Below are 59,935 nucleotides of genomic sequence, written 5' to 3' on the forward strand. Positions count from 1 at the left end.
TAGTTTTTATTTTTTGCCCCTAATCCATTTGGTGTGATAAATAAGGATACATACCAGTAGAAGAAAGAAACATTTCACCAGGTCTAATCCTTGCATACCTCATACTGAGGCCAACGGCAGCATTTTGAACTGTTAAGACCACTAAACTGACATACTTATAAAACTCTGAAAACAAGAAGAAATGATTCAAAATTGTATATATTCACAGCAAAATGTTGTAATTACGTTTTAATAAAGTTTTGACAGCTTTACACCATGAACCAAAAGCTTTACACTATGAAGCCAATTTCATTGTTATAGCCTAGTAGGACTTCATAGCACTAAATCAAGAGCTTACCTTTAAGAGGAAAAATGTTTAGCATACTTTAATTGAAAAATTAACTGTCTTTTTTTAGAACCTGGCATAACTCACATTATGATGCAGTTCAACCAAAAAATAATTCAGATCATACTTGAATACTGACTTTAAAAGTAAGCATATCCTCATATAAGAGGTGGATAGAAGGACAGGGATGCTCTTAAAGGATCAGTTGAAACGTATGTCCCTTGAAGGGGAATCTAAACCTGAAAACATGTTTTTTTGTTTTGTTTTTTAACACCTTACTAAGAAACATTCACAAATACACCACTTACTTGGGTACTTATGCAAGCAGACTTTTGTCATAAACTAATAATTGTTTCTTCTTTCAATCAATTTAGATTAATCTTAGACAGAAAAGAAATTATCTGTCAGGCATCCAATGTTCACAATAAAACACATCAGGATTGTGAGATGTCAAAACTAGATTGCAAATCACATGGAAAATACACTTTAAGAGTACGTTCCCTGCAACATTTTGTTCTAGATAGGTATGTCCTCTAGACCATACACCTTCTTTGTGGGTGCAGGGTACATGTGATATGGTTTAACTCACAAGCACTTAAAGTCAAATATTACACCATCCATATTTGATATCAAGAACGCCTGTAGAAATTTTCCAGGGCTGGGGGGGGGGGGTGAGGCAAGGGTTGAAAAAATTGTTTCTGCCAGTAAATCATCATATTTCTACACATGTTAAAAACTATTCACTTTTTATAATTATTTAGTCTTTGATGACAGCATATACCCCCATACCCTCTTGTTGGGCACCCTCGTCTGTTGCTAGTGTGTCTAAGAGGTTATAAAAAAATGAGTTGCTCAAATTACTCACAATTCAGCAAGCAAGAAACAATTCTACAGCATATTTGCATGGAAACCTTTCACAGGGGAAGGGTATGGGAAGTATTCTGGGAAAATCCTTTTTCTCATGCTTGAAAATTATGTTCCCAGGTAGGATGGATGGTTGACAGCCCTAATGCCTATTGAGTGACTAGACAGGAGACAACATAGCAACCTTAGACAGCAAAGCATTATTAAAAACAAACATATTTTTTCCAAAAGTACATAACTATAAAAAAAAATAAATATAAGCATGGTGACCATATAGAAATTTCATTTAGCAAATAATTCAAGTTTCTTGTGCAAGCAGTTCAAATTACTTTAAAAAATGTGTTGAATCCTTCATTCAGATGACTTATTAATTTACATAGGCTGAGTATTTATGACAATTGAAAGTCTTTAGTGATTTAATTGTACCAGAAATAAGCTGGAGTGGGTATCAAGAAGGTAACATTTTGATATAGTATTGAATAGACTCTGTTGCAGCTTGAAACCATCTTCCTGGAGCTAGTTTCTTGGATACAGCAGATTTTTTTTTTTTTTTTTTTTTTTTTTAGCCTTATCTATAACTATTCAAATTTTATTCCTCTTAGACAGCACTGTTCTGGACAAGCACTAACATGACTGATCACAAAAGGAGGAACAATCCAAAGCTCCCTAATCATCACTCATCAGCTCAGTTCTGATAACCCACTCCAGTTTTCTGGAACTGAATCCACAACAGAGTAGATTTTGATACTTACAAACCACATTAACACAATGGAAAACAAAATAGAATCTTGTCTGTGAATAGCAATGTCCAGGGTCTCATATTATGTTGATAAAGCATTCAAGCTAATCAGAGAAGAATAGATCCTTCAGCCATAAATAGACTCTATTCAACTTGATCCTACCAAGCACAATATAGGTTGTAGATGTAGGCCTTAGAATTGAACTTTATAGTCTTGTCAACAAATCTGAAACTTTTTAATAGTTGCATCTCTGCCTTAGAGTCAGCTATGTTGGGTCTGGTTAGTACTATTGAAAATTTACAATCTACTCTAAAACCTATTAGCTTGACCTCTCTTGGTTGAATGATCAGCTTGAAAGAAAAGCATTAGTAACCAGCCTGCATCTCCAATAAAACATATCCAGAGTCTCTGGAATCAAATGAACTTCTAGGTGATCACCAATATGGATTCTGGAGGAAACACTCAGCATTAAGACTGCCAAGCATCAGGAGTGGATCAAACTTCTGGCAAGGGGATATGACATTAGGCTATTGTCATTGAACATTGCCAAAGCTTTTGACAGAGTATGGCACCATGGCCTGCTAAAGAAACTCCATACATGTGTTGTTTGTGGATGTTTTTTAAGAGTAATTGAGAGCTTTCTTTCAGATTTTTCACTGTGGGTTGTCCTTAATGGGTTTATTTACTGCAAATGTTCAGTGAAAGCAAGGGTGCCCAAGGGACGTGTCTTGGGACCTACACTCTTCCTTATCTACAGAAATTACATGGGAGAAAAACCTTGGAAGCCCTCTGCATCGCTTTGCAGACAATACCACAGCACACTCAGCTATCCCAAAACAAGCCTCCCTTTCCCAACAGATGTTCTTTATAAAAACAAAAATGGTCTGATGCATAGATGATCAACTTTAATGCATTGAAAATAAAGGAGCTTCTTATTACCCAATCAAAGGTGCAACATGAAGACCTCAGTTTCGTTTTCAACAATGAAACTGTAAAGAGTGTCAGAGAGCTTTGTCTACTGGGGATTCATTTCTCTGCTGATCTCTCTTTGAATAACCACCTTGATTGGGTGAGAACCTTCTTCACAAGAAAGCTTGGAGTTACTCTTTACTGCAAAAACCTTTCATCAAGCTCAATTATCCAACTTTCCAAGCCCTGTATCAGACCCATAGCTAAATATGGATGCCTGCTATATGCTGGTGCCCTGAAAATGCTGTAAACACCACTCCAGAAGATCCAGAATAGGGTAAACAGGGCAGACTGCACCTCTACACATGATTCACTCCAGCCTATAAATGAGAGGTTTGGTGTGGAATTGATGACTGTCTGTTTTCTACAAGTAGGAAAGAAAGGGGCAAAACCACATTGGGGGCAACTCTATGCATTCAACTTCTTGTCTAAAGTTTTTGAGCTAACTCATTCAAAAAATTATTGCTAGATGCCCTTCCCATAACAAACATTTGGCGCAAGTTTAAAATTTTGGAAAAAAGAGACAACCGTGAAAAGAGGCATAGAAGTTTTTATATGTTTGCTCAAAATCCTGACACATGTAGTCTTTGTCAAATATTTTCTAAGTTAATGTAGTTTTAGGGACATAAGCTAGCAGGATCAGACAAGATATTCCCCTGCTATTTTCAAGGCATTTTTTGTCAGTAAATATCAGGTCATTATATACAAAAAAAAAAAAAAATTCAAAATGGCATCAGAGGACAACTCTTGACACTTTTTAGGAGGCAATTTTGTGGCATTCAATTTTGCCCTGTGCTGACAAAAGTTTTTTATAATTTAGAAAATGGAACTATATGTAGCAAGAGGCAGAACATTGGTAAAATTGATAGTATTCCTGTTGTTATAGAGGACCTGAAGTAATTTATTTTGGCTATCAAACTTTGTTTTCAACATTTACAATTAGACAAAGGTTACCCCTTGCCTTACAGCCTAGCCTATTTAAACACAATTACTCAGTGTAACAATCTTTGTCTTGGATGAAATTTGTCCCAGATTAAGTCTGCCTATTATTTAGATACTTTGTTCTGACTTTAAGAACCTGTGTTCAAGATTGTACTACCTTTTCTATAATTTGGCTAAGCTTAAACTTTAATGTATGTCATTCTGAGCAGCCACAGAAGAGTTTTCCCTGAAGAAGAGTACCCTTGTGCATGCTTTGAAACAATAAAAGGCAAAAATGCAGGATCTTGAGTAGAATAGTGGTAGTCATAGCAATAATGATGATGACAGATTTTAGGAGAGCATTAAGTATGTTTTTACTTCCAAACAAGAGAAAGAGCTTGTTGCATACCTCCAAACTTACTCACTACTTAACTGTGGGCTGACTCCCTATGCAACAAGAAAGTTAGCCTACCAATGGCAATAACATTGAAGATCAAATTCACATCAAGCTTGGAGCTGAACGAGAAAGGAGGAGTGGATTGGTGAAGAGAGTTTATCAAGCAGAATGCCAGTTTTTCCATCTGAAACCAAAAAATATAAGTCAGGCTTGTGCTGCTGACTTCAACACTGTTGTAATTGGCGCCTTCTTTAGAAATCTTTAGTACTCACAGTTGTGCAGGCTCCAAAGGTGATTGCTAAAAGGGGAGGCAAAACAGGTGGCATGGAGCATGTCAGCAGAAATAGAGGAAAACATCACAATGCTATGTTTTGTATCTGCAACTGGTCAGACAATTCCACCAGTGTTTGTTTTTCCAAGAGTCAAAGCTCCAGAGCTGGTATCAAGATGGACCGCCAGGATGCACTGGCTTAGCCCATTGCAGTGGATGGATTACAACAGACGATATCCTTTGTTCCATGGAACACTTTCTAAACGAGCATGTTCTTCTTCCATCCCTGTCTATTCAAAGCCTCCCTGTCAAACTCAGCAAAAAAGACCATGTTTTACTCTTGTTTGATAATCAAGAAGCCCATATTTCAGTAGAAGTACTTTCCTTGGGCAAAGATAACAGCATCCACCTCCTAACCTTTCCTCCCATTTTCTCCCACTGCTTGATGTTTCAGTGTATGCACCATTGATGCATGCAATCAGGAAGTTGATTGACAATTAGATGCAGTTAAACCCTGGTCAGAGAACTTCAATACACAAAATAGCAAAGCTGTGCAAATATCCTTTTCTAGAAAAGCTGAATCCTCAAAACATCACAGCTGGTTTTGAGAAGGCAGGAATTTGACCTTTAAATCCAAATGTGTTCATAGAAGTTGATTTTCTGCCAGCTGAGTTGACAAACTGCCCAGATCCAGCTGAACAGAATACCCCAGAACCGTCTAATACACATGATCTTCACCCTGGTTTATTTTGTGATTCATCTCCTGTCATGATGGGTCAACAGCAGTCAACATCAAACTTGCCCATGGCCCCAACTCCTGAAAGCATCAGACCATACCCACAGGCAAAAAATGCAAGTGGGTCTGTGCAAAAACAATAGAAAAGGCACAAGTATAATTCTGACAGACATGCCAGAAAAAAAAGCACTAGAAGCAGAGAGTGAGCTAAGACTTGCCAAGAAAAAGGAAAGATTGCTAAAAAAAAAGAAAAGAAAAAAGGCACAGTTTGTTACTAAAGAAACTAGAGACAGTATTTTAGACATAGATATGCAGATCAACAATAAGTCAGATGATAAGTCTTTACATTGGGGAAGTATCAGTATGTTTGAGACTGATGAAGAATTATCTAGTGGAAATTTTGTGCTTGCATAATTTATGGTGGGGAAGAAGCAAACCTCTGCTGTTTACTACGTTGGTGAAATAGAAGAAATAACTGACAGAGTAGCAAAAATAAACTACCTGTGCAAGTCTGGCAGGAAGTTCCCTGAAAGTCAAGATTGTGCAGAAACTGACTTTCAAGACATTATCATGAAGCTTCCTGAACTGGTTTCAGTAGGAGAAACTGGATGAACAGCCAAAGCTGAGTATTTGGCCCAGTTTTTCATAAAATAAATTTAATGTAACATATAACATGTATATTATCTGAATTAAATGTTAATACTATCTGAATCAATTATTATAAGCATTAATTAAAGAAGGTCCAGAAATGCCCAATGTGCATCCAAAGTCATCCCCTGGTTTTGGCAACTTGGGACACTTGAAGAGGTTACACATTTTTGGTCTCACCAAGAAGCAACTTGATGCCATTGAAAAAATCCCCAAGAAAAATGAGTAATTGAGTTATCTATTCATGTAAAAAAGAAGTTTATATCTTTAAAAATATCCCTTGTATGGGTCAAAATCCTTAAAATGTATGGTGTTGCCCCTCTCTCCCCAACATGAATTTGCCTCCCTCAAACAAGCTCTCTTGCATTGTTGCCCCCTTTGCCCAACTGACAATGCAGATGCAAACATACACGGCTTGGTCCAATTATCTAAAGGACATGCCAAGGACTGAGTACTTAAGGAAGAGCTTTATCCAGTGTTGGACTTCAATCTCAAACAATCTTCCTGGTGATGTTATTCCTGTAAATCTCTCTGTTGACTCCTTCTAAAAAAGCTTCAACAGACATTTAAAACCCTGAGGTTTCAAATGAGGTAAGGAATAGCAGCATATCAGATACCTTTAAGTACCTGGCACCATGAACATATGAACAAAAAAAGTTACCAGCTGGCAATATAACAAGACTTTAGAACACCAGTAATGTTAACACCCTATTTTCCTCTGCCTAGCCATGAATATACAGGTAGAGTTATTAAATCTGCCAATTTTCCTATTACCAGTGTTGTTTAGTGATGGATGGTCTGTTTTTTTTTCTTTTTTCTAAGTTTTCTCTTACTAATTCTGTTTTCAGTCATGGTGGTATTTATACTTTATAGAAAATATAAAAAGAGGGTCATGACTATGTTTACAGCCTAGTGATTTAGAAATTTGAGTGAATAAAGCAATTGAAGAAATTATTATTTGTATTATTTTGTATGGCACTACTGTTTTTTATTATAGTGCTTCATTTGATACTATACACATGTTTCTTATAGGCCTACACTATTCCCTTACTAATATAGAGAAAATGTGAACACACAAGTTGTTGGTTTTTTTAATTTTTTTGGAATATAATTTTTTTTTCATTTAAAATGCAGCCCCCTCTCCTCTCTGATGGTTCTGTTTATTGTTATGGGCTAGTTTAATTAATGTATTTCTCTGTTGTTTTGCAGCTGTTGATGCTTTTCTTTGTGAATAGGTTCCTTGATCTATCAAAACCCTTAGATATATGTCTGATTATAAAAGAATTTCAGATGTTAGATACCAAATACTCTTGAAAAAATGATTTAAGACAGTGAATAACAATGGAAGTAAGCATGATAATGTGATTTAAAGATATATGCTGTAGATTACAAAACAATAATTTTATCATTTAAGGGTCCTAATTTTAGTTTTGTACAAACCTATGTCCTAAGGCTATATATAGGCCTAGGACCACAATAGGACATGATTCATTTGAGAGTGAAGTGATTTAGCCTAGGCTATATATAATAGAATGAGTATGAAAAAAAGAGCATAAAGAAGTGTGTTCACCTTGTCTTTACCTTAGTAATGGAATTATGGGGTAAATTCTAGTTGAGTGACTTCTTGCTATCTCAGAAAAAGGTTAGGCTAGGAAAATGAAACATTCAAAGATGGGTCTACAGGCTAAAGTATATCCCAGCAAGGTATTTTAAAGTACCCACCTCTACTCCTTCTCCCTCTTTTTCCAGTTTCCTACCCTAACCCATTTCTGAGACAGCAAGAAGGCAATCAACTAGAATTTTACCACATTATGGAAATATTTACCCATATTTCAGAAGAGCTGACCTCTAGGCCAGGACATAGGGTCAATTAGGAGCTGGTCAACCAGTTCTTTAGCTAAACTTATAAACTAGGGCTATCTTTAGTCAAATTAGTGAGTGAGGAGAGACCAAGAAATAATTACAACTATAGTGGCAATTATACTTGACAAAAATCAGTGATTTTGGGATTTAGTAGGCCTAGGCCCTATAAGCTATTTGCCTAAACTATGTCAAGGAGTGGAAGCCTATTGCCCAGAATTTAGGCTAGCCTACGAAACAAATTATAAATTGTCATCAATTTTCACTGGAACAGAGACAATTCTTTCACGTAGGCCTAGTCCAGAATTACTTACCTGGACTATTTTCCATCTTCCCAAACAGAATTGTAGGCTAAATCTTCAGCAGATAGCCTAAATTTCTGTTCATGAACAATTCCTAAGTATTTATGGAATACTCAGTTAATAATGTGTTTCTTTTTTAAACAAAACAAATATAATTGGCATAGTTGCCACTAAATCAAGGAAAAAATCCATGGAAAGGGTATTTATACAATTAAAGGGCATTTTATATAATTCTCAAAAGGCGTATGCCAGTTTTACCCCTCACTTAGACTGTCTGTTCTGTTTTTTTTCTAATTAGCTATGAATCTTAGCTTTTTCATCACAGTCCACCCACTTGATTTTCATTCAAATCTATATCAAGTCAGTGGAATGTAATGAAAACGCCAAGGGCCATAGCTAATTTGAGAAGAAGCAAAGATAGATAGTGTGAGTGAAACACAAAGATGACATAAGCCTTTTTCAGAATAAGAAGCAACGTTATAGTGTTGCCTGTAGTAAAGGCCAAGCGGCTCTAGTGTTTTTTTTTCCAGAGTCACTTTATGTGGAAGAATTGGTCGTATAAACTTCGGAGGGAGCTCATTCGATTGGAAATCGGAAGTTCTAGTGAATTATAGAAGGGTATCTAACCCCCCCCCCACGCCCTTTTCCTCCAAATGTATCCGATAAAAGTTTTGAGATAGCCATTTTGCAAAAAATAGTTGATCAAATAACAACAAATTTAGAGGTGACACAGCCCCCCTGGCCCTGATTCAGAATTGTATGTTATGCACAGGGGGAATATATAATCCTTATGGAAGGGATGCTAAAAGAAACTTCAAAGAAAACTCATTCTATTGGAAATTGAAGATCTAGTTAACTTTTAAAGAGTAAAAAGAAATTGGAGGGCAACTAGTTCGCCCCCACTCATTTTCCCTTATCCCATCTGATAAAAATGTTTGGATGTTTATATTGTTAAAAATAGTTGAAATATCAAATAACGAAAACTCCAAGAATGGCGCATACCCCCAGAACCAGAGGGCAAGTGTTTTACCTTATGCCCCAGGGGCATATAAAGTTTTATGTAATCGGTGGTTGTATAAGCTTCAGAGATGGCTCATTTGATTGTAAACTAAACCTTCTTGTTACCTCTTTATGATTCAAAAGGGATAGGAGGGCATCTACCCCCGTTCTCGCTCACTTACACACCCTTTTTCTCAAAATACATCTAATAAAAAAAAATTACTGCTAGTTTGTTTGAAATAGTGCAATGATCAGATAACAGAAATTTCAGGGTCAACGTAGCCCTCATCCCCCCCCAAAGCCCGGGGGAAGGGTTGTAACTTATGTCCTAGGGGAATTTGAGGTTTTAATGAAAGAAGTGATCACATTTCCCTCAGAGGGCACTCAAATTACTAAAGACTGAAAGTTTCAATCCCTTTCTAAGAGTCAAAAGTATTCTGATGGCAACTAGCCATCCCAACCTATTTTCTCCAAATACTTCCGATCGAATTTTTTATATAACCATTTATTCAAAACAGACTAAAGAACATACAACAAAAACTCCAGGGATAGCACAGCCCCTAGAACCCGGGGACAAGTTTTATAAATCATGTCCCGGGGGTATGTAAGGTTCTTGTGGAATGTATGGTGCTAAAAACTTCACAGGGGAATGTAAATCGTAATTTCTTTTAAATCGTTATTCAAAAGTGATCGGAGGACAACTAGTCCCCCCTCCCTCCTAAAGGCATTTTTACCCAAATGTATCCGATCAAAATTTTGAGATAGCCGTTTCGTTCAAACTTGTTAAAAATCAAGTAACGAAACTTGCGGGTCGGCTCAACCCTCAAAAGTCCATGGCTAAGTTATGCTCCAGGGCAGATAAGGTGTAATGTAAGGAGTGGTCCTATAAACATTTGATTGGAAATTAAAATTTCTAGCCTGCTGTTCGAGATTCACCAAAAGTGATCGGCCGGCATATGCCCCCCTCCCACAGTCTCTTTCCCCCAAATTTATCCTATCAAAAATTTGATATTTTGTTTGAATTAGTCTAACGACCAGATTACAAAAACTTTGGGGTCAACATAACCCCGAAATCTGGGGAAAGAGATGTAACTTAGGCCCCGGGGCATATAAGGTTTTGAAGGAAAAGATGGTGTATAAACTTTTGACGGGACTCATTCGACAGCAAATCGTAATTTCTAGTGCCCCTTTTAAGTCAAAAGGGATTAGAGGACAACTAGCCTCCCCCTCCCGTCTAATGCCAATTTTATCCAAATGCATCCGATCAAAATTTTGATAGACATTTTGTTCAAAATAGTTTAAAAATCAAATAACGAAACTCAGGGATCGACTCAACTTGCCCCCCAGGGCCCGGGGATAAGTTATGTCCCAGGAGCAGATAGGGTTTTATATAAGTGATGGTAGTATAAACATCAGAGGTGGCTCATTTGATTGGGAATTGAAAGTCCTAGTTACCTTTTCAAGATTCACCAAAAGTGATCGACGGGCATATGCTCCCCCCACCGTCTCTTTTCCCCAAATGCATCTGATACAAATTTTAAATAGCCATTTGTTTGAAACAGTCCAATAATTAGATTAAAAAAAGTTTTGCAAAATTAGGGAGAAAGGTTGCAACTTAGGCCCTGTGAATATAAGTTTTAATGGAAGATATGGTTGCATAAACTTCAGACGTGGCTCATTTGATTGGAAATAGAAAGTTCCGTCTACCTTTTAAAAGTCAAAAGTGAACGGAGGGCACTGACCCCCCCCCTAAACACCCTCTTTTCCATAAATGCATTCAATCAAAATTTTGTGATAGCCATTTTGTTTGAAATAGTCCAACGGTCAGATAAAAAACTTTGGGATCAACGTACCCCCCCAAGCCCTGAGAAATGCTAGTAACTTACGCCCGGGGCATATAAGGTTTGCTTACCCCGAAAAAAACCAAAGAGGTGCTTGACCCCCCCCCCCAAAAAAAAAAACACCAAAAAACTTATAAACAACATTTTATTCCAAAAATCACGGAAACCAGTTCAATTTTATTAGCTCTTTCCTAAACTGTCCAAGACACCTATGTTCTTCACTACAAACAAGAGCTTGGCTAGTGCCTGTTTCCCTATAGGTAAAAGCATGTGTCGTTGGCGCTTTATAAAAAAAAATCATATTACAAATGTTTTCTTCTGTACTTATTACAACATTGAAAAAAATGTAGTAAAACCAGACCAAGATTTACAGATAGGCCCACTAGTCCCTGCGGCTTTCACTATTCCTGAAGTTTAGGGATTTCCCCGAAAATCTTTCAAGAACGCTTGGGCCTCGAAGTATCAAAGCTTTAAATCCGTCCCTGAGTGGAACAAAATCTTGAGCTGGTTAACTTTTAGCAATTAATATCATTATATGTAAAATATTCAGGTTAATTTTATTTTTTCTCGCCAGGATTTTTAATTTATTTCGGAACAAAAGATTATTTAGAAATTGGGAATTTCGAAAAACTCGAAACTTTGGGAATCAAAAGTGAACAGAAATAAATTAAAAAAAAAACTTTCCAAAACTTCATTTTTCGGAGTTTTTTAAACTAATTGCTTAAATTTGATTTCATTTCACTTGTGGACAGATAATCTATTATCCGTCCAGCTATTCTAGAGGCAGAATTAAGGTCATACAATAAGGGTATTTCAAGTGGTCCATGAATTTCTATGAGTCATTTGAAGGTAACTGAAGACCCCAAATAAAAGGTTTTCAAAGATTTATGATTGAACATGCCCACAGAAGTTAAAAGGCAATTAGGACTATCAAGGGGATCCAAAATGTGCTGCTTGCAACCCTTCGTGTCACAACCTTTCAGTAAATAGATCTTTGCGACGTTTAAACACTCGTATTACCAGAACGATCAATTTTTCCCTCATAACTGATACAAGATTCTGTGTCCTGTTAGATGCTAGGAACATAGAATTTCTTATTGCAACTGGTGTCGTTGTCTTTGTGAGCTCATATTCAACCAGGAAACATGACTTTTGAAATGCAAAACCAATATATTATTTTGGCATCATATTTGTGTGAATCAAGAATAGCCACTTGACCATTAAAACGGTTTGACTCTATCTTCTTGCTACTGGCTGACTAAGGCGCTTCTCACTGCCAAAGGTATTTTTCACTTTTGGCAGCTAAACAAAGTTTATCTTTTTGTTTCTCTTGTAAGACACTTTTTTCTTTTTTGTTAATTTTTCGATTCCGCTAAACAACCAACTGAGTTTTGGAGCTCAGTTTAATTTCGCCCTTTGCTGTTTAGCTCTTTTCCCTAGATCAAAACAGGAAATCCACTTGGTATTTCTCGAAGAACAATAAGCTATTTTATGTATAGTTGTTAAACTATAAACGACAGAAAAATCTAAATGATGAAAACAACCCTAGCTAGTATTTCAATTCTAAGCTACATCAGGACACATTGATTTATGAGCTTCAAATAACAATAAAAAACATTAGTTAGTACAGGTTAGTCAAAATACGGAAAGACTTAAGACTCAAAATAAAAAAAAGTTCTAGAATTTGCCACAACGAGATTTTTATGATAGTAAGCATGAATTTGATATTACTAGACAAAACTTTAATTTCCTATACAGGAAGTTTTCAATTTACTTTAGTGGGTGTAATAGCAGGAAAAATTCTCTTGTCATTGTTTTTAGGCATAGTAGAAAGAAATCACATGATAAAGTAAAATTTTTAAGTTTTGAATTACCTGCTTCTAGTCAGTGCGCTGACAGAGTCATCTGTGATTCTATTAGAACCCATTTGAGCCTGCTTAAGAATAGTTTTTGCTGTTTCAGAGTGACGGTAATTTTATCGGCTATAAGAAAACAAACCTCGTTATTTCTTGACAAAATCCATGATTTCACAATTTTTCACAATTCATGATTTTTAAAAGTAAAACCATGGTATTTCAAATATCCATGGCAGGGGTGAAAATTTTATGTAAACATGGATAAATCCATGGTACTGGCAATCCAGATATAGTGACACCAAAATTCTGCCAGGTCACGTTTTTATACCTTTCCACAAATTTTCGATTTGTCCATCATTAAAAAAAAAAAAAAAAAAATGAAATATTCAGTAATAAAGCTAGGAAACTCTTGCTAATGTGTAAAAGGCACTGAATTTAAATTCAATTTAATGCTCAGAGAGAAAATCTAGTTGTTTTAGAAGAATAGCTGTCATATTACTGAATTGTGATGGAGGAGGAGCATGCGTAGCTAAGTTGACCTCAGACGACTTGGCACTGTAGAGTTGTTAGTAGTAGTAATAGCATTATTGAATTGCATCATATTGGGTTAACGTCACTTCTTGACTACTAAGGTTGTTGTATCGGCCACTCAGTGTATTGCTGCCACTATGTTTAAACTTCGGCATCCGCATTACCAGGCTTAGATCAAACCCACTGCGCTACCACAAGACCATTTTTGAATTACAAGTAGCCTAAGATTCTTTTCAAATTTTCTAACATAAAAAATTATGCTTTTTCTTAAAGGTTATTGTAAAGGTCAAGGTAGAACGCGTGGAGAGGTCTATAGGATGCACTGACGTTGCTGACCTCCAAAGAGATAAAGCAATGAAATGAGGGCAGATGCCCACTTTTTATTCTAGAAGCCAAATTTCAAAATATAAGGATATATTATGTATATATGTATTTTTGCAATCCTGGAACGATTTATTATTTATTGCTCCGTTGTTTTTCTTGCCTAAGAGGATTGCAAAGTTAGCACTTAAAACGATCGTTAGCCGTATCCATGAAAATGTAATAGGAATTTAATTTTCGACTGTCCCAGCTATTAATTGACTCTCACTTGGAAAAAAATATTTGATTTTTAGTAAATACTGTTAACTTCAAAAATTTTGAAATATAAGGATAGCCATATATATTTGGAAAAGGAGAACTTGAAATTCTACTGATGGAATTTGTCTACCCAACTGTACATGATTTGAAAGTTCAAAGACTTCCTTTTAAGTTATAGGTTAATTATGTCGCACAAAAGTCATATGGATTGAAACTACTTCAATTATATTTGAAAATTTGTTTGAAAATACTGCATGATTTAGGTTATCTGACTACAAAATTTTAAAGAATCTAGCCTCTATTTTCTTTTTTCCCTCCCTATTGTGACTCCAATCAATTTAACAACTGTACTCTCAGTGGATTTAAATTCGATTCATTTCACACCAATCTTGTGTTTCATTGAAAGACAAGTTGATGGTGCAACACCAAGGAAGAAGTTCAAAATGAACACTACTAATTTGATGGTTCACCCCCGGGAATAAATTCAACACGAAACAATCCAAACAATTCAACAACGGGACTCTCATTTTTTAAATTCCATAATTTAAAAAATGTTAAATGAAAATTTCAATTGAAACTTTAGTGTTTGAACATTTGACTCGAATTGTTCCGGTTTGAGAGGCCTGCAGTCCCACTGTAATCTGATGTAATTTCTGTTCATTTTAAGTTTGAATTGATTATTTGTTCATTTTGCAGTTGAAAAAAACTGCAAAAAAATTATAATGAACACTGAACTAAAAGTCAAAAGAAACTAATATTATGCTTAAAGAAAAAATGAAACCAATAATAAACTCATGGTATACCCAAAATATAAGTGGTGTTCAACTCAAAACGAACAGAAATTGTTAGATATATGAACTGATAGGTCGTCCCTCTTGCACCCCAATTATAGCACGAGTATCATATATCTAGTAATTTCTTTTTGTTTTCAGTTGGATATAAAGTATAATCTTTGGTACAAAATAAGTTCATAATTGGTTTCGTTTTTATTTAAGTCCAATATCTGTTAATTTCTAATGCATCTGACTTCTAATATCTGTTTTTAAAAACTATAATTTTTTTTTTATTCTATATAAATTATATTATGCTAAATATTACGCTAATATATTATACTATATATTATTTTTTTTTCTTTAATTCTAATATCGGTTTCTTTTAACTTTCAGTTCAGTGTTCATTATAGTTTTTTGCGTATTTTTTGGCTCTGCTCAAGACAGGTTCACTCTTTACTTCTGTTAAAAAAAAAACTTGTTTTTTTTCTTGAATCTCTGCGTTTTTAATTCATTTCTGCAAAAGTGGAAAAAGAAAGATAGAAGAAGAACTACAAAAATATCTTGAAGATAATGATTGAGAAATTTATGGTTTTATTAAAAAGCCCTAATTAAATGACTAGCCTTCATACCACAAAGACTAAAATAATAGCCTATCAATAGTTTTCCAGCGACCGTAATGTCGATAGCTATTGGCATATAATTAAAATGCTCTAAAAATGTGAAGGAAACTCAGTTGTCAAGAAAGCACTACTTTTACGGTTTCTACAGTTATTTAAAAGTTTCCAAAGTCAGTTTATTCCAGCTAGTTTTGTAGATATATCTTGAGTAATCGGTGAAACAATAATATATTGTTTGTTTTAGGTTTCAAGTTGCTCTTTACTTTCGCAAGAGAGAAGTTATATCTTAATTAACTGTTGTAAAGGTTGAATTAGAAAAGCACAAAAGCGAATCAACCCATATAAATTTACTGGATCCCCCGATATTAATCCTTACATTCTCAAGGGAACTTTTTTTTCATTTATCACGTTGACTTTCCCAGAAACCGATCACCGCAAGACAAATTCAATCTCCATACAAGATAACTTAAATTTCTCCAGTTTACATAAGTGGTAGCAGAGAGGTTCAGCAGGTATAAGAAATTAAGAATCTCCTAAGAAGTTGCTAAGCTTCTTAAGAGTATTGTTAAATACAGCTATTTTAAATCCACTTTACACTGGGGCAATTTTCTGACGCCAATACCGTTAAATTATTTATTCTTTTCAAACCGTATAATCATTCACTGGTGTAAACTAAGTGAAGCTACAGCCTTCATATCAAGTTTTGACACCTTCGCGGTAGCTATTTATAGAGGAGATCAACAAGCCGTTGAGATTAATGCGGCAGGCACATGAAAATAGCTGATTTTTGAATTATACCACTTTCTAAAGGATTCATCCTCATTGCTGGGTAGCTTCGTCTAAGGCATTCTAAGATAATAGATAGATCCCAGTAGTGTAAACAATGTAAATATCTATCTAAGTAAGATCGGATATGGTGTCTTATGACACCAATTAAAACTTGTTTACGGAATTAATTTTCTTAGACTAAAATATATTTTTCAAATTATAAAATAAAATATATTTAAATTAATTTTCCAAAAAAAATTCCAAAAATTAGTTTTTCAACAAAAAGTAAAGAGCCATACTAAAACCCGAGACAAGCAGAAAAAATCATATGTTAATTAAAATTTAGAATGAACAGAAATTACTATCAATGAATAGAAGAAACCAAAATGAACAGATTTTCAATGAATAATTACAAAAGGAAAGATGACAGATAAAGATAACAACGCAACACATACTTCTATAGATGGATGCCAATTTTTTTTTTTGGACGGCCCCATTCCCCCCCCCCCTTCTACACACACACACACACACACACACACACACACACACACACACACACACACACACACACACACACACACACACACACACACACACACACACACACACACACACACACACACACACACACACACACACACACACACACACACACACACACACACACACACACACACACACACACACACACACACACACACACACACACACACACACACACACACACACACACACACACACACACACACACACACACACACACACACACACACACACACACACACACACACACACACACACACACACACACACACACACACACACACACACACACACACACACACACACACACACACACACACACACACACACACACACACACACACACACACACACACACACACACACACACACACACACACACACACACACACACACACACACACACACACACACACACACACACACACACACACACACACACACACACACACACACACACACACACACACACACACACACACACACACACACACACACACACACACACACACACACACACACACACACACACACACACACACACACACACACACACACACACACACACACACACACACACACACACACACACACACACACACACACACACACACACACACACACACACACACACACACACACACACACACACACACACACACACACACACACACACACACACACACACACACACACACACACACACACACACACACACACACACACACACACACACACACACACACACACACACACACACACACACACACACACACACACACACACACACACACACACACACACACACACACACACACACACACACACACACACACACACACACACACACACACACACACACACACACACACACACACACACACACACACACACACACACACACACACACACACACACACACACACACACACACACACACACACACACACACACACACACACACACACACACACACACACACACACACACACACACACACACACACACACACACACACACACACACACACACACACACACACACACACACACACACACACACACACACACACACACACACACACACACACACACACACACACACACACACACACACACACACACACACACACACACACACACACACACACACACACACACACACACACACACACACACACACACACACACACACACACACACACACACACACACACACACACACACACACACACACACACACACACACACACACACACACACACACACACACACACACACACACACACACACACACACACACACACACACACACACACACACACACACACACACACACACACACACACACACACACACACACACACACACACACACACACACACACACACACACACACACACACACACACACACACACACACACACACACACACACACACACACACACACACACACACACACACACACACACACACACACACACACACACACACACACACACACACACACACACACACACACACACACACACACACACACACACACACACACACACACACACACACACACACACACACACACACACACACACACACACACACACACACACACACACACACACACACACACACACACACACACACACACACACACACACACACACACACACACACACACACACACACACACACACACACACACACACACACACACACACACACACACACACACACACACACACACACACACACACACACACACACACACACACACACACACACACACACACACACACACACACACACACACACACACACACACACACACACACACACACACACACACACACACACACACACACACACACACACACACACACACACACACACACACACACACACACACACACACACACACACACACACACACACACACACACACACACACACACACACACACACACACACACACACACACACACACACACACACACACACACACACACACACACACACACACACACACACACACACACACACACACACACACACACACACACACACACACACACACACACACACACACACACACACACACACACACACACACACACACACACACACACACACACACACACACACACACACACACACACACACACACACACACACACACACACACACACACACACACACACACACACACACACACACACACACACACACACACACACACACACACACACACACACACACACACACACACACACACACACACACACACACACACACACACACACACACACACACACACACACACACACACACACACACACACACACACACACACACACACACACACACACACACACACACACACACACACACACACACACACACACACACACACACACACACACACACACACACACACACACACACACACACACACACACACACACACACACACACACACACACACACACACACACACACACACACACACACACACACACACACACACACACACACACACACACACACACACACACACACACACACACACACACACACACACACACACACACACACACACACACACACACACACACACACACACACACACACACACACACACACACACACACACACACACACACACACACACACACACACACACACACACACACACACACACACACACACACACACACACACACACACACACACACACACACACACACACACACACACACACACACACACACACACACACACACACACACACACACACACACACACACACACACACACACACACACACACACACACACACACACACACACACACACACACACACACACACACACACACACACACACACACACACACACACACACACACACACACACACACACACACACACACACACACACACACACACACACACACACACACACACACACACACACACACACACACACACACACACACACACACACACACACACACACACACACACACACACACACACACACACACACACACACACACACACACACACACACACACACACACACACACACACACACACACACACACACACACACACACACACACACACACACACACACACACACACACACACACACACACACACACACACACACACACACACACACACACACACACACACACACACACACACACACACACACACACACACACACACACACACACACACACACACACACACACACACACACACACACACACACACACACACACACACACACACACACACACACACACACACACACACACACACACACACACACACACACACACACACACACACACACACACACACACACACACACACACACACACACACACACACACACACACACACACACACACACACACACACACACACACACACACACACACACACACACACACACACACACACACACACACACACACACACACACACACACACACACACACACACACACACACACACACACACACACACACACACACACACACACACACACACACACACACACACACACACACACACACACACACACACACACACACACACACACACACACACACACACACACACACACACACACACACACACACACACACACACACACACACACACACACACACACACACACACACACACACACACACACACACACACACACACACACACACACACACACACACACACACACACACACACACACACACACACACACACACACACACACACACACACACACACACACACACACACACACACACACACACACACACACACACACACACACACACACACACACACACACACACACACACACACACACACACACACACACACACACACACACACACACACACACACACACACACACACACACACACACACACACACACACACACACACACACACACACACACACACACACACACACACACACACACACACACACACACACACACACACACACACACACACACACACACACACACACACACACACACACACACACACACACACACACACACACACACACACACACACACACACACACACACACACACACACACACACACACACACACACACACACACACACACACACACACACACACACACACACACACACACACACACACACACACACTCACACACACACACACACACTAATACTGATACTACTGTTCCTACTACTACCACTACTACAATGATACTAGTACAATTAAGTCTGTACGTATGAAGGTGAAAATTTATAACAAATAAATGAACAAGGATCAAATAATCATTTGAATGGGATAGATCCATTTATTTAGACAGCGAAAACAGGTACAAATCTAAATATTTCGCTCATATATACAGCGATCGTCATTAGTAGAGTATTTCTACTAATGACGGTCGCTGACGATTGGTGTATATGTGATTGAAATATTTAGACTATTGCACCTGTTTTCGCAATCTAAATAAATAGATTTATCCCCATTTGAACTTTTATTTGCTTGAATGTATATTATTTTCGAAGAATGGGAAATTAATTACTTCAAAATCAAAATCATGAGTTTTATTATATGTTTTAAAAACTAATTTATTATTATCTGAAATATTAATATTTAACTCTAAAAGATGGTCAGAGTGTCCTGTCTCATAGCTAGGCTCCAGAATTCACTCTAGTGGATAAATAATTTTCGAAATCTCCATAAATTCCGCGCAATTTATTACTAAGAAATCATCCAGATATCTTTTATTATTTGAAAGGTAATGTTTTAGATTACTTGGGCTGTTTTATTTATCATATATTCATATTCTAGGTATATTCTGATTTAATTCAACTTTCCTCTCAACGTTTCCTCAGATATTTTTTTCAATATCACCAGCCTTAGTAGTACTCCCTACAGAAGCAATAGTTTTAGCGATAGTATTGGTCGCATTAATAGCATGCAAATAGTGCCTTTTTGTTGAATTGATCATCTCCTGAAAAATCCAAATTGATATACTCAGTCATTCCTGAGCTGCACTGTTTTGACAACCCAAATACACACAATATGTTATGATTTAATTCAAAACTCCCATCAACACTCCCTGATTTTGGGAAGGTAGAAGTCAAACACACATACTTTTTCTCAATAGTATATACTATATGTAAACCATGAACAAATACCTATCAGTCCTGGACCTGAGGCCTGAGGGGAGGGGGTTACATCCCCGAATGCATAATTACTGAGCCTTTCAACAATGCTGAAAAAATTGATGTCTCAAAACTTCCATCGGGATGTTTGTTATGGGAAATGATGGGCGTTGGGAGAGGGGTCTCAAATCCCTTTAACTCTTAAAAAGGGCATTATAACTTCCAATTTAAAATCAAATGAGACCCATCTGAATTTAATAAGACCACCAATTCAATAAAACCTTATATGCCTCTAGGGCATAACTTTAAGCTCTTGCCCCAAGGCTCTGGAGGAGTGTGCCAACCCTAAAGGCATTGTTGTTGTTGTTGTTGTTGATTATTAACGTCTCCTCTAGAATCCAGCTTCTGTTTAGACGATCTTCCTTGTAGAAGGCATTGTTATATGTTCTTTGGACTCTTTTGAAAAATATTGCCATCGCACAGTCTCAATCAAATATATTTGGTGAAAAGAGGGGTTGCTGTGTGGGGGAGGTGGGCTACTTGACTTCCGTCATCATCGACTCTTTACAGAGAACTAGAACTTCCAATTCCAACCAAATAAGCTATATCCAAATTTTATACAACCATCCCTTCTATACGAGCCTTAAATGCCTCAGGGGCAACTTACAACTCGGTGGATTGTATCAACCTCAAAAGCCTTGTTATATGATCTTTGGACTATTTTGAATAAAAGGACTGTCTAAAATTATCTATTGGATGTATCCCGGGAAAACACGACGTATTTGTGCGTTAGGGGGGAGATAGCTACACTCTGATCACCTTGAATCTTAATAAGGACACTAGAACTTGTGATTACCAATCCAATGAGTCCCCTCCAAAGCATATACAACCACCTTTTTCATAAGAACCATAATACCCTTACATAAATAGCAACCCTTGTCCTTGGAGCTTTAAGGGGGGGGGGGGAAGAGGGGGTGTCTTTCTCACAAACATAATTTCCAAAACCATCAATTATGATGAAGAAAATTGTCATCTCCGAATTTCGATTGGAGGTCTTAAAGAAAATGGTGAACGTCGAGGGGGAGGGGTTCAGTCTCGAATCACTTTATCTCTTAAGTAGGGCATTATAACTTCCAATTTCAAATCAAATAAGCACCATCTGAAGTTTATACGACCGCCCAATCCATAAAAACTTTATATGCCCCAATGGCATAACTTACAACCCTATTCCTAGGGCGCTGTAGCGTTGAGCAAACCCTAAATGTATTGTTATATGTTATTTGGGCTATTTTGAACAAAATCGCCATCTCATAATTTCAATCAGATGCGTTTGATGAAAAGAGGGGTTGTCGGGAAAGGAGAAGGCTAAATGCCCTCAATCACTTTTGAAGCTTAAAAAGGAACTAGAACTTCTAATTCTCAACCAAATGAGCCTTTTCTAAAGTTAAACAACCATCCCTTCCATAAAAACCTTAAATGCCCCGCAGCCTATCTTACAACTCTCTCCCCTAGCTGGTGGTTTGCATCAACCCCAAAAGTCTTGTTATATGATTTTTGGACTATTTTGAAAACAATTATTATCTCAAAATTTTTTATTCGATGTATTTCGGGAAAACACGACGAGTTGGGGGGGGGGGGTAGCTGCCTTCTGATCACTTTGACTCTTTAGGGCACTAGAAATTCAATTACCAATCCAATGAGTCCCCTCCGAAGTATATACAACCACTCTTTCTACAAAAGCCTTTTATGTCACCGGGGCATAACTTACAACCCTTGGCCTAAGAACTGTGGGGGCGGGGGGTGTCATCCTGAAAGCCATAATCTCTCGACCCTTTGACTACAATGAAAAAATTGCTACCTCCGAATTTTGATTGTATGTCTCTGAAGAAATGATGAGTGTAGGGAGGAGGCTGGCTGCTCTCAAATCATTTTTGACTCTTAAAAAGGGCACTATAACTTCCAATTTCAAATCAAATGAGCCCATCCGAAGTTTATGCGACCACTCATTTCATAAAAACCTTAAATATCCCCTGGACATAATTTACAACCCTTGCCCCACGCTCTGGGATTTGTTTCAACCCCAACAGCCTTGTTATATGATATTTAGACTATTTTGAATTAAATGGCTATCTCAAAATTTCTCTTAGATACATTTAGGGACAATAAGACAAATGTGTGTGTGTATTTGGGGGGGAGGGCGGGGTTTAGCAGCCCTCCGATCACTTTGACTCTTAAAAAGAGCATTAGAGCTTCTGATTACCAATACAATGAGCCCCCTCCAAAGTTTATAAGATCACACTTTCTATAAAATCTTATATGCCACCAGAGCATAGCTTGCAACCCTTGCCCTGAGGACTAGGGGGATTTGTTATCCCAAAAACATAATTTCCAGACCTCTTATATACGTTGAACAAAATGGCTAGCTCAAAATTTTGATTGGAAGTGTTTGGGGAAATGATGGGCGTGGGGGGTTATTTGCCGTCCGATCACTTTCGACTAATAAAATTGGCACTAGTCCTCTCAGTTTTTAATCTAATGAGCCTTTTTTGAAGTTTATATGACAATACTTTCTATAAAAACCTTATATACCCCAAGAACATAACTTACAACATTTGTCCCGAGGCTGTGGGTGGGTGGGAAGGGGTGGTCATCCTCAAAGACATAGTTACACAGAAAACTGCCATAGTTACACAGTGTACAAGGATCGCTATCCCTTCAATCGCTATCAACTATTAAAAAGGACACTGGTGCCCTTTTAATTTCCAATTGAATAAGCCATTTTAGAACTTTCTACGACAACTCCTTCTATAAGAAGTGCCCTGGTCTTAAAAAACAAACTTGCGCTGGCTATGGTCAATGAATATTTTTGAAAGAATGGAATAAGCTATTGTGTGGGTGTGTGTTTAGACGGTAAAAAATCGATGACAGTTCAGGCTTTGTGGTACGGGTGAAGAAGATGAACGAAAAAATTGGATGACAGGCTTTAGTCGATGTAAGCGTATTCCTGCAGAGTTATTGACTACTTTAAATGATGTTGTGAAAATTATGAACTTTACAAAATCACGTGCTACTAATTTCCGTCCATTCCGTATGCTTTGTGAGGATCTTGGAAGTATCCCCGTTTCTTTACTGCTCCACACAGAAGTTAGATGGCTTTCCCGTGGTAAAGTTTTGTCGCGTTTGTTTGAATTGAAGTCTGAACTTCAAGCATTTTTTATTGATCCTCCGTTTCATTTGTCTTCTTCTATATCCGATGTTCTTTGGTTAAAAAAGGTTACATATTTAGCTGACATGTTTTGTAAACTGAATGAATTAAATATGTCTTTACAAGGTGAGAGTGTCGCCATTTTCAGTGTACACGATAGGATTGAGGCTATGTTGAAACAGATCAATTTTTGGATTTAATGCCTACATTAAATCTAATTAAATGAGTAAAATTCATTGAATAAGTAATGCAAGTAAGAGAGAGAGAGAGAGAGGGGCAAGCAAAGAGCTGCTCAGAAACACAGTCACAGGGAGAGAAAAAGAAAAAAACCACCTACAAATACACAGACAGACCTACAAACACAAAAAGACAGAAACAGGGACAAGCAAACATCCATTCAAACACATAGGCACAATGAGAGAAAACAAGCAAACAGAACCACTGGCGTAGAGAGAGAGAGAGAGAGAGAGAGAGAGAGAGAGAGAGAGAGAGGGAGAGAGACAAAACACCTACAAAAACGCACAGAGTCAGACACACAAACATACAAAGACAGACACAAAAACAAGCAAACACTCGCCCTGACACACAGGCACAGAGAGAGATATACAAAACACATACAAACACACAGATTCAGACACACACAAAGAAAAGGGGACAAGCAAATATCAACTCACACAACATAGAAACAGTTAGCGAGAGATAGGCAAATAGCCACTCAGACACACAGGCACAGAGAGAGAGAGGAGCAAGAAAGAGAGAGAGAGAGAAAGAGAGGGAGAGAGAGAGAGAGAGAGAGAGAGAGAGAGCAAACAGCTGATTTTTGAGCAAAAAGCTCGAAAAAGAGAGATTAGACAAGTGGCAAAGCAAATATCACGCTCAGACACATAGTTACAAAGAGATATTGACAAGCAAATAGTGACTCATACATGCAGTTAAAGAGAGAGATAGAGAGAGACAAAATATCTACAAACACGCCAGGACAGACACGGGGATAAACTAACGTCTGTTCAGATACACAGGCACAGATAGAGAGACAAAAAACATACAAACACACAGATTCAGACACACAAACACATAAAACGGGACAAGCAAACATCCCCACAAATACGTAGGTACAAACAGAAAGACAAGCAAACAGTCACTCGGACACACAGGCACAGAGAGAAAGAGACAAAAACAGAGACAAACAAATAGATTTTAACACACAAACATACAAACACAGACACAGAAACAAGCAAATACTTGCTCAGACACACAGGCACAGAGAGAGAAAGACAAAACACGCACAAACACGTAGATTCAGATGCACAAAGACAGACATGGGGATAAGCAAACGTCCACTCAGATGCATAGGCACAGTGATAGAGAGATAAGCAAACAGTCGCTCAGACACACAGGGACAGAGAGAGAGAAAGAGACAAAACTTACAAACAGACATAGATTCAGACACACAAAGATACAAAGACATACAAAGAAACAAGCAAGCATTCGCTCAGACACACAGGCACAGAGGGAGAGAGAAACAAAATTCATTCGAACACACACAGAGTCAGTGAGTCAGAGAGAAACACCTACAACCCCACATAATCAGACCCAAAGGGAGAAATAAGCGAACCTCCGCTCAGCAAACACACACAAACACACAGATTCATGCTTACAAACAGACAAAGACAGAAACGGAGACAGGCAAACGCCCACCTAGACACAGAGGCACAGAGATAGACAAACAAAGTGCAACTCGTAAGCACAGACACAAAGAGCGGCCATGGAGACAAAACACACACAAACACACAGAGTCAGACATGCAAACACAAAATGCTAGACGCGGAGACAAGCAAACATCACACTTAGACACAGGGAGTGACAGAGATACAAACACATACAAACAAACAGAGTCAGACTCACAAAAATACAAAGACAGCCATGGGGATAAGCAAACATAATGCTCACACACATTGGTACAGAGAGAGGGAGAGACAAGCAAACAGCCGCTCAGACATACAGGTACAGAGAGAGAGAGAGGGAGAGGGAGAGAGAGAGAGAGAGAGAGAGAGAGAGAGAGAAGCAAACAGCCGATTTTTTAGCAAACAGCTCGAAAAGAAAGATTATACAAGTGGCAGAGCAAATATCATGCTCAGACACATAGTTACAGAGAGATATTGACAAACAAACAGTGACTCATACATACAGTTACAGAGAGAGATAGAGAGACAAAACATCTACAAACACGCCAGGACAGACACGGGGATAAACTAACGTCTGTTCAGATACACAGGCACAGATAGAGAGACAACAAAACATACAAACACACAGATTCAGACACACAAACACAGAGAAGGGGACAAGCAAACACCCCCACAAACACAGAGGCACAAACAGAGAGACAAGCAAACATTCACTCGGACACACAGGCACAGATAGAAAGAGACAAAAACAGAGACAAACAAATAGATTTTAGCACACAAACATACAAAGACAGACACAGAAACAAGCAAATACTTGCTCAGACACACAGGCACAGAGAGAGAAAGACAAAACACGCACAAAAACGTAGATTCAGACGCACAAAGACAGACATGAGGATAAGCAAAAGTCCACTCAGACGCATAGACACAGTGATAGAGAGATAAGCAAACAGCCACTCCGACATACAGGGACAGAGAGAGAGAAAGAGACAAAACTTACAAACAGACATAGATTCAGACACACAAAGATACAAAGACATACAAAGAAACAAGCAAGCATTCGCTCAGACACACAGGCACAGAGGGAGAGAGAAACAAAATTCATTCGAACACACACAGAGTCAGACACACAAACATAAGAAGACAGACAAGGGGACAAGCAAACGGCCTCCCAGACATACAGGTACATAGAGAGAGAGAGAGAGAGAGAGAGAGAGAGAGAGAGAAAGTGAGAGAGAAAGAGAAAGAGAGAGACAAAACACCTACAAACAAACAGATTCAGACACACAAGGACAGACATGTAGACAACCAAAGATCCACTCAGAGACGTAGGCACAGATTCACAGATTCAGATACACAAAGACCGACATGAAGAAAAGCGAACAGCCGCTCAGACACACAGGCACAGGGAGAGAAACAAAAACACATACAAACACACAGATTTATACACACGAATACACAAGTACAGACACTGGAACAAGCAAACACCCGCTCAAACATATCGGCACAGAGAGAGGGAAACAAGCAAACAGTCACTTTTATACACAGGCACAGAGAATGAGACAAAACACATAAAAACACAATGGTTCAGACACACAAACACACAGAGACCGACACGGGGACAAGCAAACACCCTGCTCAAACACATAGGCAGTGAGAGAAAGGTAAGCAAACAGTCACACAGGCACAGAAAGAGAGATAAAAAACTACAAACACAAACAGCGTCAGACACACAAACACACAAATACAGACACAGGAACAAGCAATCACCAGCTCAAACACACAGGCACAGAGAGACAAAAACACCTACAAATACGCACAGAGTTAGACAAACAAACATACAAAGACAGAATGTGAAATATGCAAACACCCACACGAAGGCACAGAGAGATAGAAAACCTTCAAACAAACAGAGTCAGACACACAAATACCGACACAGGAACAAGCAATCACTAGCTCAAACACACAGGCACAGAGAGACAAAAACACCTACAAATACGCACAGAGTTAGACAAACAAACGTACAAAGACAGAATGTGAAATATGCAAACACCCACACGAAGGCACAGAGAGACAGAAAACCTTCAAACAAACAGAGTCAGACACACAAACACACAAATACAGACACAGGAACAAGCAATCACTAGCTCAAACACAAAGGCACAGAGAGACAAAAACACCTACAAATATGCACAGAGTTAGACAAACAAAAGTACAAAGACAGAATGTGAAATATGTAAACACCCACACGAAGGCACAGAGAGACAGAAAACCTTCAAACAAACAGAGTCAGACACACAAACACACAAATACATACACTGAAAAATCAGACACACAGGCCTTGAGAGAGATAGAGAAAGGAGGAGAGACAAAACTTATACAAACACACAGATTCAAACACTCAAAGACAGACTTTGAGGCAACCAAATATTCGCTCAGACACATAAGCACAGAGACAGAGAGAGGGAGATGAAAACCCCTACAAACACACACAGAATCAGAATGACAAACATACAAAGACAGACTCAGAAGCAAGCAATCAATCAATTAGACACACAGGCACAGAGAGACAGAGAGACAAAAACACCTACAAGCACACACAGAGTCAGACACATAAATACATACACAGAAACATGATTACACCAGCTCAGACACAAAGATACAGAAAGAAGGAGATAGATAGATAGAGAGAGAGAGAGAGATAGAGAGAGAGAGGGGGGGATAGAGAAAGAAAGAGAGGGACAGGCGTGATTTGCTAAATGATAACAAACAAGTATTGGCCCAATAAGAGGGGCACACTTACATCCTCCGTTTTCCCGTACCATTTAACCAAACACTTGGAAAAATATAGGCTATATGACTGTCTTAGCTCTATGACTATTTGCCTTAGTTCTACTGTCCTAGGAGTGCCGGATGGACAAATAATAGATAGACATACCTTTTAACAAATGTACTAACATTATTTTTATACAATCCTAATAAGGGCGGGTAATGCCAGGAGTGCCTCTCACTCAATTGGACTATCCATCTTGGGTTTTTTCTACAATTAGCCATGACTTGATGCTCACAACTATTCAATTTTAATTCAAAAATTCGATCTGCATTCAACCTAACGATAACTTTATCATGTGCACATACTTTCTTGGAATATTTTATCTACACTTTTTCAGAATATCACGCAAGTGTTTATCATTCCAATGCACTAAAAATACTAGTTAAAAAATTACAAAAAACTAGGTAGTGTCAATGAAAAAAACTATGTTCATCACTCCAAAAATTCTAAGTCTAAGAAATTCTGAGTCCAGACAACTTTGAGTCCAAATTTCATAGTCCCCAAATTTGTGAAATCCATTTTTTTGGGGCAGGAGCAAAAAGTTGGAGAAGGCGGGGTATTGGGGTCCTAAGAGGTGGGGCATGAATGACCATAAGTTCCCTTTAAAGGAAGCGTTGATATAAGCACTCACTCCCATTAATATGATGATACAAGAGGTTACACTATGCATATGTTATAGATGCTCTCATATAGAGTTCCATAATATATCAAATTCTAGTAGTTTAATTTGAAGTCAAATAAAGCAGTTTATTTTCTTTTGTTAATTAAATAAAAAAACAAGTTTTTTGAAATGAAAGTAAGGAGTGACATTAAAACTTAAAACGAACAGAAATTACTCCGTATATGAAAGGGGCTTTTCCTCCTCGACACCCCGCTCCTTGCGCTAAAGTTTGATTCTTTCTCACAACTCTACTTTTTAAAACAATAAAAACCTAAGAGCGTAAGACAATAACAATATTCTTAAAACAATAAAAACCTAAGGCGTAAAGAGCGGGGTATTTAGGAGGAAAAGCCCCTTTCATATACGGAGTAATTTCTGTTCGTTTCAAGTTTTAATGTCGCTCCTTACTTTCATTTCAAAAAACTTGTTTTTTTTATTTAATTTCTGAAAGTTTTTGAATTAATGCATATCTGATTTTGGCTCTCCGTACTTAAATTATTAAAATGAAATTTGCATATTATTTCGATTTTGGCTAAATGGCTTTCTCTTAGTTTTGATCAGGCGATTTTGAGAAATAAGGGGTGGGGAAGGAGGCCTAGTTGTCCTCCAATTTTTCGGTCACTTAAAAAGGCAACTAGATCTTTTAATTTTTAACGAACGTTTTTATTAGTAAAAAATATACGTATCTTAACTTACGTAACCAACTTTTATATTCTTATTTTTTTGATTATATATATATGAGGGGGTTGGTCCCCTCGTTAATACCTCGCTCTTCATACTAAATCTTGTTTTGTCCCAATTCTTTAAGAATGGCCCCTGGATCAGAAAGGCCGTAGAATAAATAATTGAAATTACTTAAAAAAATTTTAGCATAAAGAGCGAAGTATTTATCTCCTCCTAAATACCTCGCTCTTTATGTTAAAGTATTTTTAGAACCCCTCATATGCGTAAAAATCTCTGTTCGTTTTAAGTTTTAATGCCTCTCCATACTTTCAATTGAAAAAACTTTTTCATGTTTATATTTTCATTGTTTTGTTTTTTTAATAGTAATAGTAGAAAATCCTGCGCCCTTTTTATTGAATTTCTCTTCCCCCTTGAAATATTCCTCCGAGGAAAGATCCTCCCATATAGCCCCCTCCCCTGAACCCCACACCCAAACCAAAAAATCCCCCTGAAAACGTCGGTACACTTCCCAGTAACCATTACTGTATGTAAACATTGGTCAAAGTTTGTAACTTGCAGCCCCTCCTCCAGAGACTGTGGGGGGTAAGTCATCCCCAAAGACATAGTTATTGTGGTTTTCGACTATGCGGAACAAAATGGCTATCTAAAAATTTTGATCCGTTGACTTTGGGAAAAAATGAGCCTGGGAGGGGGCCTAGGTGCCCTCCAATTTTTTGGTCACTCAAAAAGAGCACTAGAACTTTTCATTTCAGTTAGAATGAGCTCTCTTGCAACACTCTAGGATCACTTGGTCGATACGATGACCCCTGGAAAAAAAAACCAAAAAAAAAAACAAACAAACAGACAAACAAATAAACAGGCACCCGTGATTTGTTTTCTGGCAAAAAATACGAAATTCCAAATTTTTGTAGATTGGACCTTGAAATTTTTTCTAAGGGTTCTCTGATACACTGAATGCAATGGTGTGATTTTCGTTAAGATCCTATGACTTTTAGGGGGTTTTACCCCCTATTTTGAAAAAAAAGGCAAATTTTCTTAGGCTCGTAACTTTTGATGATAAAGACTAAATATGATGAAACTTATATATTTAAAATCAGCATAAAAATCCCATTCTTTTGATATATCTCTTAGCATCGAAATTCCGTTTTTAGAGTTTCGTTTACTATTGAGCCGGGTCGCTCCTTACTACAGTTCGTTACCACGAACTGTTTGATCAGGTTTTACAGGTACTTGAAAATAAAAAAAAATAAAAAAAATTATTTGAAAAGATGCCGGCTGGATTACGCCAATGATGTATCTCTATTGTAGTCATCTAAGCAGGTCAATGACCCAAATAATGTGTGCAAACTGTAGCATATGTAACCTTTAGTGCCCAAATAACGTGTGCTGACCTGACCCATCTTTAGTATACTACTCACCTCTAGTGATTTATCAATATTTGAATGGCTGCATAAGCTTTGAAGGCTCATTTAATTATAAATTGAAAGTTCTATTTCCTCTTTTAGGAGTCGAAAGTGATCAGAGGGCAATTAGCTCTCCCCCACCCTCTTTTCCCAAATGCGTTCGATCGAAATTTCAATTTCTCTATCCATTTTGTTTGGATAACCATCAGCCAGGCTCTGGCTGGGGTAACCCTTCCCCTCAGTCAGAGGCTGGGGGAAAGGGTTGTAAGTCATGCCCTCGGGGTATTAAAGTTTTTTTATAGAATGTGTAGTCGTATAAACTTTAAATGAGACTCATTAGATTTCCCTTGTTAGAGTCAGAAGTGATCAGAGGGCCCCTCTCACTCCCTTTATTCCTCAAATGCATTTGGTCGAAATTTAAGATATCCATTTTGCTCAATACAGTTCAAAAATCATAAGTAATTAAGCAAATTTGTACCCTATTGTAGCTTCTTTTAATCATGCTACTGCTGGTACTGCAACTATTATTTCTACTTCTTCTACTACTACTGCCACTAAAGCCAAGTGGCAGATTAGCACTGCTTCTACTACTACTACTGCTGCTAAAACTAAGAGTACTCAAGGGAAAAATATGGGGAATATTAAAACGGTATTAAACAAAATATGCATACAATACGCATACACTATGTCCATACATGTTGTCTAGAGGACGTGTCAGCAATGCCTCAGGTATGGCTTATAGTGTTAAATTGAAACTGTGAGCGTGTGTTGACAGATATGTTGAAGAAAACAAAAGGGGCTGTGTACACGCTGCTGCTAATGCTACTACTCCTACTACGACTATTACTACTATGCATGCTAAGAGTTTTAAGGGTAAGGTTTCAAAGAATATTTAGGCGGATATTGCACTAAATCAAAACGAACTATGAGCATGTGGACTGTCTACAGGGTGACACAGCAATATCTCAGAAATGACTTCTAAAATGGACCTTTCAGTGTCAGCTGTGGCGGATTTTGAACTAGTCAGAAAACACTATGTGTATACAATATATACTACTACTACGATTGCTGTAACTAATAACACCAAGGGTAATAGGTGAGGATGTTAGGAAATTTTAGAGGGAGTTCCAAGTAAACAAAAAAATTATATATATGCAGGTTTTTAAAAGGTCGTATAAGCGATATGAAAGGCAGCACTATCATAGATAGCAATATCAGAGACACTTTTAAAGGAGCTAGTCCAATTAGAAATTAGACCAACGTTGCCTGATCAACGTGAAGTGTTGCGGCAACCTTTCTCCGGCTTCGCCGAAAAAAACATTTGCGAGAGCAACACTTTGGTTTTGTTTCTTTGCTATCGGTTAAACGCTGAAGTTGCCAGCCTATCGAAGCTTTTAAAACGTCATGTTCAAAGAAGAACGCCATCAGTAATCACATGATAAAAGACTATTCCTCAGCGTTGAAAAAAAGAACAATAACAAAAGAATATCGAAAGAAGAGACTAAATTGACTTGGCAGCCAGTTAAACTTTATCCTTTTCAATCTTAGGCTTCGTGACAGATGAAAACTTGAAACAGTATCTTATATGATCTAGATGGTATTATAAAGCTGTCCGTAACTTTTCAGGATCAAAATACCATAGATCACACTCTATTAATTATTACGAAACTGCCTCGTTGTTTTATGTTATCGTTTGTACCCGTTCCGTAAACACTTAATTCTAGGTGACAGTGAGTATGGGTAGGCTAAACCAACTAGCAGAAGTTACAAACCCCTCTTCACTGAAGATGATTGTAGCCTAACAGACGATTATTACGTACAAGTCCCCTACATGTCTTACCACTGGAACCAACTCGGTCTTACCCTCAAATACACTGGAAACAAATAATAGGTACACCAAATAGCAAAATTTGCAAACCCCTCATTGCCGAAGATGATTATGAGCTAACAGCCGACCTTTCCTTATAAGTTCCCTACATGTCTCACAATTGGTATCGGCCTATTTTTGGTTTCAGTGTGTACCTTACTACTGAAGTTGTCAACCCCTTGAGATTCTCAGACTGGTATATCTCATGAAGGAATTTTTGTACCAAAAAATGGATGACACATACTTTGGTCAGGTCATCAAAAGCTATAATACCAAAAGAAGGGACTAAATTGACTTTGAAGCCAGTTAAACTTTATCTTTTTCAATCGGAGACATCGTGACGGATCAAGACTTGGAACAATATCTTATATAATCTAGTTGGTATTGTAAAGCTATCCGTAACTTTTCAGGATCAAAATACCATAGATGACACTCTATTAATTATTACGAAACTCCCTAATTGTTTCACGTTATCGTTTGTACCCGTTGTGTAAACACTTAATTCTATTTTACAGTGAGTTTGGGTACACCAACTGGCAAAAGTTACAAACCCCTCAGTGCTTTCATTGTTTTACGTTATCGTTTGTACCCGTTAAGTAAACACTTAATTCTAGGTTACAGTGAGTATGGGTAGGCTACACCAACTAGCAATAGTTACAAACCCCTCTTCACTGAAGATGACTGTAGCCTAACAGACGATTATTACTTACAAGTCCCCTGCATGTCTTACCACTGGAACCAAATTTGTCTTATCATCAAATACACCGAAAGCAAATAATAGGTACTCCAACTAGCCAAAGTTGCAAACCCCTTATTGCCGAAAATTATTATGGTCTAACAGTCGACTGTTGCTTACAAGTCCTCTACTTTTCTCACAATTGGTATCGGAAACGAAGGAATTTTTTTACAAAAAAATGGATGACATATACTTTGATCAGCTCATCAAGAGCTATCGATTGCCGTCGAAAAAAAAGTTCTATCTATCTTAGTTCAAAAGTTTATTTTGTTTTTGCCGTAGGCCAACTTTTTAACGTCACCACTTAGAACGGAGCAAAGAATAAGCTCCGATTTATTTAGCAATGACAGAACTTTTAAAGTTTAAGAGGTACATTTGATAACATTTCTCTACCTCAATCCCAAGTCCGAAAAAACAAATGATAAACCCAGCCGAAATCACGGCAGCACTCTCGGACCCGTGGGAAAATGCCACTTTTTTGTTTCTGTAATTTTTTCTATTTATCACTCAAAGAAGATATATTGGCTGTGGGGCCGGGTAACAGCCTCATATATTTAACACTTATAGTTTTTAGTCCATCTTCAATTTGAAAGTGGTGCCTGCCTGCTTGCCTGCTAGAACGGAGCTTTCCACTCGAAAGCAGAAACATGGTTTGATGAAACGAAAGCTTGGCTGCACAATTTCAGATACTTTTCTCTGGCATAGGCTATATAACTCCACGTTACTTCGCACACCATAGGCTAAAGCTCGTGGACAAGCAAAAACCATCCTTTTTGGCCCCAGATAAGACTTCTGCGGAGCTTTCCAAAATGTAATGCCATATTCATCAATCCTGCCTGAGGTCCACATTTTCCATAAGAACCTCTCAGGTTAGACCCTTACCAGTTTCCAGGAATAAGCCAAGATCAGTGGCAAAGGAAAAAAAAAGAAAAAAAAAACAGGACAAAACCAAAGTGTTGCTCTCGCAACACAATTACTCTTTACTTTTAACAGAAAAAGAAATGCTTCTTTTCAATTTAATACACCAAAAAGATTGATCTTGATTCTGTGTACAGAATATTCTATCAGAGACAAAATATACTCTACCAGAGACAAAAAAAAACCACAACAAATAGCTTTCTAGTAGGTCTTTTTTTTTGCGTGACGGACAATTCCATGCTCATTGTCCACTGAAATGATTTTGCGATACTTAACTGACTTGTAGAGTAAATTGAATTGCTGAAATTCACAAAAAATCACAAAATCAAATCACAAAAGAAAGTTCATACAAACCCTGTTTGCCACAAAATCAAATAAGTTGCATAACTGGCGAGGATTGTGATTGTGATAAATGGGAGAATTTTGTCTCTTGTTTAGTCATCCACAAGGTGGCAATGGGTAAATAAAACCAGTTGTAGCTTCAAGAACATTTAAATGAAATGCCGATGTTAATTAATGCAGAACAAGATTATCCTTTTCTCTTCGTTCTGACATCCTGGAACAGGCTTAGAACTTTGAACATTGGTAGAATAATTTATAGTTTACAGTAACTAAAGCTTCAAGTTGAGAAATCTCTAAAAAGACACAGATACGATATTTGCAATATATTAAGATGATTTATTAATTCGAAACGTAACGATTTTAATAGTCACAAAACTTAAAGCACTTCAAAACAACCGACCAATAATGACAGTGATGGAGAATTATGGGAATAAATAACGAAAATACAGAATAAGCAGACTATCGGCGACACATGATTAGCTATTAAGTATGAATAAGGCACCAAACCTATTTACCACCCACCCCGTTCTCAAAACTAATTTTTAGCTTCAAAGCTCTTAAGAAATAAACAACAGAACAATAGCAGACAATTCTTCTTTCTAATTCAATTTGATAAGCATAAAAGAAAGACTTCATCGAGTTGAAGTTCTGCTTAAAATTCCATAATACAAAATTAGATTTAAAATTAAAGTTGAGTCTAAGGTTATTCTAAGCTAAACTGGTATGCAAGAGCCAGGGAGAGAGAGAGAGAGAGAGAGAGAGAGAGAGAGAGAGAGAGAGAGAGAGAGAGAGAGAGAGAGAGAGAGAGAGAGAGAGAGAGAGAGAGAGAGAGAGAGAGAGAGAGAGAGAGAGAGAGAGAGAGAGAGAGAGAGAGAGAGAGAGAGAGAGAGAGAAAGAGAAGGTGGAAAAAAGAGAAGAGAGTGAGAGAGACCACTTACAATTGAAATAAATACACAAATTCAGCTCCAAGTCATATTAGGACATTATTCTTTTAAATTAAAACTGAAATTGTAAGCGTTAAGCTAAAACGAGTAACACCCCCAATTTTTTTTTCAAAATAAAGAGGCGAAATTCAAATCCAAATCTACAATAAAAAAAAAGTGCTAAATTTAAATGTACAATATACCCTTCAACAGACACTCAACTTAGGTTACAATACATTTTACAGGTATTCAACAATACAAATGAGATTTGTCTTACAAAACAAAACGAATATTTTAAATATTTGTACATACAGTAAGGTAACAAGGATCAGATTACTATAAAACGTGCTTAAAATAAACGAAGTAAGATAAAGTATCGAAGAGACAGATTACCTAGGTTACAATTGATTTTAGAACCTTTCAACAGTATAAACAGGCTACTATAGATTTGTCTTACATAAACAGAGATCATTTAAAATTTGTACATTCTGTAAGGTGATAAAAATTTGATATAACTATGCAAAAAACTACGGAAAAGAAAAAAGAAACGAAGCTCTGAGGCACAGCTTTTTTAATCCCTAAGTGAAAAAAAAGAACAAACTTAATTAGCAGAAGCAATAAGGTCGTGCAACAATCCACGACATTCACGACAAACAAATGATATTATCACAGAGTGACTTTTCGTAAGTCTATTTAACCATTGATCATTAGCACCAAGTCCTGCAAACGAGGAGGGTCCATCAACTGCTGAATGGGAACTTTCACCTAGTATGAAACCTGAGTCCAGGGAAGCTGGACCTTCGGAAGTAATACCAGGAAGTACAGAGATCAGATTCCACTTGGATAACTGTGGGAAGTTGGTATCTGGGATATTGGCTCTGAAACTACACTTCGAGCACACTGTTTGCTTACAAAGATAGCATTGTTGGGCCCAAGGGCCAAATAAGAGTCCGAAGCTAGTTTTGCAGGAGTAACATATCTGAAAAGAAAACAACCGTATTCAGAAATTTCAACAAAATTTCAAAATTAGAGTGAATAAAATATTTATAACAACAAAAAGAACACAGAAAGATGAGCCTTGGGCAGATCAGCAGCTTATCAATTGACTTAATCCTAGTTTACCACCTTCATGGACACAAACACCTATTAGATCCCAATTCTTCGCCATCATTCCAGGCTACCATAGTCTCCATAAGCTGAGACAATCAAAAGTACAAATTAGAAAAAACTCAAAATATTAAACTCCACTTTCATGAAAAAAGTGGTATTGCTAGTATAATATCTCGTAAAAACTATATTTTATGGTAAAAACAGTGCGTTCATTCAAGATGAAAACGAGGTTAAAAACGAATGTAAAGGAATGGCGTCATATTGAATGCTAGAAATATTTTCGAATGTGTGTGACTTTTTTTTATATCTTATTTGCATTTGTTTTTGAGACGTTCAGTGAAAGTAATGATTACTTTATTATTTGGTTTGTTGAATGTCAATTATATGGAAAAGGCTAAAATTTATTAAAACCAAAAATTCTAAAATTTACTACAATCTCAACAACTAATGCTATATGGGCCAATTCAGAAGTCCTAAAAAGCATACAAAATATGTTTTGGACATTATACAAAATAAAAAATCATTGTATTGCCTAAACTTTAAAACGTTTCTTCTTATTTTTTCTAATTTTTTTTTCAGAAGACGGAGATTAGGCACATGAATAAACCATTCGGCAAGCCATGCATTTGACGGACGTTCTCAGTGCCTGATTTGCAAACATTTCATACGCTAGACGTTTGCGATTTCGGCTCAATTATAAATTATGTGAAAAAAAACAAAAGTTTTCAGGGGCATGTTGCAGCATGACGCCAGCAAAGATGGCTTTTGAACTGAAGACAACCAAGCCAAGTAGTCTGCTTGTTGGGATCTTCCCCTTTCAACTGAAGAGCAAAAGAAGACCCTATCTTCGACTGGTCAACAATTCGAAGTTTTCCGAAATCCAGAGACATGTAATTGGCAACACCAGAGAAAAAGATTAGATCTACAATCTCAGCCTGAAATCAAAAGGTAGGGCAGGGTTTGGAACAAAATGGGCATTCATAGCCCTTGATGTCAGGTGGCTGAAGAAAAGGATAATCACTGTCTTTTTCAACATCAATGAGTTCGTTGAGGCTGTTTCTGCTCTTTAAGCAATTTTTGAATCATGTTAATGTCACAGTTTGCATCGCCTAAGCTACCATTAGCATCATACAGGAGAAAAACCTGAAGCCTTTGGATCTCCCATCTTACTCCCCAGACATGGTTCCACATAATTCTGTCCTCTTTTCTCAGTTGAAGATGCCTTTGGAAGGATGACTTCGGAACGGCTAAATATCCCACTGACCTTGGGGAAGTTTCATAATTCTACTGCACTAAAAGCATCACAATCTACGTGATATGAGGGAAACAAAATAAAACCCAAAATACAAAACATTAGAACTACACTAAAACGATAGGCCGCAATTTCTAGTTTGTGTTTTTGATCTTCAGTTTGACCAAATCACTGTATTCAATTGGAAATTAGAGATTCGACGTTGTTTCCCACGTTTCTTAATGAGGCTCATAGAATTTTCCTTTACATGCAAGACAAAATCTTCAAAATGCACCAAAGCATCGGATCATCAATAGTACAACTTCCCAAACTGTATGAAAAACAGAGGAAGGATAAAGTTTTTATCTAAGAAGAAAGGTAAAACAGTAAAAAAGCTAAGTGAAAAAAAAAAAATTGGAAATGGAAACTATGTTTTACTCCCGCAACAGAACCCAATTCCTCATTAAACAGAATAGGAAGAGATTGAGCAAGAATTTTAACTTAAAGAAACGAGTTCGTAGTAGTTGAGTCTAATACTAGAGTTAGCGGACAAAAATCATTTTACCTTTCCTTCCAATATCTCTTGATAAATACAAGGGTCTAGATTCTTTTCCATTTCTGCTCTTATCAAAGTCGTCCTTATGTGAACAACCTCGGGTAAAGTTACATACAAAAGGCTGCTTCTGTGGTTTTGGAAAACTTCCTAAAAAACAGAAAAACCATTTATTTTCGGGTCACAAATACTTCTAAATAAATAAAAATAATTCCCCCAAAACTCGACATGTCCATGTTTTATATTTTTAAGACATTTTACATGTATTTTTCAATATTTCAATGTCAGTAAATATCTGACACGAAGGTTCAAACTATTTGCAATTCAACTCTTCTATTGCTTTTCTGAGCAACTCACTTTTCGACTAAATAAATAAATGAAGAAATAAGAATTAAATTTCAGCAGGTGTCGAAACACAGCACCCAGGAAATTATACTACAGAAATCACTAGGATAAAATGTTTATTTCACTAATTTTCTATCACCAGCACAGTTAAAAAAAAGAAATAATTAAAAGAACAGTTAAAACTAGTTAAAGTACATTATAAAACATACATTTTAAATTTAAACGGGTCATAAAAAATATAAGAAAAAAAGAAAACGAGCCAACATGCAAAAAAATAGGCAACTCTTGTACAAATAATAAAAAGAGAGAAACTATCGGGATTATTTATTAATTTTTTCAGTAACGTAGGGGACAAAACTTTTTTCATATCTGGAGGTAAAAAAGCGAATGGGCGAAAAGATAGGAAAAGGTTCAGAAATAACTCGAAGCGGACGAAATCTGGGCGGGGAGTGTCTTATGGAGGAATTTTTTTCCATGCGATGGTTTTTTATTGTATTTTTTGAAAAACAGGGCACAATATAACTTTACTGCAATCAAGCTTCACCAACTTAGCTTTTTCTAGAAGAAGAGAATATAGAATCTTACCTTCTTGGAAAATTATTCACAGGGCTTAAACTGTATGGACAGATTGGTTTTTTTTCTGATTCTCCCCAGAAGATACCAGGATACCAAACTGCACAAGCATTTTCAAGATGCGGGCAGACAAAGAAAACAGTTTTAAGAATAGGAAGGGGGGACGTCAAATTTATTTCGAAGTTTAAAAAGAGAAATGGACGCATTAACTCTATGGATTTTTTTTTTTTTTTTTACATGTATATCCCACTTTAAGTTAGAACAAACAATGACGCCAAATAATTTAAAGGAAGACACAGAAATTTCAGAGAAAGTATTGTAGAAAAGGGGGAAAGGGAAGATTTAAGGAAACATCCCAGCATTATCATGGATTTAGTAGAATTTACTCTAATGTCTAAGTCAGAGGTATTATGTGCGAAGTAAATAAGAATGCTAGTAGGCTTGCTCATTAAATTTTCTATAGCAGGTTTCAACAACTGTCATCGACATATTTCTATTTGTCAGGAAATTCCATATCAGGGCTGCTAATCATGACTGGAAAAAAGAAGGAGACCTAGGAGAGTACCTTGGGGTACTCCATTTTGGGTCGGGACAGAATTGTAATCATGATTCAGATATTTGACCGCTTGTGATCTAATTGATAGGATCTTGATTCCAGCACTAATGTGTTAAATCCATACTACTCCTTTTCCTCCACCATAATCCTCCACCATACTCTCCTTTTCTCTTTGTCCTAGTTGCAGGTTACATTATTAGAAAGATAATTGGATATAAAATTCAAATTGCAAGCAAGCTTCTTTACGATGTCAAGTTCCCCGAAGATATAGGGGTCATAGAATTCAACAAACAGAGGTTTCAGGAATTCTTGAACATGCTCGTTAAGACAGCTGAATTGTTCGGATTACACATTGAGATCCCAAAGACTAAAGCTATGTCGATTAGCAGTTCACTCGTAGGGGCCTGAATACGAGCAAAAGACATTGAACTGGGACAGACTTAAGGTGCTTGGGAGGTACAATAACTTTCAATGGCGATTCTGAAAAAGAATCACGGCCCAGAACAGCAGTAGCCAACACAATCTTTCAGCAACGCTTACTAGTCCAAAAACCCGCAGTATACTCGTAGAAACAAAAACTCATGCCTTTCTAGAGCACCGTTTTGGCTGTTCTGAGTCACTCAATGATATACCTAATGTTAAATGCGAAACAGGAGAAACTCCTTACTGCCTTTGGGAGTAATTGTCTTTGCTGAATCCTAAAGATCAACTAGAAAAACTATATCAGGAACGACAAGATCTATACATAAGCAAACCAACTAGAGACTGACACCGAAGATGGTGATAGCTTGGACATATTCTCCGCAAGCCAGATCATAAACTTCCAAAAATGTTCTTTCATTTTGAGACAGGAGCCACTCATTACTGAAGGAAATCAAAGAATACGCTTCATAAGACGTAAAAACATTATAGAAAAGCTCTTTCAGATGAGTCTCATCCCAAAGTAGGAGAACAACTACGCAGCGGTTGACTTGAGAAAAGATTTAAGGCTGCTATTTGCATCTGGAGGTCGTGGAGAAATTAAGGTCTAAGGTAAATTTTCGGAAAATCCAAATCAAAAGCTACTTTTCATCACAGGTTCTGGAAGAGATAATCATATGTTCTATACAGGAGACAAGGAGCTTGTCTCCACAAGCTCTCATTGCTAAAAAGCAACAAATCACTAATCATGACAAAAAACAAAACGAAAACAAACATACGGTATTTCATTTGCAAAACAATTATCATATTTTACATGAACATTTATAATCTATTAAATAGCTTGAATAAACGCAGCGTTCGTATAATTATGCTTTTATCTTTTATTTCCGGTTTGATCCATTTCGGTTTTTTTGCCGGTTATTGCGTCATGATAGCTCTTTGGCTGTGAGGAAGTTTTGACGAAACTATTGACATTCAAATCTGCTTTAAATAGATCAGTTTACTAAATTTAAATTATATTATGGAATTTGACTCTAAATTTACAACTGAATCCGCAGGTCTACCGATAGTTCCATTTTACTTACGATAAGATAACGTTTACTTACTTAAATAGGAATAAATACATAATTTGCAATTCATACTCGAAAACGACAATGAAAAAAACGTAACTTTAAGAAAGGAAAGAAGACAAATTGATTAAAGCATCATAGTTGCGTAATAAGGAGTGTTTAAAAAAGAACGCCGGATTTGAAACACCCGTAACTTTTATTTGTTGCTGTTTGCAACATTATTTTGGCATGTTTTGTTATCACTGATCATCGGGGTGCTTTGGTTTTCCAGCTTAATATTTGTGGTGAATAGTCATGGAAATATACTGTACAGAATAGTGAGTTTTGATTGAGAAAACCCAACACAAAAATGGTGAAAAATCCGCGGAAACCGTTCGGAAATCCCGTACGATTCTGGGAGGTCAAAATATCACACTGGATGAATCCACTGTTTGTAGGCTGGCTGATCAATAAACTTGACAAAGTCCAAGTCAACAGAAGGAATTAAAAGCCCGAGTTATAGTTAGATGTGCAATTTAGATTTGATGTTTAATAAGCGATTTTCTTCTTTTTTTTTAGATTGCCAATGAACAGTTGTCACTTTGAACTGAGTTCGTTATCGTGCGACGCGAATTAATTCCTTTGGTACGGATTGGACCAATAGAAAATCAAGCATTTGTGGTTCCAACAAGACACTGCAACTTGCCATACTTGAGGAGACACAATAACTCTACTGGATGAAGTTCCTGGACAGACTCATCTCGTTACGAGGAGACCGAACCTATCCACCTTTATCTTGTTCCCTGAACTTACGACTTCTTTTTAGGGGAGGACACTAAGTCATGAGTTTACAAGAACAAACCCTGTAATATGTTGGATTTCAAACAAAAAAATCGACGGGATCTCTACGAAGTTTATGGAAAAATGTGTAAGCAAGTGATAATTAATTTCATGGAAGAACAAGTGCTGCCTGTGAGGCTAGCATCAAATAGGCTAGGGCTAGCAGAGTAAAATGCCCAGTATTGTGTTTCACGTACAGTTTTGACATTTCCCGAAGACAATGTGTGTTTTATTTGCTTCTTTCAGATAGTTAAATTCCGCTTATCATAGATATGAAACCGGTATTCTTTTTATAACACCCTCAATAAATGAAAATTAACTTGGAGCAAGCTAAGAAAAGCAGATATATAGCAATGAAAACGAAATGCATAAAACTGAGAAAAATGAAAAATGAAAATGAACTAGAAAAGTGAGCAAAGGGGTGTGATGATTTCGCATTATTTATTTTCAGCGAAGTTTGGTACGAAGCTTTGGCACTGGTAACGCTTTAGCTCCTAGAAGTTATATTATTTAACGGCCGTTGGGACTAGGGAAATGCATTTCTGTGCGACGATAGGTCTTATTATTTGAAAGGCGGCCTTATGCCGCCTTTCAAATTTAGCAGAAGCTCTTTTTTTAATTTTACTTATCCTTTTTAATCGTGCAATTTTTTACTCTCTTGATATGTTTTATTGTTTTGACAACAGTTTTTTACATTTTTTAACTTTTTGATTTTTTCTAAAAAACCCACATTTGCTTGTATATTTTGTATTTTTGACACTAAAGTGCGAATTTTGCCCACTTGAGCGTGTGATAGAATTTTTTCAGAATGAAAATCTTATCTTACTAAACAGGGTCAATTCTATCACAGATTTCTTAAATGAAGCCATATTGCTAAGTGGAACAAGCACATTCCGAAATGAGATGTATAAACGGTGCAAAGCACGAATGGTACAGGATTTTGAGCAATTCGATTTATTCATTAGCTTGAATGGCTATAGACAACAGTTATCTTAGTTAGTGACCTTATCAGTGTCTTTGTCCCACTTAAGACTGAACAGAACAGCGTAATAAAGCAAGGGCTATTAATTAGGAAACTAATTAGAAGGATCTTGTATTTATTGTCGTTAACTCCCTACGATTTTACCAGCATGGTTGAAAAGACGTCGCTGTGCCAAGAAATCCTGAACAGAGGAATTAAAATTATTGTTAGTCAAACTCAGCTAATAACTTTCCTAATAAACAATATACAACAGGATCACTTTCTGTGTATCGAATTTTACAAGGCTTGCAAGCATTCAGTACTATTCCGATACTCTGTAGACAATTAGGCTATTATAGGCTGTAATGACAAACACCAACACAAACCAAGGATGTTTCAGTGTACTTCTTTTTCATTAAAACCATTCACTTAGTTTTCAGGTCTGAATAATTCAGTGATATTCCATAGTCTTTAGACAACTGGGCTATCAGAGGCCGTAGGGTGGCTAACCTCGACAATAATCAAGAGTTCCCTAGAAACTAGGCAATGATCTTAAATTGATCCTCATGAAAGAGGGTGGGTCAAGACCTAAAACATGATAGGTGTCTATCATGCTTAAAATTAAGAGAAAGGGACCCTAGCTCCTATTTTGCCGATCAAAGAACATCAGAGTAGTATTTAGAATATTACAACATACTTAGAATAATGCTTAGAATAATACAACATACTATTTTTTTTCAAAATTCTTTTTTCCCTAATCTTTACTAAGCAAATTTGTTACTAAACAAAAATAAAGGTTTTGTTACCAAAACTCTATTTTTGTTTTCAAACATGCTTTGCATATAACTGGACTTAAAAGCTCCTTTACACCAAAAAACTTTGGTAGCATTAAGATAAACGAGAACAAAACAAAAAACAACTTACGCTATGAGATGACAGTAGTGGTCTGTTAATGGAAGAGCTGTGCCCTAAACTAGACATTGATTTATGCCTTCTCAGATCTTGAAATTCCGAATTATCTGCAAAGGCAATATTATCATTAGAAGAAGAGATACAACCGAAATGGAAGCTTATCTTCAAAGATAGCCAACACAAATTCGAAAAGTATTAATGAAGATATGGAGAAAAATAGAGGAAGAGATAGAGAGAGAGAGAGAGAGAGGAGAGAGAGAGAGAGAGAGAGAGAGAGGAGAGAGAGAGAGAGAGGAGAGAGAGAGAGAGAGAGAGAGAGAGATAGAGGAGAGAGAGAGAGAGAGAAGAGAGAGAGAGAGAGAGAGAGAGAGAGAGAGAGAGAGAGAGAGAGAGAGAGAGAGAGAGAGAGAGAGAGAAGAGAGAGAGATTATCGTCATCTTCTAGAAGAATTGAAAAAAAAATTCTAAGTGAAGTAAAGAGCAGCATTAAACCATGAACGAGCAGAAATATAGTCATATAATAAGTCTAGCTTAAAACAAACAGATATCTCTCTGAATAAATAAATGAAAGCTAAAAAAACAGAAATTAAAATGAATAATCACATCAAACTAAAAAGTAGAAAGTAATATGGGTGAATAAATGAAACATAACACGAGAAAATTACTTTAAACTTAAAATGATCAAAAATTACCGTAAATATGAGTGGTACTATCACCTCCATAAACGCGCTAAAGGCTAGAATGTCATTAGCGCAGTAATAAAAACGAAATATAGTTAACAGTATTTTATTGGGGTCCCATTCTCGGAAGGTCTATGCCCCCCACAATTCGTTTTAATATCATGGTTCTCTTGGCCCAGGAATTTACAGGTGTAAACTTCAGGTTATTCCAGAATAAGTTATTGGCTCACTTTGGAGGAAACAATAATATGCCAAGTTATCTCGGTAGATTGAGGTTTAATTGGCCCAAAGACTTACAGATATAAGTTTCAAGCGGGAAAAAATTTACCCATTTTGGAGGATTTTCGCCACCAGTCTCGATATTTGCTCATTAGTCATCTTGGCCTAGGGAATTATGGATATCACTTTCAAGTAGTTTGGGCAAAACTTTCTAGTTATTTTCCGATCAAACTAACCTTAGCCATTGGGGTTTCTTTTAATCCAAGAATTATGAAAAATATTTCAATCAAACTGAACGGAAAGGTTTTCCAACTCATCCAATACTCTTACTTTTACCAACAACCTTTCAGATCCTCTTTTTCCTGCAAAATATCCCTAGAAGTTTCAAGCCGACAGCCAAGGTCAACTATGCTTGCCTTTTTTTTATCTTAAAACGCATCTTCGAACAATGGATAATTTGCATAATTTGGACCCTTGGCCCTTGTTTTGCATGGGTCGTTTCATCATTGGAGGCATAATTAGTGAACCTTTTCACGAGAAAATTGTGGGGAGACACTTATTTCCTTATAAAGTCACAAATGGTGCATTCACTTTGACAAGAACCAAACCCTACTTACACCATGAGTTTCCTAGCTCAGAGGGCTGAAGAAGCATACACTGTCCATTTTTTCTCTCGTGTCTTTTGATGTCTTCACTTTGATATATCACTTTGACATCTGAGTCTGAATCATCCGAGTCCTACAATAAGAGGATAAATGGAAAAATTGTATGCATCATGAAATTAAAAGCTTTGAAAAGCAAATATAAATTTTTATTGTGACAAGACATTAGTACGAATGACGTTGCGACGGATTACTCTCGTTACATCGCCGCAATTCCGGAATGGATTGTGTTAAACATTGTCTCAATGTTTCGAAGCTATCAAAATTCCATTTTTTAGATTTTCGGTTGCTGTTGAGCTGGGTCACTCCTTACCACAGTTCGTTACAACGAACTGTTTAAAAACTAAATTTTCATATTTTTTTGCTACATGGCTTTCTCTTAGTCTTGATCGGACGATTTTGAGAAAAAAGGGGTGGGGAAGGAGGCCTAGATACTCTCCAATTTTAGGTTACTTAAAAAGGCAAATAGAACTTTAATCTTTTACGAACGTTTTTATTAATAAAAATATACCTAGGCTAAATTACGAATTAAATTACGAAACGGATTTCTATATTCGCACATTTTTATTACGTATATGAGGGGGTTTGCCCCTTTGTTAATACCTTGCTCTCTACACCAAGGCTTAAATTTATCCCAATTCTTTAAGAGTGACCCCAGAATCACAAAGGCCGTAGAACAAGTTGTTGAAATTACTAACAGTAATTCAGCGTAAAGAGCAAAAATTTGGAGGGATGAACCCCTCATATGCGTAATAATTTCTGTTCGTTTCTAGTTTTAATGCAGCGTTTTACTTTCAGTTGAAAACCTTTTTTATATTTATATTTTAATTGTTTTTTTTTAAATAATGGAAAAAATCCTGCGCCCCCTTCATGGAATTCCTCTCCCTCTATGACAAATTCATCTAAGGAAAGATACTTCCACGTACCCTCCTCCCCTTAACCTCTCCCCAACCAAACAAATCCCCCTAAAAACGTCTGTACACTTCCCAACAATCATTACTGTATGTAAACACTGCTCAACGTTTGTAACTTGCACCCCCTTCCCCGGCAACTGTGGGGGAGTAAGTCATCCTCAAAGACATAGATATTATGTTTTTCGACTATGCTGAACAAAATGGCTTTCTCAAAAAAATTTTCCGTTGACTTTGGGAAAAAGAACATGGGAGGAGACCCAGGTGCCCTCTAATTTTTCGGTCACTTAAAAAAGAGCACTAGAACTTTTAATCTCCAGTAGAATGAGCTCTCTCGTGACATTCTAGGACCACTGGGTCGATACGATCACCCCAGGGAAAAATAACAAACAAACACGTACCCGTAATCGATCTTCTGGCAAAAAATAATTATGAATTATGCAAAAAATAATTCTGGCAGAAAATGAAAATAATAATTTTCTCGTAAAAAGTTCCATATTTTTGTAGATAGGAGCTTGAAACTTTTACAGAAGGATTTTCTTATAAGCTGAATGCGGTGAGGTTATTTTTAACCTCAACTAAGATTCTATGACTTCTAGGGGGTGTTTTCCCTTATTTTCCAAAATTAGGTAAATTTTCTCAAGCTCGTAGTATCTTTTGATGAGCAAAAATAAATTTGACGAGACTTATATATTGAAAATCAGCATAAAAATCCCTTTCTTTTGATGTATTTATTACTATCAAAATTCTGTTTTTTGGACTTTCGTTTACTATTGAGCCGGATCGCTCATTACTACAGTTTGTTACCACAAACTGTTTGTTTGTATGGAATAAAATTAAAGAATTGACGAATAAAATTAAAGAGCAAGACAAGAAGCTTAGACAGACAATATAACATTTCACAAATTTAGCTCAGAGAACTTATGATGATTAGCCTGAGAGCGTACTGTTATCTCCTCGTAACCGTCTGGGCTTAAATAGAAAGCAGGTCGTCCTTGTCTGGTTTGGAGGATGTCATAAATAAAGATTTAAAGGAAATGGGAACTTCCTGGGAGGGTGTAAAGAGGGAGGCTTTAAATAGATTAGGTTGGAGGAGGAGCTTGCGTAGCTGTGTAGGCCTCAGGCGGCTTGGTGCTACAGTGAGTTATTAGTAGTAGTAGTAGTAGTAGTAGTAAATATTCAAGGGAACTTTATGTCTGGAGCACCTTCATATCTCTTTTAAAAAGATGTATTTTCCTGATAGACAGGAAAAGAAATATTATTTGTGTTAATACACCTGGAGATAAAGATACTTTCGCAACTAATTTTTGTAAGATTTGTATTTTTATCTTAAAATTGTATGTATATTTTTTCTGGACAAGTAAAGATTGTTGCCATTCCAGAACTACTTTGTATAAGAGAAAGTACACAGATTTTGTGAAGCAAGAGGTCAACAGACAAGTTGAATAAAGAAAGGTGCATGTTTTTCAACCAACCTCAAATTTGGCCTCTTGATATTGGCTTACATGTCCCTCAGTCTGCAAAAGAAGATAATAGGATTGCGTCATCTCTATAGCATTGATACTTCAAAACAAATATCATACCTCTTCTCATGTTCGGTCTTTCATTTCTATAATGAGTGGAAAATACAACAAAAACACGCATTTCTACAATAAAGAATAATAATGAAAAAAAAAACCAATACTCACTTTGCACGTTTCTATTTCTTCTTCAGTTGTCACTTCTTTTTCCTCTTTTGGCACACTTTTAGTTGGATTCACTTCACCAGACTGAATTTTTTCAAGTTTTTTAATAAGCTCGTCATTAAAGGCTCTCAAGGATGCCTTTTCTTCCTCAAGTTTAGATATTTTGATGTCAGTAGGCGACGGAAGTTTTTTTACCAGCTAAATGGACAAAATAATTATTAGACATTTTGTTCAACTATGTTTGAAACAGATAATTCCTTCAATGTATTTATCTCTAAGATTTTTTGGAGTGATTTGGCTATTTTGAAGCCGAAATTCAATTCAAAATTCAAACCGAAATTCGTATATATGCTTGTTTTCATTTGTCTTAACAGAATGCACTTGTCGGTCAGATAGTCGAAATATGAACGGTATATTTTACCTATGTGAATTCCCCTTGTCTTGAACACGATTTCTTATTTTTTGCTCTTTTTTTATTTTGTCTTGCTCATTTTGCATAAATCTTGAGGATTTATGAGCGTTCTTGGTATGTCACTAGGTTTCATTATTTAATAGACCCTTCTTTCTAATATTTTCCGATGTTTTGAAAAAATTTAAGTCTATTATGTTGATTCAACGGTGACACAAAAAAACCTGTTGGCACTCTTGAGTTACAACACGAGTAGGGAACAAACTTGTCTCAACCTGCGTTAATTGTAATCCCGTTAACATAAGTTTATTTTGTTATATGCATGTTTAATTTACTGCATTTAGTTTAGTTGAATATTCTTTTGATTTTTTATTTAAACATCTTCATTTTGTTTGGCTGCTTCAATTTTACTTTAGGCACTTTCAATTCTAAACCTTTACCACAATACTTCTAAAAGCTTTCCTAGTTAGTAACGTTTGTTCTAATTACTATTGTAAATTCTGCATAAAAACAGGCATTTATATATTCCAATATAGGGTAAACCGCTGTATGCTATGATGCATTTCTGTGTCTTTTCTTTGTGTCCAGAATGCACCTTAAGAAGAAAAAAGGTACATTCTGACTTTGTGAAATCACATGAAAATAATTTTATTAGCACTTCTAGTCTAGTAACATGGAGTCTTCAAAAATGTTGTTTTATAAAAGGGAAAATGTTGTGCAAATGATAGTTTTAATTGTAAACACCAATAAATTAAATTTGCCATGAGCTGGATCACTTTTTATTCTTAAAATTCAGATCCAAACCCCTCACTCTTTTGCCGGTGTGATCACAAGTGCTAGTATTTGCAAATCCTAAAACCGTCTCTATGACGTATTGGTAACAGTCGCTACAATTGGGACTATCCTGTTATAGTGCACTGCACACGTTCCAAAATGTTGCTCTATTTTCTTTTTCTTTCCATTGACGTAATCAGTAATGGAAACACCCTAACATATATCACTAATAAACCTAGTTTTAAATGAGTTGTGAAAGGGTCTTCAAGAAAAAGTCTGCTCTAGATGCTGAAGTAAATCACTGCTTTAAAGAATACCCACCCAATTTTATTTGTTTATCTTCCCTTTTTTTTATATTGTCTATGTTTATGAATTATTTCATAAGATAGGACTTGTTCGGCCAAGGCTGGAGACAGGTATGGTCCTTGCATCCACCTTTTTCAAAAGAGATGTTAAGATTCTCGAAGATGTTCAGAGAAGAGCCACTAAGATGGTGACTGGACTGCATGAGCTCCCTTACCCTACAAGGCTATGCAAGCTGAAACTCCCAACTCTTGTTTATAGAAGAAGACGGGGTGATGCCATTCTGGTTCATAAACTTAATAATTCAAAGGCACTTCCTGATCTCCTTCCTCTGGCGTCTCAGGACTCTCGTACTAAGGGATATAACTCACAGTTACCCAAGCATTTCTCCTCAAAGCGGCAACGCGCCCATTTTCTGACCAACCGTGTTGCCAACCTCTGGAACAAATTACTGCTAGATACCGTTGCTGCCCAAACCAGAAATAGCTTTAAGAACCATCTCGACAACGAATGGTCAACAAAATAATGGAAGTATAACTGTAAAGCAATCGAATCAGCAATATCAAATCACTAGTCAAGTGTACATATTCAACTATGTGTCATGCATTATCAACTGTGGAGTTTCTGTAAGGAAAAATCCTTAGATTGCTCAAAGCTACATTTTAAGGTAATTTAAGGTAATTTCTATTACAAATACTCTACTTAAATAACTTTTGAATAATTACAGTTATCTTTATCTTCTTCACTCTATCAGCATATAACAACGTGTTATACGTGGCGTCATAGTGCTTGAGCGTGGGCGATACGGCAGCGATCATTACAGTCTGACAGTTTCCACCCAGGCCATCTTTCAGAATACGAGTTAACTTTGAGTCTCGATATGGGATACGCTCCTGCCCTTCAGCCAAAGCACTGATGCAATCGCCTAAAATGAAGGTTGAAGAGAATCAATAACGTAATGGGATAGCGACAGAACCCCACTCAAAAGCTGTGCTTTTTCTCCCATCAACTGTATTATCCGTATACACGAGAGTTCTTACAGTGTGTGGGGCGAGTGGGGGGTGGAGGAACAGTTGGAGGAGAGAAAATAAAAATATTCATAACAGGTATTTTTAAAAAATAGTATAGGAATATATAGGAAAAACCTAATTTAGGCTTTTTGTGTTGGAAAGAAATAATAGTCCTGGTAATAGACTGCTGTAGTTTTAGAGGCACGCTATTTAATTTTTATTGTTCTTAAGATTGCTATCCCACTTTAACATTTTCTACTTTAAATTAATACTGAGTTTTGTGACAGCCTCATCGGAAGTGTACCCTTCGATCTATATTGAAATAATATGAAAAAAACTTCGTTATCTTAAAGAGTAAAAGAGGCTGCGTCCCAAAGTCGAACCTTAAAACGTACAGGAATTAGAAGAGGCAGTTGGGGGGCTGCCGCCCCCGAAACCCCCAGCTTTTAAAGACTCTTTTGTACAGGTTTTTTTTCTGGGGGGACTTCATTGTTACTAATTACTAGTTTCGGCGCAATGTTTCTCCTGTCCTCTTGTGTTTAACATTTTTCGAAGTTATTCCATTATTCATTCATTTCAATTTTTTGTTAATTAAAAGAGGGCCTTTCCGAAGCCAAGAGCGGGGGGCTAGCAAAAAAACAAAAAACCTGTACGAAAGAGTCTTTAAAAGCTGGGGGTTTGGGGGGCGGCAGCCCCCCAACTGCCTCTTCTAATTCCTGTACGTTTTAAGGTTCGACTTTGGGACGCATTCTCTTTAACTCTTTAAGAAAACGAAGTTTTTTTCATATTATTTCTCTACGTTTTTCTACAATCCATGGTGGATGTAATTTAATAATTCCTGTACTCCTCGTACAGGAATTAAGAGAGGAACTTGGGTGGCTGCCGCCCCCCCCGCTTTTAAATCATTGTATAAAATAGAAAAAAAATAGATAGAATGACCGAAATGTTTCTTTTGCTCATAAGAAGCTAATATTCTGTTATCTCTCAATTGATAAGCTGTCCAGGTGTTATCAAAATTATACACTTTTATTTTGATGTTGTGAAAAAAACCGCCCGTAAGGGACTTGAGCCCTTGACCAGAGGATTAAAAGTCCCACGCTCTACCGACTGAGCTAATCACTTGCATATGTGTAAATATAACTTCTAAATAATTTTAAAAATTTCAAATTAACATGGGCTCTTATGGAGAGAAATGCGTTAATTAAGTAGCTAATGCGTGGTTTCTGGAAAACATGGAAGGAGTTATCGGATCGAGCTGAAATTTCGCGGATAAGCTCCTGGGCCGTAGGGGACCTTAACTTGTGAATTTCAGCCCGATCGGACAACGTTAAAAGGGGGGTGGGGTTGGGGGGTCGAAACTTTTGGGAGGTTAAGATTTTCCTACGAAACTTTCCAGGAAAATTACTCGGAGAATTCCGCATCGAATGAGTCTTCGTACACCAAGATCTGATGTCGGCTGTGACCTTTAGGCGTCTAGGAAAAAAAAGAAAATGAACATTAAGTGGCTATGCGTGGTTTCTGGAAAACAGGGAAGGAGTTATCGGATCGAGCTGAAATTTTGCAGATAAGCTTCTGGACCCTAGGGAACCTTAACTTGTGAATTTCAGCCCGATCGGACAACGTTAAAGGGGGGCTGGGGTTGACGGGTCGAAAATTTCGGCCAGATTTTCCCCATGAAGGAAAAGTTAAAGGGGGATGAAATTTGGCAGGTTTCTTAGATGGAGCTCGGGCTACGAAATGTATCCCTCCCCATCCCTCTGCGACCACTGGAACCAAAGATTGCTTAACATTGTCGCGGGTCGCCTCTTTATAGAGGCACGAGTGTGCCTCCTTGATTAAAAGAATAAGAAATTCAATACAAAACGTATTTTTTTTTAGAATTAACAGAAGGAAGTCGATACGTTAAAGAACCTAAGGGCCGAAAAAGGAAAAATCAACAGATATTTTTATGCAATTACCTAGTTAGAGTTTGTATTTATAAAATTTCTTATTTTATATCTAATGCATTGAATATAGCATATTCAAATCTAACATATTTGAGACTCTGGGGTGCAAGAAATAATATAGATAAAGTTATTTATTTAAAGTAAGGAATAAATGAGAGGGTTAGGAATAAATTAATTAGGAATTAGAAATGGATTAAGAATAAAGGATTAGGCTAAAGTTAAGATTAAATGAAGATAAAAAAAAACTATTTTAGGTAGCAAGAAAATTGTCAAAATGGATGGCTTCGTTTACCAGGGAAGCATTTTTAATAAGAAAGGTGGATCTAGCAACAATGAAAAGTAGAATACCCCAGGCGTGGGGGGGGGGTATATGGTTGAAAAAAGTTTGGAAGACAGTGCATATAACAAATAGAGCTAATATTAGGATGCTAGAAGACAGGGTGAAGACGGAGATCAAGTATGGCCGTGGAACATGAGCTCTTCAAGAGGTTGAAGAAGATATGCTATCGTATATGTTTTCCATATGAATTGTCAAGCGATAATTTCGAATACGTGTTTGTCTGACGTATACAAAAAAATAAACTGAATGAAAAATGCGACTGAATCCCGCTTTTCAGTCTATCCTGAACAAAATATTAAGATAATCATGTCACGCTTTATAGATGAGAAAATTAGCTTACAAAAATTGCATCATTTGGAAATCCAACTACGGCCGAACGAAAAGCAGGACATACTTGGATGAGGTTAGGGAATGCCATTAGAAAATATCTAAAGAAATTTTCATAAGAGGGAAAGTAGGATAAGTGTTTAATAAGAGTAAATTCTCTGAAAAGAGTGGGGGGGGGAGGATGAGTGTTGGCTTTGTGCTGTGATGAACTATCCGTAGTAGTAGAAGTAGCAGATATCGAGTTTGGGAAAGTACTAGGAAATGCCTATCTCAATCTGTTTATCTTGTCCATCAGTCTAGTTGCCCCAATTTTACAACGTTGAAGAGCCACCCTGAAGCTGGTGAAAACAGATTTTGTGCTATAGGTTATTCATAACAACACTGAAAGTGATATATTAATGAACAATTTTTTGAAAAAATGTAAACATCTATTGGTAATATTACTGTGTAAATACGTTACTGGAGATAAATCCGGATATTATACTCTGTTGCTCACAGCTTTCCAAACCCCACCCTGTCGATTATCCTCTATAGAATTTTTTTCCGTTTATTTTTCGGTTTTATGTCCACCAACAGCAATTATTAGATCCATAACTGACTTACTAGTTGCGCATTGCTGCGATCTTAAAAGAAAGAATATCCAAGCAAAATTTTCCCTGGGAAGATTACACCAGCAAAAACAACAATAGAATAAATTTGAATTAAAAAAGTATGTTTTGAAATTGATTTATCTTTAAGCTATTCCATCCTGAGATTACATTCATGCGTACATTTCCAGGCTATGCTATATACAAGATATCCACCAAAAACTATAATAAAATCGAAAATTACATCTTTTATCTTGTTTATGAAGATTTACACACACAAAAAAGTTTAAAAAATTGATAGTATAGAAAATACACAAGTTTCGAATTAAATTAAAGGGCACTTGAAAAAGAGTATGGAAACGTGATAAGAGGGTCGTCAGCAAAAAAAAAGTACAACAAAAAAGAACGCCATTCCCAGCAACAATATAAAGTCAAGCCACTAAAACCTAAGAAAGATATTGTTAATACTTTTCTTTCTTTTTTACTTTTGCTTATCATTTGGTCAAGGATAAAAATAACTACTTCTGTCAAGAGAGCTTGACAGGTTTAATTACAAGGCCTACGTAAAAGAAAAACCAGTTAAGTCTATTCATCATAGACGTATAATCCTAATAACAAAAAAAAAATTAAAAAACATAAGAACCATTCTTAAGTCAAAATCTTCAGTAAAAATCCACATTTTATAAGTTAATGCTGTCCGTTTTAAATGTTTTTAATGCTGTTGGGAGATGCTGCGCTCCTAGAGGCACTGCTTCCCATTAAAAACACAACGAAGAAACATTCTATTAACGGTTTTCTACATTCTTTGGCACTATAAATAACGAAAACAAAAGTTTACCTAGGGCTAATAAAGACTTGGTTATATTTCTCCTCTCTTCGTCAAAACGTGCGCTACTTGCTTCTTTTGCTGAGCCACTCTCTGAGCCCGCAAGATCAGTAAGGGATAGCTTGGAAAAATATTTGTCTGTTCCCTTTTTTTCAACGAAGACCTTAAAAAGCAGAAAAAAAATCTATGAGCTAATTTCAATTTAGAGATATGTATGTTAAACTTTACATGAGCATAAAATTTCAACAACAAAGTCTCTAAAGTCTAAGAGTGAGACAGAAGATTTTGATTCTGCTTTGAAAACCCAAATAATTTAGTTCTAACTTTCAGTCACTCTTCGTCTTTCATTATCAGCAGCTAGGTCCCATTTTCTGTTTCTTCTTTCTTCTTCTTTTCTTTAAGCTTGAGAACTTCGGAAGGTTAGTTTTTTCCATCTTGGTGGAAGTCCTTGCCAAATTATTTACTTTGTTTCATTATTAATATACTCAAAAACTATCCTCATTGATGTTTTGTCGGTTTTGTCGGTTCGTTATAGTCGTCTGTATACTAACTGACTGCACGGCCAGTGAATCTTGATGTATGTGGGGAGAAGAGTATGCCTGAGACATCAAAAAGTATACATTATACCCAAGTTCTCCGAATCCCCAAACCTTTCAAATAAAAATAAAAGGAGTAAGAGAAGGATGAAATCAATCTGTAATATCCCTTCATTACTGCGAAAATTTCTGGACTAAATTTACAGCATGGGTGCTGTGGGTGATAGTTCTCCTTTTATTGTGGAACGTATTTGTTTTATACAACAGAAAAGATTAAAACCGTACAAATTGGGAACATGGGGGGACCAGAAGTTTGTTTTTACCTGGATTTAAATTAGATTATTATTCATCAACCTTCTTATGTAACATTTTTCAAAGTCTTCTTGCTTTTCAGGGATATGGATATTCTGATAACGGTAGACGGAGGGATAAAAGAAGAAAGAAAAATCTAATTTTTTTTTCATTCCTAAAAATGCTGCTGGATTAATTCGGCAAAATTTGTTCTGTATGAGACAGCTAATTTTTATTACAGAAATATTTTTCTATGTAACGAACAGATTATAGCCATATGCTTACAGGCAAACATGGCGGGATATTGGGGGGCCAAATCAGCACCGTCACTATATTTTTCCTGAGAGGGGGAGGGGCTTCCAGAAGTATTTGAAACTTAGTATTTTTAATTGAAACCTAAATGGGAATATTTCTTATGTTCCTATATATACATATGTATGTTTTAAGTCTTCTTGTTTGTCGGGGTAGGGGAAGGGGGATTCAAACCCCTGCCAACAAGCATGGGAAATGTCCTTATAAAATATTTGTCCAGAAAAATTAATTTGAGAACCATGGAAATTATATCCTTAAATTTATTTTGAAGTTTCAGACCCTCTCACTTCTTCCCTTAATAAATACTTGTAGAGGGTATTTTTAGGGATGATTCTTTTTTTCCGATGCATCGTTCCAAAAAATCAAAAGTAAATGTAGGAAACTGGTGTTGAAGGAGAGAGTAGTCCCCTTCTCATTTAATAGAGCTGGGGATCAAACAGTTCTTAGTAAAAAAGTGTAAATGAAGAGCGATACTTGTCTATAACAACTGAAACCCAAAAATGAGCTTTGATCAAAACAAATGCAACAACAAAACTATTATTATTTAAAGCAATTGTAAATGCAGAATTTATATTAATTTAAAATTACTCATCAAGAGATAATAGCATGTGAAACTTTGTCCAAAAATTCATGAGATACGATAACCCTAGTGGCAAAATATGAGACTCCCACTATTGAAAAAAAAAAGACTGAAATCTATAATTTTCCAGAGAAGGATGGTGAAACATGTGATCATGGACAGTCCGGATTAATGAGTCACCATACTAGGTGACTTAGCTGGAGGATTTCTTTGGTTTACTTTCCCCAATTTCTGTGAATTGGGTGATTAAATCCCATTCGCTGTTGCTTTCCCCTCTCTATTCAAATATCTCTTGGCCTACGAAAGAAAGGAACTTGTTTTGTTCAGCTAGTGTGATTTTTAGTTTGAGTTTTGTGTTGACTGTGATCAAACAGGGCTGGTAACGAACAGTTGCAAGGAGCGACCCAGCTCATCAAAAGTTAAGAGCCTGAGAAAATGTGCCTTATTTAAGAAAACAAAGGGATACACCCCTTAAGAGTCATAGAATCTTAACAAAATTACACCATCAGATTGAGAGTGTCAGAAAACCCTACTGTAGAAGTTTTAAGCTCCTATTTACAAAAATGTAGAATTTTGTGTTTTTTGCCAGAAGACAGGTCACGGATACGTGTTTATTTGTTTGTTTTTGTTTTTTTTTTCCCCAGGGGTGATCAAATCAACCCAGTGCTCCTAGATTGTCGCGAGAGGACTAATTCAAACGGAAATCAAAAGTTCTAGGGCCCTTTTTAGGTAAACAAATATATTGCTCCTTACTCCTTACTCCTTACTAAATATTGTTCCTCCTTACTTTCATAAAAAAAAAATTATTTTTTTTTTTATTTAATTTCTGGACGTTTTTGAATTAATGCATGTTTTGTTCTTGGCTCTCTGCATATAAATAATTAAAACAAGATTTTCATATTAATTTTTTCGGCTAAATGGCTTTCTCATAGTTTTATTCGGAAGTTTTTGAGAAAAAAGGAAGGAGGGTGGAGGCCTTGTTGCCCTCCATGATTCAGCGTATAAGAGAACCTTGTTGTAGAAGTTTTTTTGTTTTTTTAGTTTAGTAGCAAATGACAAGTATTTAAGTCTCAAATGGTTAAAGCATTTAATCATTAAGTGTTTATTTGGCATTGGCTGAATTTTGTTTCGCTCTGCCTCTGTGTCAAATTTGCATTGTAGAATACCGAGTAGATTGTGCATGAGTGATCCCTCTTTTAAATTAATTAAATAAAAAAGTTTTTTTTAATTAAAGTAAGGAGCAACATTAAAACTTAAAAATAACATAAATTACTTCGTATATGAAAGGGCCTTTTCCTTCTTGACGCCTTGCTCTTTACGCTAAAGTTTGACTCTTTCTTACAACTCCACTTTTTAAAACTAAAAAAAAAAAGCTTTAGTGTAAAGAGCGAGAGGCTGCAGAGGAAAAGCCCCTTTCATATACGAAGTAATTTCTGTTCGTTTTAAATTTTAATGTTCCTCCTTACTTTCATTAAAAAAAATTTGTTTTTTATTTAATTTCTGGACGTTTTTGAATTAATGCATGTTTTGTTCTTGGCTCTCTGCATATAAATAATTAAAACAAGATTTTCATATTAATTTTTTCGGCTAAATGGCTTTCTCATAGTTTTATTCGGAAGTTTCTGAGAAAAAAGGAGGGAGGGTGGAGGCCTTGTTGCCCTCTTATTTTTTTTATTACATAAAAAGGCAACTAGAACTTTAAATTTTTTACAAACGTTTTCATTTGCAAAAATAATACGTAACTTACGAATTAACTTACGTAACAATCTTCTATATTCGTATGTTTTTATTGCGTATACAAAGGGGTTCACCCCTCGTCGATACTTCACTCTTTATACTAAAGCTTAAATTTTGTCCCACTTCCTTAAGATTGACCTCTGAACTACAAAGACCATAGAGTAAATAGTTGAAATTACTAAAAATATTTTAGCCTGAAGAGTGAGGTATTACAATGAGCTAAACCCCTCATATGCGTAATAATTTTTGTTTGTTCTAAGTTTTGATGCTGTTCC

General features: G+C 37.1%; 1 protein-coding gene across 1 annotated transcript; it reads right to left on the reverse strand.

Annotated features, from left to right (window-relative positions):
- Nucleotides 1–36,374: 36,374 nt before the first annotated feature.
- Nucleotides 36,375–56,367, reverse strand: LOC136042699 (kinesin-like protein KIF18A; the record flags this gene model as incomplete). Its single annotated transcript, XM_065727662.1, is given in 7 exon segments — nt 36,375–37,955; nt 39,883–40,020; nt 45,539–45,633; nt 47,042–47,162; nt 49,686–49,880; nt 51,894–52,093; nt 56,217–56,367. Coding segments are annotated over 7 exon segments (1,278 nt in total), but the record flags the coding sequence as incomplete, so codon positions are not given.
- Nucleotides 56,368–59,935: the final 3,568 nt, after the last annotated feature.

The sequence above is a fragment of the Artemia franciscana genome, unplaced genomic scaffold, assembly GCF_032884065.1.
Source record: "Artemia franciscana unplaced genomic scaffold, ASM3288406v1 Scaffold_1802, whole genome shotgun sequence".
NCBI lineage: Eukaryota > Metazoa > Arthropoda > Branchiopoda > Anostraca > Artemiidae > Artemia > Artemia franciscana.